Source organism: Trifolium pratense, linkage group LG1, assembly GCF_020283565.1.
Source record: "Trifolium pratense cultivar HEN17-A07 linkage group LG1, ARS_RC_1.1, whole genome shotgun sequence".
Classification (NCBI taxonomy): Eukaryota; Viridiplantae; Streptophyta; class Magnoliopsida; order Fabales; family Fabaceae; genus Trifolium; species Trifolium pratense.
Window position 1 is genome coordinate 32,529,566 of NC_060059.1, and position 72,089 is coordinate 32,601,654.

At 34.2% G+C, this 72,089-nt stretch overlaps 2 protein-coding genes across 2 annotated transcripts; both read right to left on the reverse strand.

The window, feature by feature from the left end:
* Positions 1-20,725: 20,725 nt before the first annotated feature.
* LOC123896969 (peroxisomal nicotinamide adenine dinucleotide carrier-like) lies at positions 20,726-25,960 on the reverse strand. The gene is made up of 11 exons (XM_045947437.1): positions 25,776-25,960; positions 25,563-25,688; positions 25,402-25,476; positions 24,798-24,928; positions 24,617-24,671; positions 23,709-23,861; positions 23,405-23,473; positions 23,062-23,169; positions 22,860-22,928; positions 22,465-22,519; positions 20,726-21,119 (listed from the first exon to the last, which is right to left on the reverse strand). Exons 1-11 carry the CDS (start codon positions 25,860-25,862, stop codon positions 20,929-20,931), a joined length of 1,119 nt encoding a protein of 372 aa, XP_045803393.1. The 5' UTR covers positions 25,863-25,960; the 3' UTR covers positions 20,726-20,928.
* Positions 25,961-42,746: 16,786 nt separating this feature from the next.
* Positions 42,747-44,525, reverse strand: LOC123883726 (alkane hydroxylase MAH1-like). Its single transcript, XM_045932626.1, has one exon. It carries the CDS (start codon positions 44,511-44,513, stop codon positions 42,999-43,001), a length of 1,515 nt encoding a protein of 504 aa, XP_045788582.1. The 5' UTR covers positions 44,514-44,525; the 3' UTR covers positions 42,747-42,998.
* Between the last annotated feature and the right edge of the window lie 27,564 nt (positions 44,526-72,089).

A 72,089-nucleotide genomic window follows, 5' to 3' on the forward strand; every position in this document is an offset into this window, starting at 1 on the left:
TAATAGTTTTTAATTTTTTTATTAAGGTCCATTTTTTAATAGTTGAACAGGGTCTCTAAAAAATCAGAGCCGCCACTGTTTATTAGATAATAATTATTGAAATATGAAAGAAAAAAAAAGATTGATTTGGATGCAAATAATGTTGCCTTGATGTTTGAAGGAGTCATGAAAGTAGCTGAAGAGAATAAATTGTTGTCTTAGGAAATGGGAGATCGGTAGTAAACAAAATTGACTCATTGTCTTAATTATGAATGGTGGTGGGAGCCTTTTAGGTTGTAATTGCTTGTGAAATGGTGGCGGCTAGTTTTTGGTCGTTGCATTCACTCTAAGAAATTTGATTTTATTGTGGTGATTTTTTTTCGTTGTTGGCAAAATTACTTTTAGGATTTGTTTGACAAGGTCAAAAAACTGATTTATAGCTTATAAGTTAAAAGACTTGTTTGGTAACAGTTTTTTTATCACGGCTTATAGTTTATTTTACCGACTTATAGCTTATTTTTCAGACGCTATTTCAAGTAGCTTATGAGTTTATAACTTATCATTTTTTCTTCCATTTTTACCCTTGTTATTTTGACTAAAATCCACACTTACCCTTGAAGGTGTGAAAACACAAGAAGGGGGGGGGTTGAATTGTGTTTTAGCTAAGTTAAAACTTTTTCAAGTTCTTAACTCAACTATATTCGCAGCGGATAAATAACACAAATAATAATAAGAGAGAGAGAGAAAAGCACACAAGCAGTTTATACTGGTTCCTCTCACAAAACGAGAGTAGTCCAGTCCCCTTGCACTTCCAAGGGAGTTCACTATAATCACACAAGATTACACCTGCTCAAGCACACAAGCAAGAGACTTCACAACTATGCTCAAGCACACAAGCTTAAGACTTCACACTTAAACACACAAGTTTAAGTCTCACACTTAAGCACACAAGCTTAAGACTTCACACTTAAACACTCAAGTTTAAGTCTCACACTTAAGCACACCAGCTTAAGTTACACACGTAACAATAAAGTATATAAAAATATACAAGTGCTCTTAGATGAACCTAAAGAGAGCAAATACAAGTATTACAGAGTATTTGGCTAAAGTGCAAAAACACTTGAGAGAGGTTCAGAGCTTGTATATCAGAGAGTTCAGAGTTTGTTCAGCGCACGTTCAATTCTTGATAATTGTATATTTGTTGTAGCTGAATCTTCTAGTATATATACCACTAGAAAAGAGTCGTTGCAAGAGAACCGTTGGAGTTGATAAACTTTTGTCTTCAAGCAGTTTGTCTTGATGCAGTTGGTTGTATCCAAAACTAAGAAAGAGTTTCAGGTACTTTGACTACTGCAGAGTGGACTTTCCTTATTCAGCTAACAAAACTGAAGACCCACGTTCTCAAGACAGGACAGACAAAACAGAGGTAGCTGAACTGATCAGGCTTGAGAGGTCCTTTTCTCCATTGGTAGAAGAGTTGACTGGTGAAAGGAATCTTCACAGCTTTCAAAGAGATCTTCAGAGTTTGATGAAGCTCGTAGACAGACAGAAGTACTGAAGTCTTCATCCTCTGAACGTTGTAACCTCTGAAGTCCAACATCTTCTGAGCGCTTGTGAACTTCTGAGTTCACATCCTCTGAACTCCACTCAGGACTTAAATGATGCTTATATCTGCGCACTCAAAATAAATTTTTAGTCCTTCCAATTGTTAATTAATACTTTGTTATCATCAAAACCTTTATAGATTTAGGGGCAAACATTTTTAAATCAATTTTGTTCCAACAATCTCCCCCTTTTTGATGATGACAAACATAAGTATTAATTGACAATTGTTGTTAAATTAACTTATCATGTTTCTCTTAGGTTTCTGAGGTTTGCAAGCTCCCCCTAAGATTGATACTCCATAAAGTCTGAACTTTATGTTTTATCCATGATATTTTAATTTAGTATAAGATTAAGATGTTTGAAATAGAACAAATTTCATATCTTTCTTCAGAGTGAGAGGTTTGCAAGCTCTCCCCCTAAGTCTCATAAGGCTAAGTTAAAATTGCACTCTTAACTTATCCTTACTTATGAAATTTATTTTAGTTTCAACTAACTTAGTCTCCTCCTTGAAATACGTAAAACAACTTAAAAGTAACAACTTTTAACATAACAGATAAAAGCGAGATAAAAGGCGTGGTTTCAGTTTTGGAACATATCAATTAATGCGTAACTACTCCCCCTTTTGTCATTATCAAAAAGTAAGACAAAGTTATAAAACCAAGACAGTCAAAGAAGAAAGAGTGGTTGTTACAAAGGTGAATTAATTTTAAAAACAAAAACCAACGCGCTTAAGGGTTTATAAAAAGGAGCGATTTAGCATGCCTGCTTCACGTAAAAACAAGAAGAAACAAGTGAAGCAAGAGAAAGTAGGAATAATGAAAAGATTTAGTTTACGCATCGCAGAGTTTAAGAGAAAGAAGAACGAAGAGAAACGCGAGGACGAAGAGAAGGATAAAAAAGACAACAAGAAACCAGAAGATGCTGAGATAATAATCATCTCATCAGACTCGGAAGCTGAAGAGAATGAAGATGATGCTGACTATGTTGAGTTCTTGGCTAGCTATGTTCCAGAGGAGGAACAAGAAGAAGAAGAACAAGAACAAAACCCAGATCCCATTGAAATTTCATCAGAGGATGCTGAGGAGAAATCAGAGATTTCTTCTGAGTTTTATCCATCTGATTAGGATTAGGTTGTCTTTTTCTTTTTCTTTTTACCAATGTACTCTACATTATCAAATCATTAATAAAAATTTTCGTTTTAAAAAGCATCTTGTGTTCTTGTGTTCTTATTTATCAAAAAAATTAGCACAAGCAAAAACAAACAAAACATAAACCAAACCACATAACAAATAGCTTAAAAGGAAATTGTTCAGAGGATAAACAGAGAATAAAAAGAAAGCATAAAACATGTGCATAGAATCCTAGGGTTTCTTAAGAAAGGCTAAGAGTTGGTCGAATTTGTCATTCAAGGATCCCACATTGGAAACTAAACCATCCACCTTGGTTTCCAATGTCTCTTGAGCAGCTCTTTGACGTTCTAGACCTTCTTGCTGTTCCCTCAGTGCTTCTTGAAAAATCTGCAACTGATCAGCCATAGCAGGAGCTTGATCTTCAATCACAGGTTCTGGTTCTTCAATCATAGGTGCCTTGCCTTTATCAGAGGGTTCTCCTTCCTCTGGATAGTCTATCATCAGCACATCCTCTTGATTCTGAGAGGCAAGCACATCCAGTACATCCTCTTCTGTGGCATCCTCAGTAGGTAGCTCATTTGCCAACTCAGCAACTCTAGCAGCAGCTTCTTCCAGACGTTCAGTCTCAATCCTTTGATCCTCAAGACGTTGCAGAAGAGTAGAATCAACCCAGCAATGATTAGCACGCTCATGCTCTTCATGATTGAATGGCGTTAGCCTTTTCAACTCAGCCCTAGCTAGATTGTTCCTCATGAAGCTTATACCTTCCAGATCCCGTTTACCAATAACAGCCTTAACCTTTGCAGCAGCAACATCCAAAGCATTGCAAAGCCTTGCCTTAATGCTTGATACTTCAAGATCCACATCAGAAGGACAAACTAAGAACCTGTCCTTTAATGTAGATAATCTAAGCAAGTCTTCATGAAATTGAGTGGATAGATTTCTAAAAGTGTTGGATGATGATGGTGAAGGATTGGGAATGGTAGAGAGAGTAGGTATTTCAGGAGTAGGGTTGTCAATAATCACAACTTCTACCTCTGAAGGCTTGGGAGCACAAGTGTGAATACGCTCAGGAGAAGCAGGTTCAGCACTTGGGTTAGAATGAGGTTCAGGGGTTGGTTCAGATGATGAGATGTCAGAAGTGGATTCAGGGTGAATATGTTCAGGAGATGGTTCAGGAGCAGTTTGTTCAGGGGTTGGTTCAGGAGATTTGTGTGGAGAAGGTTGTTTTGTGGGAGAGGTTGGTTTAATGACAGAAATATCTGGTTGAGGTTCAGATTGTGGAATGTCAGGTTGAGGTTCAGGTTGAGGTGATGAAGGTTTAGGAGGTGAGCTAGATTTGTGTTGAGTTTCAGGAGAAAAAGGGTGATTATTAAGAGGGTCAGGGCTCAGATGTTTTTCAAGCTCAGATAGGGGGTTATCAGAGGTTGGAATATCAGAGGTTGGTAAGATGGTTTTGAGAGGTTTGGTGTAACCTAATCCAATCTCATTTTCATTAAAGACATACGTAGAAGATTTACCTTTATCTTTAGGAGTAGGAGCAGGTCTTTTACGAAGGCTTTCAGCAATAGTCTCCTGATCAGAGTCAGTCTCATCTTCTGATGTGGATCCTTCAGATGAACTGTCAACTTCAACAACCATAGGCTTTTTAGAAGATCCTTCAGCAGCCTTGACAGCAGATTCTTCATGCTTCCTCTTAGTTCTTTGCTCAGCCATAGATTGCTCAACTTTAACTTTCTTCTGAGCCAGAAGATCTGGCTTTGGTAGATCATCTTGAGCTTCAGCCTTTCTTTTAGGTTTCCTCTTAGGATTATACTGACTTACAGGAGCAGGAGGAATCATACTTCTATCAACAACAAATCCTTCTTGTCTGAGCACCTCCAAATAGTCCTGAATAATGTGCTCAGCATCAGCTTCAGATATAAGTGGATAGCCTGCGACATACAGACGATCCTCAAGCCTAACAGTGAACTCTTGTGGGGGAGCAACAGGCTTAGATGCAATCAAACGCATCTTGGACAGAAAGTTAGCATTCAGAATTTCTGGATAGAACCTCTTCTCAACCAATTCAGGGTGGAACTTCCTCAAGTTCTGAACAACATGACCTTGATGCAGAAGGTCAGACAACAGCCTAGGATAAACTATAGTAGTTTTCCTCTGAGATTTACTTGCAAAAATGGCTTCACAGATACGTTCAAAAAAGTAATCTCCAAGATTAACCTTCTTTTCAGTCAGAAGAAAGTACAGCAGATGACGATGCGTCCAGGAGATTGTATCAGTCCCACCAACCCTTGGACTGATAGCAGCTAGGATGATCTTGAAGAGAACTCTACATTCATCAGTCAAACCCTTGACCTTCCCTTTCAAAGAGAAATCTGTGCAGATGAGATGCAGAAGATCATCCCTGTATCTTGTATCCTTTTCAAACACATCTAACTCTATCCCAGAGTTAGGTAGACCAAGAAGAGCATTGAGATGGATAGGCGAGATTGCCATGTTCATCCCACAGATATTTGACCTAATCTGTACACCTGTAAAATCCAGCAAACCCATTTCCTTCCTAGTTTTACCCTTCAGACTAGGATTCCTCTCAATAGCAGCAAGCTCTTCCTTCTTAGCTTCATGCTTATCAAAAACCTTTGCTTTCATCCAAAATTTCTTCAACAAATCTGGATAAATGGGACCATTAAGCATGTCGAAGTACTTATCCCATCCCTGAGCGATAAAGTACTTTTTAACATTAAACCCATTAGCTTGTAGACCATCAAAATCAACCATCTTCTCTGAGAGAAAAGTAAGTTCAGATTCTGGAAACTCCATCTCGTTCCCAACGATCTGAAGGTTCTTGAATATGAACGGTGGAATCCTTTTTGACGAAGAAGACGAAGTACCAGCCATTGTTGGAGATTAGGGTAAGGTTTGGAAGACTAACGAGAGAGAAAGAAAGTTTGTTGGAGGTTTAGAGAGAATATGAAAGTGTAGGTTGTGAAAGTGAATAGTGTGCAAGTGTATTGTGTAAGTTTTATTTAAATGCACACAGTTAACATGAAAATAGCAAATTTGGGAAGTTACGCTAATTGACAGAAAGTTGAATACCAAAAATCATCATTAACCACCCACTACCTGACACACGTAGACCACGTGCAGAAATTTACTCGGTAACTGCTATTTTAATGGACAACTGTTCAGCAGTGAATACTGAACGTTTCCCACTTAAATAGTTCAGAGCCTCTGAGTTATTTAAAATTCTCTATCAGAGTCAAGTACTTCAGAGCTTGTGTTTCAGATGTTCTGAATCATAAGTTCTGATATACATAACCTCTTACACTTTAATTGCCAAAAACAATTTTCATTCAGAGATTGAAAACATGTTCAGATGTTTCTTTATAAAATCAAATCTTTCAACAGATAAGGCTTTAGTAAATATGTCAGCCCATTGATTTTCAGTATCAACAAACTTAATATCTATAATGCCTCTCTGAACATAATCTCTGATAAAATGGTGTTTAATTTCAATATGTTTGGCTCTAGAGTGTAGGATAGGATTTTTAGATAAATGAATGGCTGCAGTATTATCACAATATAAAGGAATATTGTTACTGCTTACCTGATAATCTTCTAACTGATATTTTAACCAGAGTAGTTGTGTGCAACACTTAGCTGCTGAAATGTATTCTGCTTCTGCTGTAGACAAAGCTATAGTAGTTTGTCTTTTACTAGCCCAGGAGATAAGGTTTTCACCAACAAATTGACAATTGCCACTTGTGGATTTTCTTTCAATTTTATCTCCAGCATAGTCAGCATCACAGAATCCATTTAGCACATAATCATTGGATTTCTTATAGAGAAGTCCAAGATTAGTTGTTCCTTTCAGATACCTAAAGATTCTCTTTACAGCTGTAAGATGAGATTCTCTAGGATCTGACTGGAATCTTGCACATAAGCAAACACTGAATAAAATATCTGGTCTAGAGGCTGTCAGATAGAGTAAGGAGCCAATCATACCTCTGTAGACCTTTTGATCTACCTTTCCTTCATCATCTGACTTGCCCATGTTGGTAGTTGGATGCATAGGAGTGTTCATTATCTTGCAGTCATCTAGATTGAATTTCTTCAGAAGTTCTTTAGTGTATTTTGATTGATGAACATAAGTTCCTTCCTTCTTCTGATTGATTTGAATTCCAAGAAAGAACTTCAACTCTCCCATCATGCTCATTTCAAATTCATCCTGCATTATCTTAGAAAAATTCTTGCACAAAGCAGCATTAGTAGAACCAAAAATAATATCATCAACATAAATTTGAATAATTAAAATATCTTCTTTGGTTGTTTTTCTAAAGAGTGTGCAGTCAACCTTTCCTTTTTCAAAACCTTTTTCAAGAAGGAAATTACTGAGTCTATCATACCAAGCTCTTGGAGCTTGTTTCAGACCATACAGTGATTTCTTCAATTTAAAAACATGTTCTGGGTTTGAGACATCTTCAAAACCAGGAGGTTGCTTAACATACACTTCTTCAGAAATAAAACCATTTAAGAAGGCACTTTTAACATCCATCTGATATAAGGTTATTCCATGATTAACAGCATAAGATAGAAGTAACCTGATTGCTTCAAGTCTAGCAACTGGTGCAAAGGTTTCAGTATAGTCAATCCCCTCTTGTTGACTATAACCTTGTGCAACCAATCTAGCCTTGTTCCTTACCACTTCACCTTGTTCATTCAGCTTGTTTCTGAATACCCATTTTGTTCCAATAATGTTCTTGTGTGAAGGTTTAGGCACTAGAGTCCATACATCATTCCTTTGGAATTGATTCAGCTCTTCTTGCATAGCTACAATCCAAGCATCATCCTTCAGAGCTTCATCAATCTTTGAAGGTTCCATCATTGAGATAAGACCAACTAATGATTCCTCATTTCTCAGTTGAGATCTTGTCTTTCTTGGACTATCTTTGTTGCCTAAGATCAGTTCCTCTGGATGTGATGACTTGTATTTGAAAGTATTTCTTGGGGGCTCATCATCTTCAGACTCATCAACTTCAGGTTCAGCAGATGCTTCAGTTCTTGGTTGTTCAGAGTCTGTAGGAACTATTGTGTTCAGAGGTACTTCAGAGAATGGATGTTCTGAGTAGTTTGGAATATCTGAATATTGATCCTCTGATACCTGAAATCTAGACAAACCTTCCACAAGCTCTGACACTTGGTCAGGCTCTTTGTCATCAAATTTGACATGCATACTTTCTTCCACAGTATGTGTTTCAGAAATATACAGTCTGTATGCTTTTGAGCGTTCAGAGTATCCTATAAAGATACCCTTATAACCTCTAGCATCAAATTTCTTTAGATGGACTTTGTTGTTTAAGATGTAACATGTACATCCAAACTGATGAAAATAAGAAATATCAGGTTTTCTTCCTTTGAACAATTCATAAGCAGTTTTGTTCAACTTAGATCTGATATAGATTCTATTTTGAACATAACATGCTGTGTTTACAGCTTCTGCCCATAAAAACTTTGCTACATTTGTTTCATGCATCATGGTTCTGGCCATTTCTTGCAGAGTTCTATTCTTCCTTTCTACAACCCCATTTTGTTGAGGAGTTCTAGGAGAAGAGAATTCATGCAGAATGCCAAATTTTTCACAAAAGTTTTCAAAAGGTTCATTTTCAAATTCTCCACCATGATCACTTCTAACTTTTAAAATAGTGTAGCCTTTTTCATTTTGAATTTGTTTGCAGAAGATGCTAAACTCATCATAAGCTTCATCTTTTGTTCTTAGGAATTTTACCCAAGTCCATCTACTGTAGTCATCAACAATCACTAATCCATACTTCTTTCCATTGATTGAAGCAGTATTAACTGGTCCAAAAAGATCAATGTGAAGAAGTTCCAATGGTCTTGAGGTAGAGACAATGTTCTTAGGTTTAAAAGAAGATTTTGTAATTTTTCCTTTTTGACATGAACCACAAAGTGTGTTTGAGTGATATTTGATTTTAGGTAAACCTCTGACAAGGTCAAGCTTGCTAAGCTTGGAGATTAACCTCCAGTTAGCATGGCCTAACCTCTTATGCCAGATCCATTTTTCTTCACTCAAGGTCAAAAGACACATCACTTTTTGTTCATTCAAATCAGAAAGATTAATTTTATAAACATTGTTCTTTCTCAGACCTTTGAAAATCATGGTGTTATCAGATTGTTTAGACACAGTACATGATTCCTTATTAAAGACAACTACATAACCATTGTCGCAAAATTGACTTATGCTCAATAAATTATGCTTAAGTCCATCAACTAACCAAACATCATTAATAGATAGGGAGGAATTACCTACTGTACCTGTACCTATTATCTTTCCTTTCTGATTTCCTCCAAAACCAACAGAACCTCCTTCTTTCATAGTCAGCTTAGAGAATAGTTGTTTATCACCAGTCATGTGCCTTGAACACCCACTATCCAGATACCATGAATGATTCATGATACTTCTTTGAGTGACAGGCTGTATGAGAAACAACTTTAATCACTACGGTGGAACTCTTTATCACAGTTAATGATAAGGTCATCCCAATATTCTTCCTCTTCATTTATCAAGTTCTGATTGTTATCTTGAGAACTTGTCAGCCATTGGTCAAGGACATAAGCCCTTCTTCCTTTGCATAGGACTTGTTTCCATACTTTAGGTAGGACATATCCTTTCCTAGTTGGTAAATCTGAATGATACATGATTTCAGCTTTTGGTACCCATCTTCTGGGTCCACGCTTGTTAGTCCAAACATGCTTATTATGTTGTCTAGTGTTAGAGAAAGACCTTGGTTTGGAATAATAACCTTTTTGAAATCTTTTCTTTGTTTGAAATCTGTTATTGTTCCAAGATTTGGATTGTTTATGATTCCAGGGTTTGTATCTATTATCAATCCTATTTTCTGATTGATTATATCTACTGACTCTAGAATCATAAATAATCTGAGTCTTGTACTTCATCTGAGATTTAGAATTTTTCTTTTTAAAAACTTCTGATGTTTTAGGTTGACTAACTTCAGGTACTGAAGTTCCTTTGAATCCAGAATTTGAAGTCTCAGATGTTGAAGCTTTCAGAACTTCTGAACTAATGTTCTCAGGTTCTGAACAACTTCTATCTTCTGAACTTTTCTTTCCAGATCCTGAGGGACTAGGTTCCTCTGAGCTGTCAGCTTCTAAATCACTCAGATCATCATTGTCATTTTCACAAATGCCAGGATTCTTTCCCTCTTCACTTGGTGGAACAACATAATAAACCCAAGATTTTCCAACCTTTTTGGCAAAGGTCTTCAGCTTTGAATATGTTCTACCATATTCATAGCCAAGTCCTTCTCCTCTATGTCTCAAGACATTATAAATTCTATTAGCAGCTTTGCTCTTCCCAAGGTTGAGATGCACAAACTGTTGAAGAGCTATTTCCTGCTCATCAATAGGTTTGTGACAAACAGCACAACCCTTTTCAAAGTCATCTACTCTATTCAGAGTTTCTTGATATAGACCTTGAAAATGTTCTGCTTGCTCAGTCAGAGTGTTAAGCTTTTCTTGTAAAACTTTTTGTTTACTTAACACTCTGAGATGTTTCTCAATGACCTTGTTAAGTGCAGTTATAAGTTGAGATTTAGAGCAGTCAGAAAATACCTCATCAGTTACTTCTGAATCTGATTCTGATTCATCGTCTGAGTCTACATCTGAGTCAGCTGAAGCCATCAGGGCTAGATTTGCCTCTTCTTCTTCCTCAACTTCTTCCTCAGATGATAGCTCTTCAAAAGTAGCCATCAGACTCTTTTTCAATTTGCTCTTGAATTGTTGCTTCTTTGAGCTGTATCTTTTGCTTTTGTCTTTAGCAGACATTTCTGGACAATCAGCAATAAAGTGTCCAGGCTTCTTACAGTTGAAGCAATTCTTCTGATCATCCTTTTTGCTGACAAAATTTCTGGAGCTGTTACCTCCTCTGAAATTTCTTTTGTTAAATCTGTTCCATTGCTGAAACTTGGTGAATAAAGCAAACTCATCCTCATTCATCTCATCCTCTTGACCATCAGCAGAAGATTCTTCTTCAATATCAAGAAGCTGAGTCTTAAGAGCCTTAGAAGTAGTCTTAGTTGACTGTAAAGCCACTGACTTAGACTTCTTCTTAGTTTCTGAGTCAGCATCCAGAACCATCTCATGGCTTCTGAGATTGCTTATCAGAGCTTCAAGACTCAGAGTCTTGAGATTTTGAGCTTCCTCTATTGCAGTGACCTTAGGTCTCCAAGCAATAGGAAGACTTCTCAGAATCTTCTGAACATGGTCATAGGTTGAATAACTTCTCTTAAGAGCTTTAAGCCCAGATACAAGGATTTGAAACCTTGTAAACATAGTCTCAATGTTTTCATCTTGTTGCATAGTGAAAAGTTCATATTGCCTTATCAAAAGACTAGCTTTAGCCTCTTGAACCTTTTCATTACCATCATAGGTAGCACACATAGAATCAAAGATAGATTTAGCAGTAGACTTGTTCTCTATTCTGACATAATCCTCATGTCTAATAGCTCCAACAACAATATCCTTTACTCTATGATGTTTTGTGTAGATTTTTAGGTTAGCTGGTGTGAGTAACTTTCTATTCTCCATGGACAACCTACCATGTTCATTCAAGTTTTCAAAAGTTACTCCCAACTCAACCAAATCCCACAACTCATGATCAATAGCAGTAATATTGCTATACAGTCTCTCTTTCCACCATTCAAATAATGAAGCATCACCATTGAATATAGGGGCTTTTCTATTGCCACTATGTTCATGTGATTCATTACTTAAGTAGTCATAACCAAAAGCATTTCTAGGACCACCACCAGCACCACTGGCCTCACCTTCACCAGTAGTTCTAGTACTACTATCATCTCCTCCAGACATAGTGTTCTCACAAGATCTTTACTGTCTCACTGTTAAGTGAAAGTAACAGACCAGGTGCTCTGATGCCAATTGAAGGTGTGAAAACACAAGAAGGGGGGGGGTTGAATTGTGTTTTAGCTAAGTTAAAACTTTTTCAAGTTCTTAACTCAACTATATTCGCAGCGGATAAATAACACAAATAATAATAAGAGAGAGAGAGAAAAGCACACAAGCAGTTTATACTGGTTCCTCTCACAAAACGAGAGTAGTCCAGTCCCCTTGCACTTCCAAGGGAGTTCACTATAATCACACAAGATTACACCTGCTCAAGCACACAAGCAAGAGACTTCACAACTATGCTCAAGCACACAAGCTTAAGACTTCACACTTAAACACACAAGTTTAAGTCTCACACTTAAGCACACAAGCTTAAGACTTCACACTTAAACACTCAAGTTTAAGTCTCACACTTAAGCACACCAGCTTAAGTTACACACGTAACAATAAAGTATATAAAAATATACAAGTGCTCTTAGATGAACCTAAAGAGAGCAAATACAAGTATTACAGAGTATTTGGCTAAAGTGCAAAAACACTTGAGAGAGGTTCAGAGCTTGTATATCAGAGAGTTCAGAGTTTGTTCAGCGCACGTTCAATTCTTGATAATTGTATATTTGTTGTAGCTGAATCTTCTAGTATATATACCACTAGAAAAGAGTCGTTGCAAGAGAACCGTTGGAGTTGATAAACTTTTGTCTTCAAGCAGTTTGTCTTGATGCAGTTGGTTGTATCCAAAACTAAGAAAGAGTTTCAGGTACTTTGACTACTGCAGAGTGGACTTTCCTTATTCAGCTAACAAAACTGAAGACCCACGTTCTCAAGACAGGACAGACAAAACAGAGGTAGCTGAACTGATCAGGCTTGAGAGGTCCTTTTCTCCATTGGTAGAAGAGTTGACTGGTGAAAGGAATCTTCACAGCTTTCAAAGAGATCTTCAGAGTTTGATGAAGCTCGTAGACAGACAGAAGTACTGAAGTCTTCATCCTCTGAACGTTGTAACCTCTGAAGTCCAACATCTTCTGAGCGCTTGTGAACTTCTGAGTTCACATCCTCTGAACTCCACTCAGGACTTAAATGATGCTTATATCTGCGCACTCAAAATAAATTTTTAGTCCTTCCAATTGTTAATTAATACTTTGTTATCATCAAAACCTTTATAGATTTAGGGGCAAACATTTTTAAATCAATTTTGTTCCAACAACCCTTATAATATTTTATCATTATAATTTAAAAATAAAATATGAAAATGTATGTTTTAGAGTTGTAAGACTCACCTGCGTATATATATATATATAGGGGTTTTCTAACTTAGACCCTAGTTAGGTCTAAGTTAGCAAGGTGCACCTTTTGAGTTGGACAAAAATACCCATTTTTTTTTTTTTTAAACAATAGAGCAACTGGGGCATGTATGTAATTTGCATCATAAAAATACCTTTTTTTTTTTTTGAAACAATAGAACAACTATTACATTTTTTAAATTTCTTCCAAATTTCGACCTCATTTTACGTGCAAATCGAACGCCGATTTCAAAAACTAATACCGGAAACCTTTGTAAAATTGAAAAACGATCAAAATCCATATAAGGAACGTCGAGTTTCGTTGAATATTGAGGGAGATCGAACCGGGTCAAAAACCGGGTCGCACGACCCGTTTCTGCATGAAACGGGTGGGAGGGACGATGAACAGTGCGCGTCGCCCACGCCCACTCTCACCGGCGGCGCGTGGGGGCGCGTGCAGCCTCAGGGAGGCTCTATTTTTTTTTTATTTTTTCATATTAAAATAGTAGATAATATTCTGGAAATTTTGGTATATTGTATGAAATTTTTGGAGACCAGAAACTATGTTTAGTTAATTAAATGAGTAAAACGGTAATTAAAAATATTATAATTCCATAAAAAATTTCCAAAATTTTATGTAAAGTACTATGAATTATTTAGAACCCTCTTGTGTACCTCACTCTCCCTAGTTCAAGTCATGAAATTATTTTCACAAATTCCGCTGATTATTTAAAACCATTTAACAAATAATAATAATAATTTCATAGATTTGTACTCTGAAACCAATTGTTTTTTTATTTGTTTCTAATAAAATATTAGATAATATTCTGGAACTTTTGGTATATTTTATGAAATTTTTTGAGACCTGAAACTATTTTTCGTTAATTAAATGAGATAAAACGGTAATTAAAAACTATTGTTTGCTTCTGAAACCATTTAGCTGGAAGAATGGTTTCAGAGAGTTATACTGTGAAACCATTCTAGCAGTAAAATGGTTTCAGAAGAAAACAATTAAAAATCAACTCCCCTGAAACCATTCTATCAGTGAAATGGTTTCACAGTACAACGCTCTGAAACCATTGTACTAGCTAAATGGTTTCAGAATGGTTTCAGAAGCAAACAATTAAGAAATTACTCACTGAAACCATTCTACCAGTAAAATGGTGGTTTCAGAGAGTTATACTGTGAAACCATTCTACCAGCTAAATGGTTTCACAGTATTATATAAAGATAATTAAAGGTAGTGAAAAATTGAGTTTTTTTTTTGTGTCCAAATCAAACGAACCAAGTCTCTATTTGTAGACAAAAAAAAATTATGAATTTTGGTATAAAAATAAAAAAATAAAAAATTAATTTACAACGAAATAATTGAGTTTAAAGTATTAAATGAAAAAAAAAACACGCCAACCACCCAGCAGTTGACACGTGTCCTGCTTTTTTAAAATGAAATTTTCTCTCTCCAGGCGCAGATCTAGTGTGGTGCACGCGCTGGCTTATCATGGAGATGGATGATCTGGACTGTCTGATTGATCCGACAGCCATGATGAGATCATCTCTTGGCCGTCTGATGGAAATCAACGGTCTGTAACGGTGGTCCTGCGGTAGGCGCGCGACACTTGATCAGCCCCAATATGTTTTTTTTTTTTTTTAAAAAAAAGAAAGGGTATTTTTGTCCAACTCAAAAGGTGCACCTTGCTAATTTAGACCCAACTGGGTCTAAATTAGCAGCCCCCTATATATATATATATATATATATATATATATATATATATATATATATATATATATATATATATATATAGGGGTTTTCTAACTTAGACCCTAGTTAGGTCTAAGTTAGCAAGGTGCACCTTTTAAGTTGGACAAAAATACCAATTTTTTTTTTTGAAACAATAGAGCAACTGGGGCATGTATGTAATTTGCATCATAAAAATACCTTTTTTTTTTATGAAACAATAGAACAACTATTACATTTTTTAAATTTCTTCCAAATTTCGACCTCATTTTACGTGCGAATCGAACGCCGATTTCGAAAACTAATACCGGAAACCTTTGTAAAATTGAAAAACGATCAAAATTCATATAAGGAACGTCGAGTTTCATTGAGTATTGAGGGAGATCGAACCGGGTCAAAAACCGGGTCGCACGACCCGTTTCTGCATAAAACGGGTGGGAGGGACGATGAACAGTGCGCGTCGCCCACGCCCACTCTCACCGGCGGCGCGTGGGGCGCGTGCGGCCTCAGGGAGGCTCTATTTTTTTTTTAGTTTTTCATAATAAAATAGTAGATAATATTCTGGAAATTTTGGTATATTGTATGAAATTTTTGGAGACCCGAAACTATTTTTAGTTAATTAAATGAGTAAAAAGGTAATTAAAAATATTATAATTCCATAAAAAATTTCCAAAATTTTATGTAAAGTACTATGAATTATTTAGAACCCTCTTGTGTACCTCACTCTCCCTAGTTCAAGTCATGAAATTATTTTCACAAATTCCGCTGATTATTTAAAACCATTTAACAAATAATAATAATAATTTCATAGATTTGTACTCTGAAACCAATTGTTTTTTTATTTGTTTCTAATAAAATATTAGATAATATTCTGGAACTTTTGGTATATTTTATGAAATTTTTTGAGACCTGAAACTATTTTTCGTTAATTAAATGAGATAAAACGGTAATTAAAAACTATTGTTTGTTTCTGAAACCATTTAGCTGGAAGAATGGTTTCAGAGAGTTATACTGTGAAACCATTCTAGCAGTAAAATGGTTTCAGAAGCAAACAATTAAAAATCAACTCCCCTGAAACCATTCTATCAGTGAAATGGTTTCAAAGTACAACGCTCTGAAACCATTGTACCAGCTAAATGGTTTCAGAAGCAAACAATTAAGAAATTACTCACTGAAACCATTCTACCAGTAAAATGGTTTCAGGGAGTTATACTGTGAAACCATTCTACCAGCTAAATGGTTTCACAGTATTATATAAAGATAATTAAAGGTAGTGAAAAATTGAGTTTTTTTTTTTGTGTCCAAATCAAACGAACCAAGTCTCTATTTGTAGACAAAAAAAAATTATGAATTTTGGTATAAAAATAAAAAAATAAAAAATTAATTTACAACGAAATAATTGAGTTTAAAGTATTAAATGAAAAAAAAAACACGCCAACCACCCAGCAGTTGACACGTGTCCTGCTTTTTTAAAATGAAATTTTCTCTCTCCAGGCGCAGATCTAGTGTGGTGCACGCGCTGGATTATCATGGAGATGGATGATCTGGACTGTCTGATTGATCCGACAGCCATGATGAGATCATCTCTTGGCCGTCTGATGGAAATCAACGGTCTGTAACGGTGGTCCTGCGGTAGGCGCGCGACACTGGATCAACGCCAATATGTTTTTTTTTTTTTTTTTTTTAAAAAAGAAAGGGTATTTTTGTCCAACTCAAAAGGTGCACCTTGCTAATTTAGACCCAACTGGGTCTAAATTAGCAGCCCCCTATATATATATATATATATATATATATATATATATATATATATATATATATATATATATATATATATATGAAAAAAATAGCCACAACGTGTTAATGTTTTTATTTATCGACACCGTATGTTTTCTTATGTTAAAATAGAACATGATGACGTAGGCTAAGAATCTACATACTAGGCAGCTTATGATGATTTTTTATTAATATACAGGCGAGCCTAATATACAAGTAGCTTATCATAATTTAATTTGGTTATGCTATATTGTGAATATATTTTATTGTTATTATTTTTAAAAGTATATCAATTGAAATGCAAAATAATTTTTTGGTTTAAATGCACTTTTGATTCCCCTATTTTAAAAAAAATGAAGTTTTGGTCCCCCTATTTTAAAAACCAACTTTTTAGTCCCTCAATTTTAATTATTTTGAGTTTTGATCCCTCATTCCATTTTAAGGCTAATTTTGTTGATGTGACATTATCACTAATGCATATCAGCGTCCAAGTGGACAAATTTAATATCCATGTCATTATTTGTTTTTAATTCAATAAAATTTATTTTATAAAATAATTTAATTAAACCTAAGAAAGTTCATTAAAATAAAAAATCCAAAAATTCACAACCTCTAATTTATTAAACCTAAGAAAAAACAAACAATCACAACATGGACATGATCCTCTTTGATTCATATCAAACAATTGCATATTGAAAGCAAGTTTTGTGTTTCAAGAACCTTCAACTTTCATCATCATCCAACTTTATATAAAACCAATTTAGAATTAAACTTCAAACTTAAAACAATTTTGGGGTTTTCATTCAAACTCATCCAAAGTCATAGATAGTTTAAAGAGTATGAGTAATTTCTATTGAAACACAAAATCATCTCTAATTTCTTTTCGTTTTTAAAAATCCAAAAATTAGTGAAATCCATAAGGAAGGATTCTCTCCGACGGTGAATAAAATTCTAGTAGTTGAAGGTTTGATAATTAGGGTTTCAAATTTCATATTTTATAAGAATTAACAATTATTATTTCAGTTGAATATATAATTCTAACAATTAAAATATTTTATAAGTAAAGTTTTATTGAATTTAAAAATATATAATAATGACATGGATATTAAATTTGTCCACATGAATGTTGCCACATCATTAGTTACAAGGCCACATCAACAAAATTAACCCCAAAATAGGATGGGGGATCAAAACTAAAAAAAATGAAAATAGGGGGACTAAAAAGTTGGTTTTTAAAATAGGGGGACCAAAACTTCATTTTTTTGAAAATAGGGGGACCAAAAGTGCATTTAGGCCTAATTTTTTAAAAAGAAGAAACTTGGAAATATTAATTTCATAATAATATATAAAAGATATATTTATTAAATTGATAATTTTAAGTATCTATTAATTTAATATAAATCTGATTGAATTAAAGATATTCTTTTATGTCATTTTACATTTATCAGTCAGTTGAACAGTTAATTTTACCTTAAACTAGCTTATCAGCCATAAGCCATCACCTATAAGCTATCAGCTATTAGACATCAGCTATAAGCTATATCTTCTCAGTCAACTGCTATTTTTGCCATACAAAGTCTTAATAGTTTTGCCAACAACTTGTAACGAAAAAAAGCGCTGTCAAAAATCAAATTTCTTGTGGTGATTGTTTTAAATATTGCACAAGCTAAGTTAATTGAGTATATTTTAATAAAAAGAAAATGTAGATTGAGTATATAAACTCATAATTTCAATTAGGTGGTGATTATTGGCATGATGATTGGCTTAACTATATATTTGGTCCCTTACGTTTATTTTAGGTTTCAATTTGGTCCCTTACGTTTAAAAATTATCAATTTGGTCCCTTACGTTTATTTTGGGTTTCAAGTTGGTCATTTTCGTCAATTTTGTCACATGTGGCAGTCAATTTGCATACGTGGACTGACACGTGGCACTTGGACACGCTGACACGTGTACTGTTCAAACATTGTTAGTGACAAAACTAACGGAAATGACTAACTTGAAACTTAAAATAAACGTAAGGGACCAAATTGATACTTTTTAAACGTAAGGGACCAAATTGAAATCTAAAATAAACGTAAGGGACCAAATGTGTAGTTAAGCCTTTTATTTTTTTTATAAGCAAATTGTTAGTTTTTTGCCCTTTAAAATTTTCTCCTTGCAAGGACTTGAATTCAGGATTTTCAACTCTTTAACCCTTAGCTCAACTAGCTTAACCAGTTGAGCTATCCATCCCACCCTGGCATGATGAATTATTAAACTATCTAAGAATGTGTCTTAATGGATTTGTTCAAGTAAAGTAATTTTTTGAGTAATAAATTTATATTTTTCTATTTAAATTATCTTTTTTTCGGTGACTAAGTTGTAAAGTTTTCAAAATGATGGGAAATTAAGAAGTATTTTGTATAAGCAAAAATTAAGAAATTTCAAATGACACCAAAAAGTTATAAATTTGAAATTCCTTCCTTTCATGTCAAAATTTTCAAATTAACTCCTATAAACTTTTTAACAAATTGACCCTAAAAATTCAAATTGGTCCTTTGAATTTTTAAAAATTGATCCTATATTTTTAAAATTTATAAAAGTGGTCCAAAATTGTTCCGCCTGAAAATTTTCTAATATTTTATCTAAATAAATGCATTTAGAAATGTTCCCAACCGGGCCAATGCCCAATGTGCGCGCGGCCCAAATACTCTAAAGTTCAACCCAAATCAACTTCATTTTGGTCGGTTCGCAACACTTTCAGGGCTGTTAGATTCATCTTTCGGCTCTCATTGCCCTATGCCAGTTATTGCCTCCCGTCACAAAAGGTTATAACCATCTCCCCTTATATAAAGACATAACTTCGACACCAAGATACACAATTATCACTTTTCATTTCATTCTTCCTTAATCGCATCCTGTTTTTCAGATACCTTCCCCATCGTAATCCACCGAACTAGAAACTTATCACCACCGTAAGTCTCTCAAGCCTAACCGTAGGCGTTATCGCATTCTAACCTGATCCGAATCAAAGTTTTGTGATAGTTGGTTAAAACTATGAAAAATTAATAAAGAATATTCAAAGTTTGTAAAATGCAAAACTACGTGGTTGATTGAATATTCAAAGTTTATTGTAATATCTTACAATTATTTGATGAAATGATGAAGTTTTTTTATTACTAGACATATAACATATGATTGCTTCAATACATAATTACGGCAATTTCAAGTGTTATGCACTTGTTCTGATGAGTAATTGGTTCAAAGCTTACCTATACCAAACTATTTAAGGATGAGTGGACTCTTAACTTACTAAGTAATGATTCAAAATGTAAAATACCTTTATCTGAAAAAATGACGTTTACAGAATAATGGATTTAAATATATATTTTGAAAATGGTGGGGGTTGTTGGAGAATTTCGAAAATATACTTGAAAGGCAATGCAATTGTTAGTTTAAAACAACGTGTCTCTTGATTTAATCTTGCAATCTTTTGTGAGCAAGAGTAAACCATATGTATTTTTCAAATTAACATCGCTGAAAATCTTTCAAGGGTTGCTTCCCTTCATCAATTGATATGAGTTTTTCTATAAATAGAGTCACTCTAAAGGTAGAAACATAGTACGAATTTCATGAGTAAAAAATTCTACCAAAAATATTCCTAAATCATTTCTTGATCTTTTCCCTAGTGCACAAGAGTAATCGAGGGAACTTTATTCTTAAAAATATTGTTGATCGACATGTTTGACATGCATGTGCAATAATGCATGTCAAGGTTTCTAAAATGTCTTGAAGAGAATTCGTCGGTTATGCCATTTATGTCCAATTTACATAAACTGATGGAACTTAAAACTTTGTGTGATGCACACACTCTGGAATGCATGTGCAACCACTATCATGTTTTTATTCATCTTAATACTTGTTCCATTTATTTGCAGCAGATATCCCCCAACGCAAGATATAAGACGACATACCCTAAGAGGAGAAACATCAGTTACATTAATTTACTATCATTAGATACATTTGTAATATTATTGTTTTATATCAATAGAAAGATTTTAAGATGTTTATTTTTATTATATCTTCCCATATATAAATCTATTTAGCTCAACGCCATTGAAAAATATATTTGATGTAGTTATGCCAACACAAAATAAAGACAACTTTTTTATCACTTATAAATTTTGATTCAAAATAATCAAATATCTACTTTTATACTAAAGTGACATGGGAGACAATCAATTATCTCACATCAAACCTTGTATCCAAAGGTTCACTTAGAGGTTGACAATTACATATTTTCAACAAAAAAATAATTTGACAATTTCCCAATATCTTGAACACATAATGCAATGTTTTCCAATGTGACACACATTTAGTAACACATGTCAAGAAGATAAGAACTTTATTCCTTGAGATTACAAGGTTAAACTCTTTCCACTGAACTGACACCTTAACAAACAACCTACTCGAAATATTTATATATCTAAAAGAAGTCAAATTAACTACTCAAATTTAATACAACTTTTTTGCTTTTATTTGCAAGAATCATGATAGCCTTAACAAGCTCCTCCTTTACCATGAATAATACAGAAGCAGCAAAAACACTCTGTACTATCTTTGTGCTCATCCCCTTATAAAAACCTGGCAATCCTTCATAACGGATCATTTTAAGAATTGCATCAAATGTACCTGAATTTATTTATAGCATTAGGAAAGGGAAACACATACTTTGATAATGTGGAAGATAACAAACAAAATAGTTAATTTAAGATAGCAGCTGAAAGATATACTGCAGTTTGAGAATCAACTGGAAAAAAAGTATGCATATAAGAAAAAAGAAATAATAACCGGTCTGCAACAACGATTTGGATCACAACATCCAGGTTTTTTATGTTACAGCGAATGAGGGCGCCAGATCAATTTCTAAAACTTCAACTATGATTGCTCTGATAAGTATGCAGATTATCAGCAAAAGCATACATATTAACACAGAAAGATAAAGCATACATATTAACACAGAAAGCATTGTCAATGTTTTCTACGGTGCTGTTAACAATTGCGAAAACAGTATCAGACGTCATAATATCAGCCAACAAAACCAAAAGTGGAACTCATGTGATGACTCAGATAACTTTGAAGCAAGCATGATTTAGCCAATTCTAGAAGGATATATATAATATATTTTGTTAGGGATTAATAATTGAATCTGTGAGTGCAGTTATCTTATGGTGGGAATGCATCAGCCTCATAATTGCAATCAATGAAAAGTTTAATCCTTTCATCCTTTATAACTTTATCTTTCCCTCTAAACTTTGAAGTCTGTCCCTACTCGAATCGGGTCGTATCATCTTCCCTGGTAACTACTCCACTCAAAATCAAGGCATCTACCGCTTGTAATGTTATTTTTCTAATTTTGAAATATCTTGAGAGAATGTCAAAGAAAATTGTTAGTCAAGAATAGATATTTTATGGGGAGTAATCACGTAAATTCTTAGAATTTGGGTTCGGCGTCCTAACTCTAACCCTTTAAAATCGGCTTGTAAGTTTAGGACTACTCTCACTTATCTGGAATGTGACATAAATGACCTGATAACTGGTGGTCCAGCAGATCTTAGATAGACTTTGATACCATTGGATGGCTCTAACTCAACTCTTGCAAAATCAGACTGCCCCCATTTATGTACGGTGTTTTAAAAACTGACCGGACTGGCTGGTCGAACCGGTTGAAGACCGGGTCCGGTTTTTAATACATAAGTTATGTAAATACATTTTCAAGCTTTATCACATCTAATCTAATGTGGGACTATTAACAGAAATCGTTAAAGAAATTTTTCGCCCTTTGATTAATTTTCTCTCCACTTTTGATACTAATAGAAGCAAGTTAAAACAACAGTTTTTGAAGTTCAAGGTACAATAGTAGAAACAGACTTATCAGTATCAAGTATCATACTGAAAGGATACGGCAATAGTGAAAAACATATTTAACAAAATCCAAAGGAAAATTAAGTTATATCTCATCTATCAAAAGTCAAACCTGAGTATCTTAACGAGTTACTTCCACCAATCTCCTGTTTTGCTTGAAGCCTTGACTGCAAGGATCGAAACATGATATAATGAGTCTAGTAGCATAACAAGAGTTTACGATGCTCGTGTGCTTATAAGTTTTTCCCTGCAGAATGGTGACTTCGATACATACTTCCGCACAAAAGACTATAAGTGTCTACCTAATAAGTTTTTCAAACTCGAGTTTCTATGTAAACTCGTTCTGCCTCGGTGTACTCTTAAACTCGACGCATAGACCCATAAGTGTCTACCTAATAATATTACAAATACGTACTACTCATGATGCTTTACTGAGTTTGAGAAGAACATTCATATACTTCTGATACTAATTCACAAGAAAATGAAGGAACTATGTATGAGTTTTACCTTGACAACCAGCAAAGGGTATGTTGTGACAGTAGCTCCAAGTTTTGCTATCGCTCCCACGATAAAGACCTTTTTGAATGACAAGAGGATGCTTACTGATATAGACACGACAAGAAAAATATACAAGCAAGTGACATCAAACAAATTAAAATGTTCTCCCAAGTCATGCTTTCCACTTGTATATTTCTTAAGTATTCTATACCTCCAAAGCAGTTATACTTGTGTCTCCCTGCTTCTTAGCAGAGCGTTTCGCCCTTAGACGCTTTAATGAACTCTCATAAATCATAAACTGGATAGATGGATTGCATACCTATAATGAAAGTTCCGAATCATATAACAATTATACAAATATTGTATATTAACTGAATCAGTGTTGTCATATAGCGTAGCAAAATTTGAACAAATTGCTATTGTTATGTGATATGCCTATGCCTATAGGGGTGTTATACCACAGTAGTGCAGCAAAGTTTGAACAAATCGTTATTTTCCGCAATCGATAATTCACAACACTGAACTGTATCAATACGATAATTGGTAAGACTAACCATAATAAGAGCAGGGATGACACCTTTCCAAAATCCAACTATACCAGCTTCATTATATACTTCATTAGCCTTTTCATCAAATCAAAACTTCATATTAGCAACGATAAAAGTTAAAGCACTCATGTAACTGCGAATGTGAATTTACAACCTTAGGTGTAGTATTGTTAAAAGTATCATGCATTCTGAGATTTAGAATCTTCTGAGATTTGAATAATGAAATTTCAAAGTAGTTACAATTTAAATTTGCAATTTCAAGCAAATAAGGAGAGGGAAATGAACAAAAATGAGCAAAATTGACACTCACTGCATGTATAGTCCCAAATGGTTTAGGTTTTGTAGAATTTAGTTCTTCTAATCTGTCTTCCAATGTTGAACCTGCTAACATGCTTTCGGAAGCAGCCTTTCTTAATAATTCTTTCTTTTCCTCCATGATTTTTCTCTCTGCTTGATTATGTGTCTAAAATCAAAATATAAAATGTCAATCATAATAAAAATGGACCCAAAACATGGATACCAAACGACACTAACATTGACATGTCGGCACCGGTAATATTTTTAGAAAAAAATAATAATTGAACGTAACCACATGTGTTTATGTCGTGTCGGACTCTAACACGGGTTTGACACCTAACACGTATTCAATCAGAAGAGTGAGTGCTACATTGGTATCAACAAGAAAAATGAATAACGGCTAGCTATTTTAAGCATTCAGAGTCTATTGACTGTTCTCCATTTCGACTCTGCCGCATAACAATGCTTACATGTGAAAAATGTCTAGTTATTTCTCTTGACGATTACATAACCAAGGTTGTGCATGTAATGCATCGAAGTCGATAACATGTGCATCCATGATTCCAAGGATAGAAATGTTAGTTTTTGTTAAGAAATCTCACATCGGTTGTGAGATGGCCTGAATATATGTTTATAAGTGAGGGCAATCATCACCTTACAAACTGGTTTTGTGGGGTCAAGTTAGACCCAACACTCAATTCTTAGATGGTATCCACGCCCCAAGCCCAATAGTGTTGGGCACGACAGGGTGTGCCTGAATATATGTTTATAAGTGATGGTATTCCTCACCTTACGACCCAATACTCAATTCTATTATGAGGAATACAAACTATACAAGTTGTACAGATCGGAAACACATAATAAGTAACCAATTTTGAATGACATGAATTGCATTTTACAAACTGAAAAATCATAATGAACCTGCATTCGAGTCACCAGAACCCAAATTGGGTTTGTGAACAGAACATTTAAGGACCTGCATAATAAGACAACGTCAATATGAATATGAATCAAATACATGGAAGTGAGGTTCACTATCACATATACAATACAATGTAACACTTCAAATGAAAAAATAGACATGGTGCAAAATGATAATCACCCTGCAATAGCAGCTACAACGAGCCAGCCAAACATTCCAACAGTACCATCTCCATGCCCTTTGAGTTTCCTTGCTGCTGCAATAGCCACAGCCTTGTTCTTAAAAATTTGATAGAAGAAGTAGTAAATCCCCTGACAACATTTGAAAAAATAAGCATTGAAATGTAAGTCTAAAATTCCAAACACGGCAAACTTATTGAGTTCGACAGGTCTGTGTTTGTGGTCCGTGTCAAAATCAATGCTTCATAGTTCTAAAGTACTCCCTCCGTCTCGTAATAAGTGTTACATGAGCATTTTTTAATCTCAAAATAGTTACTCCACTAACATACCCTCTTTATTTATTGAATTTCACTCCACTTAACTCGACTAACTACAATTAACAAAAGTGTTTTCGTAAATGATACTAATTTTACCATTGAAATCAACGCAACTAATCATTTTAGCAAGAACTGGACACAATCGAAATGTGACATTTAATCTGAAACATTAAGTTTAGACAAATCATTAAAACTTTGGTAATAGGATACATTATGAGACAGAAAGTACTAGTCGAAAACTATGAAACATGGAAATTCATAGAATTTGAAAAAAATGAAATTGCTAACCTGAGAAGCAGCAGTTCCAAGAAGAGAAGGCTTAAGGCCACTATAAAGTCCACCCCAACCTTCATTTCCAATAACCTAATAAAGGGTCATACTAAAAATACTCAAAACATCATAAAAAAACCAAACAAACAAAAAACAAAAAGAGTAAAATTCATTTTTACCTGAAATATCTGAACAAAAAAACCAGGAGAAGAAGAAGAATCAGTGGTTGTTGTGTTGGAAGATTGAGGAAGCAAACTTTGCTTGTTCTTCTTAAGTGTTCTCTCAGTTTGTTGGCGTGTATTAACCTGAAAAAATGCAATGAAATTGAATTGAATCAGTTAAAAAGCTCAAATGGTTAGAAATTAAGGAATCAGGAAGAGAAATTAAGGTACAGCTTGAAGTGGATAAGTTAATATTTGAGCAATAATTCCACCACCAGCACCAGCTAAACCATTTGCTATGGCGTTTGATTCAGACATGGTGAAGTGAAAATTTGTTGGTTTTTTTTGTTTATCCAATTTCTTATATTATATGTATTTTAATGTATTTGATTTGTTAGTTGAATTTAAGTAAAAGACGGGTAATATTTGTGTTCTAACCGCAACTAACTAACTTACACCTATCTCTTTAAAAAAAAAATAAATAATTGTGTGATTGGTAGAGTAGAAGTAGGAAAGAGAGAAATACGTGAGAGAGAAATTGAAGAGAGATGAAATTTGGAAGCTTGGGAGTATTCATGGGGGGGTCTAAAGAGAAATTTTTTCCAAATTTCCACATCGATCCAACATTGTAGTGACTTCTATAGGCTAATGCATTCGGTTGAATTAAATGTTGATTTTGATCAAGGAGATTTACTTTTTGCGCCCACTAGAAATCATCACGTGTTCCCTAAAATTATCGACATAACCTCCTCGCATATTCTAGAATGCGAGCACCGTTCACACCCTATTTTACGAGTGATAACTTTATTTGACTGAAGCTCAATATTTGCACCCCCATGAATGAAAATATTATAATTCGCACTATGCGAACTCTTTTTTCATTCAAATGGGCGCAAACGTTGGGTTTGAGTATAAAAATATTATCACTCACTATTTAAAGTGCGAACTGAAATAGAGTTTTTTAGCCCATAATCAAGGGTTACCACTTTTGAGAGTTACACGATCCAACACATCGGTGAATCATGTATATATAGTTTTCAAAAATTAATTGTCATGTCTATGTCTATTTTTATAGATTAGGTCAATAAAAGATGATATTCCTTGAATTAATCTGCACGATGTAAATCGTTGAGGATCTTATGATGCAATTTAATTTCTAATATTATTTTGTTATCTCTATATGTATTGCTTTTTATAAATTGATGAATTAATTTACTGACCCTAATGTTAGGTAACAATTGATTAGTGACCCTAACTTTCGACCCGTGCAGTTTTCAAAAATTAATTGTTATGTCTATGTCTATTTCTATAGATTAGGTTAATAAAAGATGATCTTCCTTGAATTAATATGTACGATGTAAATCGTTGAGGATCTTTTGATGCAATTTAATTTCTAATATTATTTTGTTATCTCTATATGTATTGTTTTTTATAAATTGATGAATGAATTTACTGACCCTAATGTTAGGTAACAATTGATTACTAACCCTAACTTTCGATCCGTGCACGCACAGATATGATTAGATGTAATATGTAACAATAGAAAATGCAGTAGAAATTTTTTAAAATTAAAACGTATATGAAAAATCGGAGTAGCATAGCGCCGGATACTGGTGGCGAAAACAAAAAACAAAATAACAAAAAATATATCATTGGTGTTTTTGTCCTCACCAGTTATGAAATATAGATCTAATGGTTCTATTATACCATAAAGAAAACAATTACTAAATTAAGTGAATAAAAAAAATATATAAGAAACAAAGGATGACAACAATGCACCTCTCAAACAATGAATATCAAGATTTGTTTCAATTAAATTGTGAGACATGATCAAAATTTGCTAGAAAAATCAAGTGTATGACTGGAAATAGTTGAACTTGAGATGATTACGATGAATAAAACGAATGGAAGACATTAATGTATATAACTCAAATGCAAATCTATAACGTATCTTATTTAAATTGATTTGGAACTGAATATTGCAAGAATCTAATGGAAAATTAATTAATGTAAAAAATGGGAGAAAAAAGGAGAGGAAAGAAATTAATTGATTTCTATTTTTTTTAAAAATAGATTTGTATAAAACAAAATGGAGTTGTATAAAAAAAAAGTGGGGTTGATTTCTATTTAAACAAAATTAATCATTGATTTCATATTTATTACATGTGGGTTACCAAATTATATTAGATTGATTGATGTAGCCTAGTGGTAAATGCACCAAATAATTCTTAAGGTCACAAATTCGATTCTTGTTGAGGTATTTTTTAACATTTTATTTGAATTAAATTAGGGTTAAAATGAGAGGGAAAATGATTATGTTTAGGGTTAGCGTATCGGAATAAACTTAGAATATAATATAAGAGATAATTCTTCAATCAATAATGACTTTAGACATATTGAATTATTGACTCATGATACTTAGAATAAAATTTTCTCTGGTTTGAATTCACCTAAATGTTAGGGTATTGTTATCATTGAAAATGGTTCTTAATTAGTATGAAACTGTTCTAAACTATTTTGTTAACTAGAACATCGACTTGTGTGGTGCACGGGTCTAATTAGCTGTAAGATATGTAATTATAAATTATGATATGATAATTGCAATAATATAAGGTATATGAAAATTTTTGAGTAACATTAAAGGATAGTTCAACAATAATTTTAGATAAATATTCATACAAAGGAAGATATATTACGGAAGACTTCCTTATAGACCACATTCGAAGTCTTAGTCGTATCTTCGACGTCATCGTCGATGATCAATATTTTTAATCCTTCTCTAGAAGTAACTCTTGAAATCGCAACATACAGCTGACCATGTGAAAACACTGGCAACAGAAGATATATCCCAACATGCTTTAAAGATTGTCCGTGGCTCTTATTAATAGTCATCGCAAAAGAAATCATTAAAGGAAATTGTCTACGTTAATTTTTAAAAGAAATTCTTACGTCAGATGGTGTCAGAGAAAATCTAGGTATAAAAACCTGATCAACAATATTACTTCATGAAATAATTTTTCCTTCAAGAGCACGTTTTACCAATCTTGTAAGTTTTGTTTCATTGCATAATCCTAATTTTTGGATTCAAATTCTTTAATAGCATAATAGGAACTCCAAATTTAAGTCTCAACTTGTGATTTGGGAGTCCCGACGTAGAAATCGTGTTAAAAAATTTGGGAGTATGAACATCATCCACTGTTTGACCATCTACATTCTTTGCGAGTGGAGTATCATAACTCAAATATGTTTTTTCTTTACCAGAAACTAAATCCAACTTATAATCATTTATTGTGTCGACTATTGAATTTTTATGAGCTAATATAGCTCTATTTTGGGAACACGTTATATCGTTCATGTTTTGTAAAAGTTGGGGATATGTGCTTTCAATGATAGAAGCAAGAGGATCACATGAATTTAGAATCAATAAATCTGATGGAATTACAAGTTCTAAATCATCATCGTTGTCATCTTCGATTTCTCCATCGCCAAAACCCAAAACCCATTCAGAAAACAATCTTCTTTGATCCGGAAAGGTTAGGATACTGTTGGATATAAATTTGGTATTTATCAATTAAATATAATTGGTGGGTCCAATATTTATTTGGAGGTGATATTGTTAAAATAAAACTTTCAAAGGTGGCGTCGAAAGCCAGCTAGGTCGAAGCCAAAAAAGCGCTTCGAAAGATATGGATAATACGTCCAATTTTGGTTCTGCCAGGAAGCTATCGAAAGCGCGAAATCGAACCGATGGAGAGTTGGGCCAAGCCCAAAGAAGGAACAACGAACGGCCCAAAAGGCCTTGGCGCGCGCTGAAGGAATGAAAGATGAAAGTGGAGAACGTGGTCGACGTGGCAAATGGAGGAGCGTCCAGATGATCGAGAAACAGTTACCACTCAGTAGTAGTATTTATAGTAGTTTTTCATTCAGAACAGGGGTCACAAAATTTATACAAACACTCTCTCTAAAAATTCTAAGTACTCAGCGATCGAACGAACGGAATTCGAAGGAGAAATGTATGTTTTGTGAACCATCTTTATTTGTAATTGTTTTCATTCAATGCAATTTGTTTTCCAGTAAATTTTTCCAAGTCTGAATCCAGATACTTGCTTGAGAAACTGCTACTTCGAGGCGATTCGAATTAGTTTCTCTTGTATGCTTTAAAATATTTTAATTCCTAAGTGTTTGTTTCCTTATTCAAACGAACATTCAAACAGTTTTCTTGAAGCGAATAAACACAAAATTGTCCTGAGATTTACTAGTTGATCTCGCGAGTTTAAATACTTAAACTAGCGGTTGTTTACCAAATTCCAACGTAAACAAATTGGCACGCCCAGTGGGACCGGTTTTGTGTTTGTTAAAGTTGTGTTTATTTTTATATTGTGGAATAAAAAACTTGTTACTTGCATATAACTCATGATAAGTTAGGTTATGGTTAAAACTACTCAGAGATCTAATCCTAGTAAAACTCCAAGTTCTAGTGCGATGAGTAGTGAAGCAAGTTCGAGTGGTGGAGTCGATCCGCCTCCACAAAGTTTGGTAACATCTGAGTTGGTGAATGTTCCAATATTCTCCAGTCCAACCATTTCGACTGTGCATGATGTTATTCCAACTTTGCCAATACCAACTATGGCAATTCCGTCCGTGACTGCCGGTCTTGGACGTTCGAAACCACCATCAGGTCAGAGTTTTATGTATGGGCCTCCCCCTACACTTGGCTTAGGGATGCCAAGTTTCGAATCTGATAGGTATACTTCGTCAAGGGTAACTCCCACACCCTTAACGACTGCATCTGTGTTGTCTTTGAGACAGCAAATGGATGAGAGTAACCATGAAATGGTTAATCTCTTAACACAACAAATTGGTACTGTGATTAATCCATTAATTCAGAATACCAACGAGAGTTATCAAATGTTGGCATTTCAAATGAGTCGAATTGCGGATTTTTTTGGGACACCTCCACCACCTCCTAGAGTAAATCCCATTACTCCACAAGTAATATTACCTGCAATGTCTTCGACTCCAGTGCAGCAAAGGCCAACCTATGTGGCTACTGAAACGGTTCCTAACCCAACACCTACGCCAGTCGTACAAGAGGAAACCTATTATCCTCACGAGGTTAATCAAATGCCTCAAGTAGTAAATCAAAACCCTCCTGTTATTAACCCAAATCCACAAGTGGTACATCAGAACCCCCCAGTGGTAATGGTTAGGAGGAACCAGGATCCTGACGAGGTAGTGCGAGAGGTGCAAAACAATAACTTGCTTGGCCAACACAATTTGGCTAACATGGTCGAAACGATTTTGGCCCAAAACGGCCTAAACACGGGTTGTCGAAGGCCAAACTTTGTCTCTGCTTTCACTGAATATGTGCTGCAAACCGAGTTACCAAGAGGTTGGAAGGTCCCAAAATACACTAAGTTTGCTGGGGACACTAATGAGTCAACCGTAGAACATATTGCCAGGTATCTAGCTGAGTCTGGGAATTTAGCGAATAATGAAAATTTGCGAATGAAGTATTTTCCTAATTCGCTTACCAAGAATGCATTTACTTGGTTTACAACTTTGCCTCCCAGTTCGATCAATAGTTGGGCCCAATTGGAAAGGATTTTCCATGAGCAATTTTATATGGGCCAAACCAAGATAAGTCTGAAAGAGTTAGCCAGTGTAAAAAGAAAAAACCAAGAGTCAATTGATGACTATCTAAATAGGTTTCGTTTGCTGAAATCCAGGTGCTTTACTCAAGTGCCTGAACACGAGCTAGTGGAAATGGCTGCTGGTGGGTTAGATTATTCAATTCGAAAGAAATTGGATACCCAATACCTTCGAGACATGTCACAGCTGGCTGACAGAGTGAGACAAATCGAAAGGTTAAAAGCTGAAAAAGTTAGAAATTCTAAGTTTCAGAAAAAGAAAGAAATAGGTTTTGTTGATTCCTATGATAATGAAATTGATTATGAAATGAGTGATGAATACTTAGATTTTGACGATAGTGATATTAATGTGGCTGAATTAAAGCCTGGGCCTCCTTACACTTGCAAATTGTTGAGGCCGTCGAATGGAAAAAATCCTATCGAACCAAAAAATGATAAGTTTGTTACGAAGACTTATACTTTCGACATCACTAAATGTGATGAGATTTTTGATTTATTGGTGACTGACGGCCAAATTATTGTGCCAAAAGATATGAAAATACCACCAATAGAACAAAGAAAGAAAAGAGGTTATTGTAAGTTTCATAATTATTTGGGACATAAAACTTATCAATGTGTTGTTTTCAGGGATTTGGTGCAAAAAGCGCTGAATGAAGGAAGGCTGAAGTATGCTGATAAGGCTAAGCCTCCAATGAAGGTAGATTCAGACCCTTTGCCACCTGCGGACGCTACCTATGTCGAAGTCTATGACTGCAACATGGTCGAAGTGATAGATGCTACTGCTCCAATCAAGGCGGTGCCTGAAGAGGAGTATGAAAAGAGGGTACGTGAGGTGTACCCCAATGCTGAGGAAGAATTGGTGGACTTCCTAAATAGGTGCAAGCTGAAGAATGCTGAAGTGATGCTTTGCCCTAGATGTAGTGCTGTGTGCGACAAAGAGGCTACTGCAGGCCTTCAAAGTGTTGTACCTTATGCTGAAAACAAGAGAAAATGGCCAAAATCTAGGCCAAATCAAAAAGCTTGGCCTTACAAAGGAGCCAACTGGGGAAAGCCTATTACCAAAGGCCTTTCGATCCAGCAAAGGCTAGGCCCCCAAAACACTTTCAAACCATCTGGGAGAGCACCTGTTAACCAATGGGTGAGTGGACAGTACGTCACTTTCAATCGAAGGATGATGGAAAATGGAAGCTCTAGCAATGTTAACGTGAACATTGTAGCCGAACCCAAGGGTTCAAAAGTGGTAGCTGGGAAAGAAACAGTGAATGCCGCCACTGAAGTCAACAAATACTCTTATAGGAATAACTATAAGGGAAAAAATCCTATGACCCGCACTCAGTGGCGAAGGTTCCAGAGGAAACAAAAGTTGACAGCAAAAGAGGCTGGGGGCAAGGCTGTTGCAACCCAGAAGTTTGAAAAGGTTGAAATGGCCAAGAGGCCAGTAAAGGAGAGGCTTTCCGTAATATTGGAAGAGCCAATAGCTGAAAATGCCCAAGGAGGGGCAGAAGATGAGGATGACATGGAGGATGATGATCTCCTGGATGAGGGGTCTGATTTTGATGTCATGGTCAATGTGGTGTCGATTCTGCCACTGGAATATGATATACCTACTGAAGTCAATGAACTGGAAGAGGACTTCGAAGCCCTTAATTTGGCTGATCATAAGCCAATGTGTTATTATGTTATGCAAAATGGTTGTGTTGAAGAGCAAAAAGCTGTCTTCGAAAAGCCAGATCTGGGAATGCAGAACCACTTGAAGGCTTTGTTCATTAGGGCAAAAGTCAATAATGTGGGAATCAATAAAGTCTTAGTGGATGGAGGAGCTGTGGTGAATATCATGCCTCACTTCATGTTGAAGAAATTAGGTCTCTATGACACAGACCTTCATTCCCACAATGTGGTGTTGGCCAACTATGAAGGAAAAACTGGTCATTCCCTGGGGGCAGTGCAGTTGGAAGTTTGTGTTGGTAGTACAGTTCGAAAGACCTTGTTTATGGTCATAGCTGCCAAACCTAATTACAATCTGTTATTAGGTAGAGAATGGATACATGGTGTTGGAGCTGTTCCCTCAACCATGCACCAAAGATTAATCATCTGGAGAGAAGATGGTTTAGTCGAGAATGTAGAAGCAGATCAGAGTGCATATGTTTCAGAGACAGGCACTGTGACATTACAGAACTTCGACAAAAACCTGGCCTCGATTGCTCCTTGTGGTGAGCAAGATGCTGCCTTCGATCCAAATGAAGTGGTATCAAAAAATGTATACCACTCAGTTAAGTTGCATCCAACCCATGGCTTTTGTTGGGAAAGGGAAGACATAGAGAAACCCTTGTGTGAGGATGCATACCCACCAGTGTCTGGATGGGTCAACCATGATGAGTTTGATGATTGAGTCCCCAGCATGGGATCGAATTACGGCTTACGCAGCCGAGAATAGAATCAAAATGGCTCTTGAGGCCATTAACGTTCAAGAAAATATGGCTGTCGAAGCTAATGATGTCTTAAGGGACAAACTGGCCTTGGAGGCTAGTGAAGTAAACGATGGAAAAAAGCAAAAGTTGGATTGCATCTATGATGATGAGCCTTTGGGTTTTGAGAGAGATCCACATAGTTCGATTCAGAGAATGCAAGCCCAAGATCCTTTGCAGGAGGTTGATATTGGAGATGGCTCTGTTAAAAGGCCAACTTACATTAGTGCCAATATAGACCCAACCTTAAGAGAAAAAATGGTCGAGTTGCTTAAGAAATACAGAGACTGCTTTGCATGGGACTATAACGAAATGCCTGGGTTAAGCAGAAATCTTGTGGAGCATAGGCTACCCCTTCGACCAGATAAGAAACCTGTAAAGCAGCTTCCAAGGAGGTTTGCACCGGAAATCATGACAAAGATCAAAGCAGAAATTGAAAGGTTGCTTAAGTGCAAGTTCATTCGAACAACCAGGTATGTGGAATGGTTAGCTAACATTGTTCCTGTTATTAAGAAAAACGGATCACTTAGGGTTTGCATAGACTTTAGAGATTTGAATAATGCTACACCTAAGGATGAATATTCCATGCCTGTAGCCGAAATGTTAGTCGACTCAGCAGCAGGGCATGAATATTTGAGTATGTTAGATGGCTATTCAGGTTATAATCAAATCTTTATTGACGAGGATGATGTGCCAAAAACCGCATTTCGTTGCCCTGGTGCTTTAGGCACCTATGAGTGGGTAGTGATGCCTTTTGGATTAAAAAATGCTGGAGCAACATACCAAAGAGCCATGAACTTAATTTTTCATGATTTTATCGAAATATTTATGCAGGTTTACATTGATGATATTGTTGTGAAATCCTCTTCCCAGGATGAACATATCGAACATCTTAAAAAATCGTTCGAAAGAATGAGAAAATGTGGATTAAAAATGAATCCACTGAAATGTGCTTTTTGTGTACATGCAGGAGATTTCCTTGGCTTTGTTGTGCATAAGAAGGGCATAGAAATTAATCAAAATAAGACAAAAGCTATCATGGAGACAGAACCTCCAGGAACAAAGAAACAGCTTCAATCTTTGCTGGGAAAGGTCAATTTCTTGAGAAGGTTTATATCAAACCTAAGTGGCAGAGCTCACCCCTTTTCTCCACTGCTGAGGCTCAAGAAAGGTGATGTATTTGAATGGGGAACGGAACAACAAAAGGCATTTGATGATATCAAGGCATACTTGTCAAAGCCTCCAACTTTAATGCCTCCTATTCGAAACAAAGCAATGAAGTTGTACATCGCAGCGTCAGATTCGACTATTGGAAGCATGCTCGCACAAGAGGATGAAAATGGCATAGAAAAGGCTATTTACTATCTAAGTAGAATCTTGAATGATGCTGAGACTAGATATAGTCCAATTGAAAAGCTTTGTCTATGTTTGTATTTCTCTTGTACCAAACTTAAGCAATATATCAAACCAGTTCATGTTTATGTCTATTCTCATTTTGACATCATTAAGCATATGTTATTAAAACCAATTTTGCATAGTCGAATTGGGAAATGAGCTTTAGCTTTAACTGAATATTCATTGACGTACCAACCCCTGAGGGCTGTAAAAGGTCAAGTAGTGGCTGACTTTCTTGTTGACCACTCGGTGGCTGAGACCCCAATAACATATGTAGAACATGAACCTTGGATGTTGTACTTTGATGGCTCGAAGCACAAACATGGTACAGGAATTGGAATCTTAATCATTTCTCCTTCAAAGATTCCAACAAAGTTTAAGTACAAGATTAATGGAACATGCTCCAATAATGAAGCCGAGTACGAGGCTTTAATTGTAGGTCTAAAAATTATTTTGGACTTGGGGGCAAAACATGTTAAAATCAGAGGAGATTCTGAGTTAGTGATAAAACAATTGACAAAGGAATATAAATGCATTCAAGAACATTTGATGAAATACTTTGTCATTGCCTTCTCGCTACTAAAACGATTTGATTCATGTGACATTCAACACGTGCCTCGGATCGAAAACCAAGAAGCAAATGACTTAGCCCAAATTGCTTCTGGTTATAAGGTAACGGGGAAAAAATTAGATGAGATAGTTGAAGTTAAAGAAAAACTAATCTCATGTGAGGTAATACCCCATCAGCTGGGGGCAAATGAACTAAATGTCGAAAGGGAGTCCGAAAGGGCTGATGCACACTTTGATGAAGCAATGACTGAAGTCTTCGTGATTGACAATTTGGCTGACACGGATTGGAGACAACCCATTGTTAAATACATAGAAAATCCAACAGGTACAGCCGATAGTAAGGTTAAGTATAGAGCCTTGAATTACACAATCATGGGAAATGAACTATTTAAGAAGACTCCTGAAGGGGTTTTGTTGAAATGCCTAAATGAAAACGAAGCGTATGTAGCAATTTCAAACGCCCATAGTGGAGCCTGCGGTGCCCATCAAGCAGGCCACAAGATGAAGTGGCTTTTGTTTCGACAGGGTTTATATTGGCCTTCCATGCTTAAGGACTGCATAGAATATGCGAAAGGCTGTCAAGAGTGTCAAAAACACGCAGGGATACAACACGTTCCTGCCAGTGAGTTGCATTCGATTATCAAACCTTGGCCTTTTAGAGGCTGGGCTCTAGATTTAATTGGTGAGATAAGGCCCGCGTCATCCAAGAACCAACGTTATATACTAGTCGGGATTGATTATTTTACCAAATGGATAGAGGCTGTTGCCCTAACAAACGTGGATCAGGAAACAGTGATCAATTTTATCCAAGACCATATTATTTATAGGTTTGGGCTTCCTGAGACGATCACTACAGACCAAGGAACGGTGTTTGTTGGTCGAAAGATGCAAGATTTTGCCGAACAATTGGGTTTTAAGCTAATGACTTCGACGCCTTACTATGCTCAAGCAAATGGCCAAGTTGAAGCAGCCAACAAGGTTATAATTAGTTTAATTAAAAAGCACGTTGCCCAAAAGCCAAAGAATTGGCATAAGACCCTGGACCAAGTCCTATGGGCATGTAGGAATTCTCCTAAAGAGTCAACAGGTTCGACACCTTTTCGACTAACATATGGTCACGATGCCGTGTTACCTGTTGAAATAATGATGCAGTCGATTCGAGTACAAAGGCAATGGGAACTACCTCCTGATCACTATGAGAACATAATGTTAGATGAATTAACAGACGTGGATGAGGAAAGGTTGCAGGCGTTAGATGCTTTGATTCGACAAAAAGAACGAATTGCTAGAGCATATAACAAAAGGGTTAAATCCAAACTCTTTGACGTAGGAGACTTAGTTTGGAAAGTCATCCTCCCCATGGACAGACGAGATCGAGTCTTTGGAAAATGGTCACCCAATTGGGAAGGACCATTTAAGATTTCTCAAGTTTTGTCAAATGGAGCTTATGAGATTGAAGAGTTAACTCCTGAGAAACGTTCAGTCAACATGAATGGCAAATATTTAAAGAAATACAAGCCAATGTTGCAAGAAATAACCATGAAAAATGAATAACGCAAGAATAAAATTTGCGAAATGGTAAAAGGAAATGCCAATAATCAAGTTTTATTTCATATAAAATCAACAATACAACCAATCATTCAAGAATGTTCAAGAAAATACAAGAAATGGTTGAATGCTGAAAGATAACCATTTAAGGTTTACTCTGAAACTGAGTTCCCTCATCCTTTGAATCAGAACTGGAAAGTTCTGAGATCTGAGAGTCCTCATCCTCAGAAGAAGGAGTCGGAGTTCCTGGGTATTCTTCGTCAGGCTCTAGGGTACTGAGAAACTTGAGGTAGTCTTCATCTTCGTCATCTGAACTAGAGCTTGAGGAATCAGAAGAGAGAATAATGGTTTCTACTACCTTAGCTGATGCCGGCCGAGGGCGAAGGGTTCTAGCGCGTGGAGGTTTGGAGGCTGGAATCTTGATTCGTCCCCTTCTAAGAGGACGTAGCATGTTTGAGCTTGAGGTAGAAGAAGGAGGATTTTTCTTGTTATCCATTCTTTGTGGAGAGGTGTTGATGCGTTAGTTTGTATAAAGTGATGAACAAAAAGAATTGCAAGGCGTGAGTATTTATAGAAGAATTAAGACGCGTTAATGACCAGGCAGTTACAACTAACCACGGCAAGTTTACATAGGAAATGCCATCGCATTAATGCACAAAGCCATCTAGTTAACTGTGTTGACTACTTTGGGAACATGTTCGTTTCATTCCTTACAAAGTGCCATTAATAAGGCTTGGGAAAATGGCCCAAAAGAAGGAAAGCGAACAATAATAAAAGAATAAAATACTCAACCAATATATGAACATGCAACATTAAAAACGGGCATACATTCAAAAGCCATGTACGAGATTGTTCGACAGTTGCTAGTGTTAAAAGATTTACAATTACGACCTTCAAAGAGAATAACAAAAACTTAAGACTAAAAGGAAAAGTTATAAGGTCAAGATTGTTGCTGGGATGTCGAAGGAGGCTTTCGATTGGCCGCTTGAAATTGGTAATACTGAGTTCGAATGGATGCCAGTTTACGTTGCAGCATTTCTTTATCACTAGCAAGGTGCTCAACTCGCTTTTGGACCGCTAGACCGTTACTGTAGTGTTGGATACCTTCACGTGCTAGCTCATCAAGTTTAACCTTTTGTGCTTCGATAGCTACTGCAGCTAGCTTTTCCATCTTAGCCTCTTCCTGTCGAATTTTTTCCTTTAGCGCTTCGATTTCAGACTGCCATTGAGCAATATTGTTCTCGCAAGCCACAAGTTGCGCAAGAGCTTCATCAGAGGCAGCCTTGATAGTTGTGACCTCTGCATTGCAACTATTAGCTTGCTCGAAATGTTGTTGCTGGGTGGCAAGCAGAGATGTTAAAAGGCTGCTAGTCCGGGTTAGGAGTTGAGATTGGCTAACGAATTGTTCTAGAAAGGTTTCAGCTTGAGTCACTAGAAGGAACATTGCTTCGTCAGTCCTTGGGTTCTGCAGCTTGCGGAAGAGAGCTTTGATGTTGTAATATATAGAAGAGTCACGCTCAAGCAGGCCCAACATATCCCCATTAAGAATTTCTCGCCTAAACCTGACTTCATGCTCAAACTGTTCTTGCTCAAGTACATTTTCCTCACCCCCCGCGTCTTCGACAGCGGAGCTAGATGCCCCATGACTTGATAAAAGCTTGTTGAGTGCGTCTACTGGAGTCAAATCTTTCAACTCCCTTGTTGACAAATGTCCAAACCCCTTGACAGGTGGAAAGAAAAACAAGTTTTGGAGCCAATCCAAAGTTTGAAAGGCAGTCTAAACGATAGGAGAGATAAATGGAAAAGAAAGATATCCATTAATACTTTCAAAAACGCCACTTCCTCTTGCGATAAACATAGTCGAAAATGGCATTTTTGGGGGGCAATTTGTTGGATATAAATTTGGTATTTATCAATTAAATATAATTGGTGGGTCCAATATTTATTTGGAGGTGATATTGTTAAAATAAAACTTTCAAAGGTGGCGTCGAAAGCCAGCTAGGTCGAAGCCAAAAAAGCGCTTCGAAAGATATGGATAATACGTCCAATTTTGGTTCTGCCAGGAAGCTATCGAAAGCGCGAAATCGAACCGATGGAGAGTTGGGCCAAGCCCAAAGAAGGAACAACGAACGGCCCAAAAGGCCTTGGCGCGCGCTGAAGGAATGAAAGATGAAAGTGGAGAACGTGGTCGACGTGGCAAATGGAGGAGCGTCCAGATGATCGAGAAACAGTTACCACTTAGTAGTAGTATTTATAGTAGTTTTTCATTCAGAACAGGGGTCACAAAATTTATACAAACACTCTCTCTAAAAATTCTAAGTACTCAGCGATCGAACGAACGGAATTCGAAGGAGAAATGTATGTTTTGTGAACCATCTTTATTTGTAATTGTTTTCATTCAATGCAATTTGTTTTCCAGTAAATTTTTCCAAGTCTGAATCCAGATACTTGCTTGAGAAACTGCTACTTCGAGGCGATTCGAATTAGTTTCTCTTGTATGCTTTAAAATATTTTAATTCCTAAGTGTTTGTTTCCTTATTCAAACGAACATTCAAACAGTTTTCTTGAAGCGAATAAACACAAAATTGTCCTGAGATTTACTAGTTGATCTCGCGAGTTTAAATACTTAAACTAGCGGTTGTTTACCAAATTCCAACGTAAACAGATACATTGTTAGCAAAAGAAACAAATGTGAATCAGTGATTTTTTTCGTAATTAATAATATAGTCATGTTGATATATACCTGGTGTCAACTACTATTTGCATAAATATCACCTTGATATATATTTGCAGTAATACGATCAACTATACTCCTCAACATGAACAAACTTTTAAGTTCAGAAAGACATAAAAAAAGTATATTTTTCTTAGCATGTTTAGTTAAAAAAAAGTAACTTTTAAGTCCTACGATTTTTTTCTTTCCGTAAAAAATAAACACTAAGAAAATGGTTAACATGTTTAGTTAATTAGTAAAAAATATTGAATTAGGATAAAAAATGTAAATTTTTTCGAAAAATAAAACACGAAGAAAATGTATGATTTAATTTGCTAGATTTCTAATTATCGGTTTTTAATTGTTTAAACTGTGCAATGTAATTTGATGGTGTTTAATTGTTGTATGAAAGCTTTCCTATGAAAATCAATGGTGCTTATCAATTATTGCACATAATTTTAATCACAATTGGTATACTTGCCAAAGTGGTTGAAAATACTGCCTTGCACTGAAGGGTCGTTGGTTCGAATCCTAGGGATGACAATGAGTAGGGTATGGGTAGGGTATATATAGTACACATCCCCATACCCGCAGTTTGAAAAAATACCCGCACCCATTCCCATACCCGTGTGGGTAAAAATCTTTGTCCTAGGGATGACAATGGGTAGGGTATGGGTAGGGTACTATAGTACCCATCCCCATACCCGCAGATTGAAAAAATACCTGTACCCATCCCCATACCTGCGTGGGTAACAACTTTTGCCCCCGTCCCCATACCCTATGGGTACCTGGGTACCCATACCCGTACCCATTACCCGCATTTTTACTAAAAATAAATTGATCAATTATAAAATATCATATAATTTTAATAGAATTAAAAAAATTTCAAAGATTTTAATATTGACTAATGAAAATTATAAATATAATTATTACTAACCTTATGTTAAAGTTCATATTTACGTTAAATATTCACATTATTTTTATATTATGTTATAAATAAACATGTTTATTAAAAATATGTAATAGTTTAGTAGAGTTGTATTGTTTTAAATTGATTTAAATATATTATAATATTATAATATAATAATATAAATAAAATAAATAAATATATATTATGCGGGTATGGGGCGGGGTGGGTACTAAGGTACCCGTACCCGCACCCATACCCGTTCATTTTTGCGGGTAATTACCCATACCCGTGCCCGTACCCAAAATGCGGGTTTTTACCCTACCTGTTGTGGGTAATTTTTGCGGGTACCCTTTGGGTATGGGTCAAATTGTCATCCCTACTTTGTCCCCGTCCCCATACCCTATGGGTACCTAAGTACCCATACCTGTTACCCGCAGTTTTGCTAAAAATAAATCGATCGATTATAAAATATCATATCGTTTTAATATAATTTTTTTTTAAGATTTTAATGTTGACTCATGAAAATTATAAACAAAAAATTTATCAATCTCATGTTAAAGTTCATTTCTTTGTTGACATATTCACATTGTGTTTGTATTATATTATAAATAAATATTTTTATTAAAAATGTGTAATAATTTAATAGTTGTTATATTTTTTAAAATTGGTATACATATGTTATTATATAAAAATATATACAAAATAAATAAATATATATTATATGGGTATGGGGCGGGTTGGGTACTAAGGTACACGTACCCGCACCCATACCCGTTCATTTTTGCGGGTAATTACTCATACCCGTGCCCGTATCCAAAATGCGGGTTTTTACCCTACCCGTAATGGGTATTTTTTGCGGGTACCCACCGGGTATGGGTCAAATTGACATCCCTATCAAATCCTAGTCAAGACAAAATTGTATTATTTTATAATAAAAATTGAAAGATAAAAATGGAGGGAAAACAAATTAAGTTTTGAGTTTGTTTATGTATACAAACTTATAATACAAGAGATTTATTGTGATATTAGGGACTCAATTAGTCTAAAGCTCATTTACCAAATTGTGATAAGGAAGGGATTTGAATGACGTAATCCCCTTTAATCTATTGAAATCAACCAAGTTTACTATTTTGTTTGATAATCTTGATACATGCTCAGCATATCCCTGTTTTTACAATAGAATTGTTTAGTTGGAATTAAAACAACCCCTATGAATACAAATTATTTTATTACTTAATGATAGTTTAATACACCGACTAAGGAGAGAGTAAAAAAACCTAGTTTTTTTCTTTCTTGATGCACGGTGATTTTAGGGTCAATTTTTGACCTCAAATCACCCCTCAATTTTTTTTTTCCTTTTCTTTTTGTTTAAATAAGTGATCTTCACATTGATCAAGTTTTTCTTTTGTGTTTTCTTGTTTGTGATTTCGCCGTCTGAGTGCGGCGTTGTGTTGTTGGTCGTCTTGTGCAACGGTTTTTGTTATCCCGTATTGTTGCGGTGTTGATTTGATTCATATTGAAAAGATCGGCTTCAGTCAATTACAAATTCAACCAATGATTTGGGCATCAACGATGCAGATCCGGAGGCATGGATACTTCAGTGACTTTAAATTTATTATATTATTTGTTGTAGGCATTTTGCCGTTGTATGCTATTAACTTGGATGTTGCGAGTTTTGTTCGTAGATTCATCCTTTACGTTTTTAGCAATGTTGATTATGTGGTTGTATTTGAGTAATCTATCAATTTGAATAAATGAATATCATTTTGTTTTTGTCAAAAAAAAATATTTTGAATTATTTATTTTTAGTGCATTTTTTTGAATGAGAGTGAATATATAGGAGTAAAGCAAATCTATTTAAGAGCCATTTTTTGCTCTCCTAAATTAGGAGGATTTGGAGGAAAGTGGAGGTAAAATGTTTATATATATATTGGATACTCATACACTTCACTATTAATTTAGGGTACACTATATTTTTATTAATTACATTCTCAAATTACCTTTTAGAAGATTGCCACTAAAACGGAATTTTTTAATGACAAATATAATATTATATATATGAGAATGACAAGAAAAAGTTTAAAGTACAAATCAATACTAAAAGCATAAGTACACACAACTATAAACCAAACACTCAAATTAGACAAACACACAAAAACACACCAAAAAATACACAAGCAAGAATTCATAGAAATTTAACTCTTATATCAAATGAATCTTTTTGCTAACTGTGACCTTAAATCCATGTTTCATGCGAAGAACGATAGAAACTTTTGGAGTAATAGAGTGACCTTCCACCCCCTTTATATGAAATTTCCACAACACTGTAGCTGCAACCATTTTCATTTGAATAAAGCTCATATTTTTACCAGTACAACTTCTAGGACCTGCATTGAATGCAATGAACTTGTAAGATGGTACTTTTATAATTTGTCCTCTATCTGATATCCATCTCTCAGGCTTAAATTCCAAACAATCTTCACCCCATATTTGTTCCATCCTTCCCATCGCATACAAAGAATATATTAACTTTGTATTTGGACTTACATGATCTCCACTAGATAGTATATCATCTTTGATTGCACATTTGTGTTGAAATGCTAAAGGAGGATAAAGCCTTAAGGCTTCACATATAGCTGCATGAAGGTAAACTAGCTTATCAAGAACTTCTACACTTAAATTAGTGACAAAATTCTCCTCTTGTGTTAGACGATTATCTTTGATCTCTTTAATAATTTTAGCTTCTACAATAGGATGATTTGAAACAAGCCAAAAAAACCAACTGAGACCAGAACTTATTGTTCCATTTCCAGCAGCCAAGAGATTTAGTGTTGTGTCTCTAATATACTCCTTAGCCTTTTCGTTGTTTCCCGATCCTTCCTTCATTAGTTCTTTTAGCAAGTAAGAAGGAGATTCATCCACATCTTCATCACCTTTGTAATAAGATATGGAGTTGTATATGAATTGGTGAAGATTTTCTTCAGCTACTTTGTTCTTCTTTGCTTGACCAATTTGTAGCCATTTTTGTAGCTTCCAAATACATTTTGGAATATAGTGTCTCGACAATAGCATATCCTCAAGCAAGGAAATAGCATTTAAGCAACCGATATCTGGTAACTCATTGAACTTGTAAGGAAGGGAATTAGGATCAAATCCAAATAAAAGAGTACAAATAATATCAAAGGTGAACCTCTCAAGAATATCTTGTAAATCAAATACTTGTACACCTTTTGATGCTTGATGATCAAGAAATGGTAATAGGCAATTCTCTAGCTTCTTTTGAATGTTTTTTTGATGGAATATCTCAATGTTTTTCATTTTGATAATTGAATGAAGTACTGTCCTTTCTTGTTTCCATTCATTAGAATCCAAATTGAAAATACCAACACCAAGAATTTCGAAAATCTCATGGAAATCAGACCCTTTCCCATAGTTGGTGAAATTCTTGCTAGTGATGTGGTGCACATTCATAGGATCACTGGTGATGATAAAGTTGGCAATGTTTGTGAACCGAGGTCCTTTGAAATGAAAAGTGCCACCATAATGTTTCAAAAATAAGGTTACATAATCATGAATATTGGATTGATTATACAAAATTGATGGAAGCATGCCAATTATTGGCCAATTTGGTATAAATTCCTTTTTTTTCCATCTCCATATATTGTAGAATATGAAGAGAATGGCTACAAATAATGAGAAGTACTGAAACAAAGACATTTTTTTAATGGCAAAAATATATCTAAAGTGGATGTGAATGAGGTGAATAGAAGATGGGTATAAATACTCTCTTTTTTTTTTTTTTTTATAAGCAAATTATATTATAAGGGAGTACAAGGGGTACTCAATCCCTTACAACAAAAGATTAGGTACTTTGAACACATGACATTGGATCCAAACACCAACTAGAAAAAGGACAACAAACATTACGACCATATCGACCATTAAACCACATCCACGAAGAAAGCTTAATAGAATCCAGTAGCGCCGAAGTTTCTGGAATGTCGCCCTTAAAAATTACCTTATTACGCAACTTCCATAAATTCCACGTAGTTGCTAACCATACCAAGTGACGAACACGTCCTTTGTCTTTCACTTTAAACAAATCGCCAAACAACATAAAGTGATCAATACCTTCAACATCCATCGGTATCGATAATCCTAACCATTTAAGCACATTGCGCCACACCACTTTGCTAAAATAACAGGAAAAGAAAAGATGTGCACCATCCTCCCTATGCCGGAAACAAAACACACAGGATAACTCAAACGGATTAGACAAAATACCTCGGCGGTGTAAAGCCATTCTTGTAGGCAGTCTATTGAGCAAAAGCCTCCAGCCAAACACATTGATTTTAGAAGGCACATCAGATTTCCAAAGCCTAGAAAGCGCTTCAGCCTCAGTGGTTTCCAAAATCGTAACCTGTCTTGATGATAATAAAAAAGAATAGAAAGATTTAACAGAAAACATGCCATTAACATCAGGTAACCACCACCATCGATCTGGATCAGAATCAGAACATATAAAACCAGCAAGTAATCCTTGCAACTCAAGAACCTGCTGCTGCTCAATATCATCCAAAGGGCCATTCCACCTCCATCTGCAAACTGATGATGCACCCTCCCTTCCCATTCGTTCGCTAACCATAGCAAATTTATTGACCTCCTTAGCATACAGATCAGGAAACAAAGAACTAAAAGATTGTGAGCCAAACCATTTAAAATTCCAGAACTCGATATTATTACCATTACCAACGTGGCAACTAACATTGGACGAAAACCAGCAAACACTAAATTCACGCCCCCTGGTTATAATATCTCTCCACCATAGCGACGAAAGAACACGGCCCTCCAATACATGAGAATTAATTCATCACACAAGACGATAATTTCCCGTAACGAAAACGAAGCAAATCAACCCAAATCGCATCATTATGATTCAAAAATCTCCACTTCCATTTACTCAACAACGCCAAATTAAATAGTTCAAGGTTCTTTACCCCTAAACCTCCTTTCTCCTTGGGCAAACAAACTTGTTCCCATTTAAGCCAACACAATTTTCTCTCCTCTAGACCACCACCCCAAAAGAAATTCCGCTGAATTCGTTCTAAAGATTTTAAAACACAGCGTGGAGCCTTATAGAATGAAAAAAAATAAATAAAGGGGAATACTTGCTAAAACCGAATTAATGAGAGATAAGCGGCCACCAAAAGAAAGATGTCGATTATTCCAAGAATTTAGTCGTTTAGTCAAAGCCTCTACCACTGGTTTCCAAGTTTCCCTCCTCCGCGGATTAGCTCCTACCGGTAAACCCAGAAACTTAAAAGGAATAGCAGCCGTATTACAAGATAAAAACGCAGCCCCTGCCTCAAGAAGTCTGATATCAACATTTACACCGTAGAGTTTGCTCTTCACAAAGTTGATCTTTAGACCGGATACCAATTTGAAACCTCGGAGTAAGGATTTGATGGTCCATAAATTTTTTCCAACAACCTTCTCCCATAATAATAGTGTCATCCGCAAACTGAAGCAAGTGGAAGTGAAGATTCGTATTAACTTTGAAGCCTTTGAACTTACCAATAGCTACTGTTTTGTTCATCATACCTGCTAACCCTTCATCCACAATTAAAAATAAGAAAGGGGAAAGAGGATCCCCCTGTCGCAAACCTCGACCCACTTTAAAATCATATGTTAGACTACCATTAACCAAAATAGACATTGAGCTCTCAAAGATGCAAGCTCTCATCCATGTCATCCAATCTGTAGAGAAACTCATTTAGGTCATCATGCGGTCCAAAAAACCCCAACTGATAGTGTCATAAGCGCGTTCAAAGTCTACTTTGAACAACATACAATTATCCTTTCTTCTATTGGCTAAGTCGATAACTTCATTAAGCACAACAATTCCATCAAAAATCTGACGGTGCGGGAGGAATGCCGATTGACAATTAGATATCAACTTCCCTAAAACTCTTTTTAACCTGTTTGCCAAAATTTTTGACAAGATTTTGTACAAGCTCCTAATTAAGCAAATAGGTCGGTAGTTAAAAAGATCCTGAGGATGATCTTTTTTTGGTATAAGGGTCAGAAAAGAAGCAGTTACAGCCTTTGGTAGCCTAGCATTCGCATGAAACTCTCCTAGAAAATTCATCACATCATTTTTCACAATCGGCCAACAAGCTTTGAAAAAATTTAAGTTGAAACCATCCGGTCCCGGACTCTTATTACCATCGCAACTCCAAATAGTATCTCTAACTTCAGATTCGTCGAAAGGAGCTAAAAGTAATTCATTATCATCGGCGGATAAAAACTTAAAATTAATACCTTGCAAAAAAGGTCTAGAACTCCACTCCTCCGAAAGATGTTTAGAGAAATGATCTTTCGTTTCCTGTTTTATAGCATCAACCCCTTCTAACCAAGTTGTTTCTTTCTTAAGTTTGACAATCTGATTTCGACGACGGCGGCCTTTAATGCTAGAATGAAAAAAACGAGAATTAGCATCACCTTCTTGAATCCATTTTGTACGCGACTTTTGAAGGAGCAAACTTTCTTTGGAACGAATTTGCTCCCAAAACTTTGTAACCAGTTCCTTCGAGTTTAAGTTAAACGGATCAATCTCACCATTCGCAATCAACTCCTCCACCTCATTCAGCTCCTTAACTGTTTTGTCAATTCTAAGGTCCTTAAAACCGAAAACTTCTTTATTCCAAATTTTCAAGGCCTCTTTCAAACGTTTCAGCTTTTCTTTGAGAATGAAAGGTTTTGTACCTTTAACTGCCGAAAGATCTCAAGAATGTTTCACGAAATCAAAAAATCCTGGATGATCAATCCAACAATTATTGAACTTAAAAGGTTTCGGCCCCTAATTACGGTTGGAACACTCAAGCCAAATTGGGTAGTGATCCGAGATATTACGATCACCAACCCATTGATTAGTAATACCTCTGATTGCCGTATTTGCAAGTGTACAAATCCGTCAATTGAGTAATAAAAGATTATCGATCCACAGGGATTGCGCGATTATAATGAGGAAATTGTGTCTATGAACATAATGAAATGAACACACATATTTGGGGGTTTGGTTGAGTAGTTTGGTATTGTAAGAAAAACGTGCGAGTTCAATGGTAGAAAAGCGAGGTAGAATCATCGGAATCACTTAGTCTATAGTCATCACATGCAATCAAACATATCATATGGAATCACTCAAGTGTTTACAACTAGATCAACAATATGGTGAATCTCAATCTCTTGACAAATTCAACCTATCCGTTATCGATACTCCTCCGATCTCTCGGATGAAAGTTACCGACTACGAAGTATTTGAAAATGCGTTGATCGTTCGCTACACTCTATGTTTCAATCTCTCGACCGGAAACACTCAAGTGCTCAATGCATTCAGTTCAGAATTTCAATCAATATTCTCATACGTGATTAAAAACTAAGATCATTATAAAGTTGATCAGAAATTATAAGGCATTAAGAGAAGAATTGCATTGAATAAACACTGTTACAAGAGTAATTCCACAGGATAAGCAAGATTACATTATAAACTACATCCTAAGCTATCCTAGATCCTACCTCTATGAGGAAGTTAGTTCCTCATAGTGCTTAGATTCACTCCAAGCTCCAACTCCATGGCAATTGCTTCCATTTGGTTGAATGTCTTGAAGCTATCCACTTCGTTCCAGGATCAGACCTTCTTGATTGCTCCAAATCTCAGAATATAGGATAAACTGCAGCAAAATTCGAACCCAGAACCAGAAAAATGACTTTTCCTTATATAATAATTGCAACCACGCCGCGCGTGGTTGCTCATCTTCATACTACGCCGCGCGTGTAACTGCATCACGCGACGCGTGATCACAACAGAGGCCACTGGTCTTCATCATTCCTTAATTACGCCACGCGTGATGGCTTCCACGCCCCCGGCGTAGTTCAAAACATCCATCACGCCGCGCGTGGTCCTTATCACGCTGCGCGTGGTGATAGCAGTGAAGAATCCTTCTCTGGTCCAGGAATTACGCCGCGCGTGGACAGGTCCCCACGCCGCGCGTAATAGAAAGTAGGATTTTGTTAAATAGAACTTTTCTGGGACTAATATCTGCTTGGATTAAAAGTTTGACTGCTAAGATTAAAATATTATTATTTAGATATTTTTAAGTAAAGAATATAAAACATGGTTAAAAATGAATAATAGTTGAAAACTATTCATGTTAAAATATTTTATATTCATATGATTGAAAAGGTATTGAGATCATACATAACGATTTTCTCTCTCTTTTATTAATTTTTTTTTTTGTTTTCTCAAAAGCTAACAAAAACAGCTATTTCATTTTATAGATAAAAGTCATTTTATGGATCCGTACCAGCTAACCTACTCTTAGCTTGAAATAACATTTACAGGCCCCTCTTGTTTTCAAAAAGTCCTCACCTCACTTTGTATTGTAACCACATAAACTATACTCTCATGGGATAGAAGACATATCAACCAAATATTGTTCCTCTTATCTTATATTTATATTAATCCACAAACTCAAATGTTGAACAAGAACAATACTAAACTGGACTGATAATATTATGTGAAAATCAAAAATTGGTTAGAGATACAAATTAGTTTATGATTTTTCAAATTTGAATTTGTTGGATTTCAGAAAAACACTTGAACAATCAATTCACCACGCCTAACAAAAAAATCTAATAAGAAAAGTATATAATATATTTAGTTCTTTGACATAAAAAGTTATGAATAAAATATGATTAGGCCTACTCTAAAATGATGAAGGATAAATATCCTAAATTATCAAGGGGTAGTTTAAAAAAAACTTTATTTTAAAGGTTATTCTACTTATGTGGTCTACTCCATTTAGTTGTTGAGTAAATAATCCCAAATTATGTAGGAGTAGAGTATATCTCACCTTTATTGAAAAGGAAATTAGAGCTAGCAAATCGTGGAGAAGTGGGAAATTATTGAGAGATTAATAGTATTTCAAAGGGATATCTTTGACATAAACGATTAATCTTCAATCATCATGAGAGAGAAGAAAAGTGCATGGACCAAAACAAAGGCATGTTCTATTAAAACATAACCTCTTAATTATCTGGTACGTTAAATTTAATCTAAAGACTGTTATTGAAATATTGAATGCGGTTCGATCCACCGTAACTGCGATCGGGAGGGGCTGAACCAGATTAAACTGGTAGCGAAAACAAAAACAAAAAAGAAAAAGAAATATTGAATGCTCTCGTCTCTTGATTAAAGTTAATCAAACAAGGTAGGAGAACATGTGAGAACTTTTTAAAGGTGGAAAACGTGACAAACAAAGGGGGAAACCTACCAGCGGTTGACTAAACTTTCTTCAAGTTGCAATAGGGGTAAGGAATGGTAGCACTGAACTTATCTAAAAAGAAATTAATTCGTCTGATGAATAACAAATAGTGAGTTAGGTATAACGCTAGTTATCAAACAGGAGTAAGAGAGGGATTAGAAACACTTAACCACCTCGTGCGAATCTACTCGCACACCCTTTTATTTTATTGCCTTTTACTTTATTTATTTACTCCCTCTGGTCCTTATTATAAGGAACAATTTGGAAAAAATACACATACCAAGAAACCTTATCTTTCTTAATAAAAATTCTAAAATTTTACAATCTATTCCAAAACTAACCTTGGTGTATTAATTTATCCTTAGGGAATATATCACTCTAATTAATGCATAACTTTGGAATGGATACAATTTAATAAGGGTAAAAATGAAATTGTAAGAATAAATTTAATGATTGTTTCTTATAAAAATGACCAAATTTTTTTTTTCCAAATTGTTCCTTATAAAAAGGACCAACTTTTAATTGTCAAACTCTCTCAAACCAACAAAGCGAATGCAAATCACTTTACTTTCTAAATTCCTAAGCGAAACTAGTAGTTTTGCCATGATCCCTGTTGATACGAAATCATTCTAGACACTTAAAGTGTAGATTATTACTAAATGAATACTGGTCCACTTGTCACATTGCAGTCAATTGTCTTATTCTTTTTTATGGAAATATGTGTTCAACATATTAAGGCATGTTAATCAAAGCTTGGAAATTAACCGAAAATGTGGCACCCTTAGTTAATCCATGCACACAAGAAAACTAAGATTTAGCTTCAAAAATTTTAGCATCAAATCATTTCTAATGCTAATAATGTCTGTTTAACGTCCATAAATATTGACACAAATAACATTTTTGGAACTTAATTTTTTTAAGAAACATTGCATCAATTAAAGAAATGGACTCTATTGTGGACCGGATATTTTTAAAATATAATTTTTTCAATAGCATCAACAGATTTGGATGCTAAACTTTTTAATTTATTTAATTATAGTCGACTAATTCTAAAGCTAAAAAAAAAGAATAAAAAAAACTATTATCCAATTTATACTTTTCCACTTTTATTTTCCCATTTCCCACGCTTTTTTTTTCACACTTTTTTTTCACATTCCCCCACTTTTATCAAATAATTTCCCTTACAATGCCTAAACCCTAATTCATTTTCCGATTTCAATCATCACTCTCATTTCCATTGCCATTCCGGTGAACAAACCAATAGTCACCGCTATGAATCTCCCATCCGCTATGAATCCATCTCATTTTCACTCATACTGCTGCTTTTGAATCTCATTTTCACTCATCACCGCTTTGAATCGCCCTCATCACCGTTATGAACCCGTTGTTACCCTTGTTCCAATCGCCCCCCTCGTTCATATCGTCACTCACGTTCCCATCGTCGATGAACAAAACACAGCTCTCTCATCATGATACATAATCGAATCTCAAACCATGTATCTCAAGGTAAAAGGGTAAATCCTCAATCAAGTGACCTATCAAAAGACCGGTGAAGTTAAATAAAGTCTAAAAAATATTGTCGTTAAAAAATATTTTTTTATCGCCAATTAAAATATAGAATAATTAGAAATTTCAAAGAATCATTATTAGATATTGTTTTGCTGCTACTTTGTGTAGATTGCCAGCTTTGTTTGAGTCTGAAAGCTATTTATGGAATTGGTCCTCTTCTTTCCTGTAGGAAATTAATACAAACCGTCAAAACAGTTAAAGTTCTTTCTCTTTATTAATTAAATAACATGAAACTATATATATATATATATATATATATATATATATATATATATATATATATATATATATATATATATATATATATATATACAAACCGTCAAAACAGTTAAAGATCTTTCTCTTTATTTATTAGTTTGTTGGACTGGTATCTCATTTTGTTGAAAGCTGGCCCTAATTTTTTAGAGAGACAAACTCCTAATTCTCTCTAAGTTTTCTTCTCCTTTTTTCATCAAAAAGGGACCCCTTTCCATCTTTTTCTGTTTTAATCTAAATAAGTGGTTTTCACATAGATTAAAATTTTCTTGTGTGTTTTTTTGCGATTTCATCGTCCCGTCTTTGTGCGGTGTTTGTATTCCTGTTTTGTTGCGGTGTTCGTTTGATTGAATTGGCAGATCCAGAGGCATAGATATTCCGGTTACTTTAATTTTATCACATTATTTGTAGGCATGAGTATGCCGTTTATGCTATTAACTTGGATGCTGTGAGTTTGTTCGCAGATTCATCATTTTTGTTTTTAGCGGTATTAAATTTGTACTTGAATTACTCTACCAATATGAATGAATATCTTTTATTTTAGTAAAAAAAAATCTTTATATATATATATGGATCAAATTACATCGATGTAACATTTGAGTAATGTTACACCGCTCAACGACGCTTCAACAAATACAAATTTTACAAAATCCACCGTCGGATTGAAAGTTTATATCATTTAGATCATCCATGTTCAATTTTACAAAAATCTAAAATCGTTTGATATGTTATTGAGATCGATCTAGATTAACGCTTTATGTGGTTTTATTGAATACCGTTAAGCTTGATCAATCTCAATAACATATCAAAGGATTTTAGATTTTTATTAAATTGAACATGAATGATCTATATGATATAAACTTTCAATCCAATGGTGGATTTTGTAAAATTTGTATTCGTTGAAGCGTTATTGAGCGGTGTAACATTACTCAAATGTTACATCGGTGTAATGTAATCCCTCCCCTATACACTTATTGGTGTACACCAAACATGTTCTTAAATTTTAATTTATAATTAGGGTCTTTAAGCATTCCAGAAATTTTTTATTCAAAAAATTAAACGCTCCAATTTTCAATGCGTTGACATTACGCATTTGCATAAAAGTTATATAAAAAACTTACTATTTAAGGGCTTAAAGAGTGCCTCGGGGGCACTATTTAGTATTTGTCTAATAATTAGGATTTGGATTATCTCTTTCACTCTCGTGTTTATCTCTCTCAATCCTCTCTATCTCTCTCTTAATCTCACTCTCTCTCGTTATTATTTTAAAACTTTTTATTGAAGAGAGATTGAAATTAAGAGAGAGATAGAGAGGATTAAGAGAGATGGAGATGAGATTGAAGGAAATGATCCAATCAGTTATAATTATAGTAATCCTCAATATATTAAGGCAGAATACATTTTCCCTCCTAAACATTAGGGATGACAAAGGGCGCCCATGGGTGCGGGTTTGACACTTACCAAACCCATACCAGAAATCATCACCCAAACCCAAATCCAAACCCAAAGGTTGTTCGGGTGGCAAAACAACACCCACGCCCACACCCACACCCATTGGGTTCGGGTTTTTTCCACCCAAACCCGCAGCACATTTGAAAATAATTTGCAAATTTAAGAAATTAAATTCCAACATAGACTTTGAATTAAATTACAACTAAAATTAAGGTCTTCCAAGGAAATTCAAACATAGACTTTCAAGAAATTACAACATAGACTTTCAAGAAATTAAATTACAACTAAAATTTAAGGTCTTCCAAAAAAATTGAGGAAGACTATGGGGTTAATTAGATAATTATAAAATATTTCGGGTGGGTGTATGGGTTTCGGGTGTGGGTTTGACTGATACCAAACTCACACCCATATTATCGGGTTTCGCCCGTTGACTTGGATTTGGGATCGGGTGGGTCTCTCGGATTTGAGTTTTTTTACCATCCCTACTAAACATCCCCATGAGCCCGCCTAATTATCCCTTAGTCTGTTAATCTCCTTTCATTTATTTTCTAAACTATTTTTTCATATTTTTAACGCACATTAATTAACTAATGGCAATTTTAATTTAAACTCAACCTATAAAAGCGATTCATTTACCATTTTCATCAACTCTATCATTTAAACTCATTTACTTGGGTGGGTTCTTTTTCTTTTTCCCATGTACATTCATATCTCGGGAATTTATATTAACTCTTCATCACATATTTGTGATTTCTCATATGAGTGTTTTAGGGTCCGTTTGGTTTGAAGGAAATAAACTGGGAGGAAAGAAAATTACGCAAACTAATGAATGAAGCTAGACTAACTTTAATCCAAATCAATTCATTGGTTTGCGTAATTTTCTTTCCTCTCACTTTCTTTCATTCATACCAAACGGACCCTTAATATGTACTCCTCCGTTTCATGTTATAAGGGGGAAAAAAAATTACACTTATTCAAAAAAAATAAAATATGATAATCTGAAGATTGACTTTTTGTGTTTTTATGAAATAATTAGGCGGGATTAGTAACATTTTAGGCCCTTAAGTATGTGCATGCCTAATTTTTTAAAATTTCTACGTGCCTATTTTTTTGTAATTTCTAGGCGGATATTTTTTTGAAAATTTCTACGGGAACTTATAGCTCTACTCATATATTAACATACATACCTAATTTTTGAAAATTTCTACATGCCTAATATACTCCTTTACTTCCTCTAACTATTCGTTGCCCTTATTTCTGAGAAAAAACTTCCAGATGTCTCTTACTCTCCAAGTTCGACATTTTTGCTCGCTGATTTCAACTAGGGATGACGATGGGTAGGGTATGGGTAGGGTATTATAGTACCCATTTTCATACCCGCGGATTGAAAAAATACCCGTATCCATCCCCATATCCACGTGGGTTACAACTTTTTCCCCCGTTCTCATACCCTATGGTTACCTAGGTACTCATACCCGTACCCGTTACCCGCATTTTTACTAAAAATAAATTGATCAATTATAAAATATCATATAATTTTAATAGAATTAAAAAAATTTCAAAGATTTTAATATTGACTAATGAAAATTATAAACAAAATTATTACTAACCTTATGTTAAAGTTCATATTTATGTTAAATATTCACATTTTTTTATATTATGTTATAAAAAATATTTTTATTAAAAATATGTAATAGTTTAGTAGAGTTGTATTGTTTTAAATTGAATTATATATTATAATATAAATAAAATAAATAAATATAAATTATGCGGGTATGGGGCGAGGTGGGTACTAAGGTACTCGTACCCGCACTCATACCCGTTCATTTTTACGGGTAATTACCTATATCCGTGCCCGTGCCCAAAATGCGAGTTTTTACCCTACCCGTTATGGGTAATTTTTGCGGGTACCCTCTGGGTATATGGTCAAATTACCATCCCTAGTTTCAACCTTCAACTTCTACAAGGTATTTCTTCTTACTTTCACTTTCTTTTAATTTTCTTATTTTTGATGAAGGTCAACAAAATCTTTCTGATTTTGGGTTAGTTGAATGTATCAGCGACCAAGCATTTGTAGACGATCATACAGGAACTGTAGTTAACCAAACACATTCTGTAGTTGAGGGTTTATGGTCTAAGCCTGTTTGTTACACTTAAGATGATGTGAGTCGTTTTCTTCTAAATGTACCGATTGGTGATGGTTTGACTTTTGGTCCTTTACCTGTGAGTTCGAAGGGAGACATGGTGGATCCATCTACTGATCGAGAGATTCAATCGAAGAAGAAGTTGTTTGTGTTCCGGGTCGGCTAAAAGCCCAACATGCTTGAAGGCCCATCAAAGTGGGATAAGATCAATCACGTAGCGCAAACGACGAGCAGGGACGGCGACTAAACGCCCACTACGTCCTAACATGCTCCCTTGCAAAGGACAATCCAGGTGTTATATGTGGTCGATCCTCTGCACATGGGGGACCACACTATACTGTAAAATCCTAATATTCTCCTATATATAATCATTCATACCTAAATAGCTAGATATGAAATATCTCCGCACCTCCAATTACTCACTCCCTTTTATCTCATTCTTCAAATACTAACTTGAGCATCAGAGTGCTAACAATCTTGCAGGTACCTTAATTTCCCCCCATCAACGAACGAGAAATCATCTCATCAACCTCTCAACAATAATCTTGCAGGTAATTTTCAATGTACATTTGTTCATCTCTCGAATGATCGAAGCTTCGCGTATGCTTCGTATACCGGTTGTTCGTCTTCCACACCTAAAAGTAACTCCAATCCATTTATTAAAGTTTTTGCCCTTGCGCAATCAAATAAAAAAAATTAAACTTGTTTTACAAACGAACAATGTTTTATCCATGTTAACGTGATACAAACAAATGTTTAAGCCTCTCACGCGAAGGTTTTAGCCGGGAAGCCAAGTCCGCAAGAAACGTGTTTCTTGCATATTTTTTGTCCAAATATGCAGAAAAATAGCAAATTTCTAATAATAATAATAATGCTAGTATATACTAAATACCGATGCATTTCCATTTCACAATTCCAGCTAAGACCCGCCACAAGATTTTTATATATTTGCATTCATGGGTTTTAAATAAGTTGTTGATAGATAAAGATGTTGATCAGTAAGACCCATCTAAGGCTAGAAATATGGTCCAAGTTGGACCAACATTACATGGTCCAAACTAAAAGACCCTTTGTTGGCATTTGGTGGATAGGCATTGTTGGTTGTAGTGGTGATCGTATTAGAACCAATCCAAATGAAAAACTGCAGATCGAATCAAATCAAATCGAAAATCGCAAAAACCGCATTTGGTTTAGATGTATTTGAATGACTTTCTTACTGAACCGTAAACCGCAAAAACCACAAACCGTAAAAACCGCAAAAACTGCGGATACCGCAAAAACCGCATTAAGTTACTATTATATATTTGTATTACAATATACATAACCTAATTACCAAGTCAGTCGACCAAATTAATGGAACTTTAAGTTGTTTTTATTTTTTATATTGTGATGTTATTTTGGAAATTCAAGTTCTTTTTTTAGATATTTAAAATTGTAAGATACTATAATGTTGTTTTGGATAAACAATTTTTATTGGTACTTGATGACAGTCAATTATATGATGTTTTTAGTAGTATTTTAGGTTAGTTTTTTTGTTGTTTTAGTAGTGATTGAAGACCAAATCCAAGCAAATACCAAAAGTGATGAAGTTACTTGACCAAGAAGCAAGAAAAGTTGAAAATGCATAAAAAAGGGCAAAAAAGGAAGAAACACGCTCAAACCACATCGTACCAAAAACACCATAACGGGAGCTACGAGTGTCGGATCAAGGCATATGACCATGCGTTGGAACGCTAAGACAAAGAGCTACAACTTTCGTGTTGGAGCAAAAATCTAATTATATACGACATCGCACCGCGATGGGTTACATTGCGCCACGACGAAAATGCTGAAAATCTGCGCTGAATCAGACAATCGTGTGCTCCAAGTAAAAATCTCATCGCGATACGATGGTGCGTGCAGCCCAAGTACAAAAACACTATAAATAGAGCTCTTCTCCTTCACAATTATTCATTCAGAAGTTTAAAGAGCTATAAGTCTCTAAGGAGCAAAGAAGGATGAGCAAGGAGGCTAAGGAGCTCTCAAGGGAAGGAGACTCCCCCCCACCATCGGGAGACGAAACTTCCTCCGCAAGGAATCGAGATTATTTTTATGCATGTTTTTTTTATTGTTCAATATGCTTAATAGTAGCTAAGTCCCTTTAGGTTAGGTCGAGTAGATGAACTCCCTTATGAACGATCAGCCATATAATTTGGTTCGAACAAGACTATATACAATTACTATTTAGTTATTATATGTTATTGTCTCTGCTTATTTATACACTTTCATATATGAATAGCCACATATTTTGTAAGTAACTAGAGTCGAAGTGGATCCCGTGACACATCTGAGACTCCGAACTAAAGAGATAATATCTAACCAACATGAGACCATTAAATTCAGTATCTGATGTTAAGGTTTGTGATTAAGATTAGCACATAATTAAATTTTGCATGATTTAAGTTAATCAAACAAGGTAGGAGAACATGACAACTTGTTGAACGTTGAACTCGAGGGTAAAGATACTATAAAAACTTAATTTGTTAAACGTTGAACTTAAGGGTATAGATACTATAAAAACAAGGGGAAACCTACCAGCGGTTGATTTCACTTAGTCAATTGCAATAGAGGTAAGGAATGGTAACACTGAACTTATCTTAATAGAAATTAATCTACCAGATAATAAAGTAAGCAGATATAGCGTCAGTTACCGAGCAGGAATAGGGGAGGGATTCGAAAGCACTTAACCTACGTTTATCATCTTGAACTCTTTCTTTTATCTTTAATTTAGTCTTATATTATCTACCTTCTATCTCAAAACCTTTTTCAAACAAATAAAGCAAAAGCAAAACTATTTTAATTCCTAAACGAAACTAGTCACCTTGGCACGACCTCTGTGGATACGAACTCATTCTAAAACATTAGAGTGTGAATTATTACTCGACAACATACTCGTCCACTTGCTAAACTGCAGTCAGTACTACAATGTTATTTTGGAACTTCAAGCTTTTTTTGGATGTTTAAAATTGTTCGGTACTGAAATGTATGCTCTAACCGCACCAACCGAACCAATCCAAACCGCATTAGTTTGGTTTGAGTGAAATTTTAAAAATCAACCGAACCAAACCGAACCACATGAATTTTTATCTCGCGATTAGGATGATTTTTATGCTCAAAATCAAATCAAACTGCACCGCGAACACGCCTAGTTGGTTGGGTTATACCTTTGGTACTGTTTTCTTCTAACTCTGCAGGTAGTGGTCTGTATTTCTCCACATATCCGGTTATGTTTTTTTTGTCTGGATATGGCTTATCATATTTTTTTAATTCCAAAAATAAATTAATTAATAACTCATAACTTCAGGACCTGTTTAGAGTTATTTTGTTATAAATTATAAAAATAATATTCTTAATATTCAATAATTTAGAGATCAATTATTGACGGTTTTTAATAAAAGTGTAATCTTCTTTGTGTTTATTTATCAAAATAAAAATCACCTTACCCCCATAGTGTGACACAAGTGGTAGATGTTGGAATTATCATCACAAATATACAATTATTCGGCCAAGTTGTGTCTTCTTTCGAACCGACAACAACTCGCATGAATAAATACATACTACACCGTTTCTAATTTCAATTGAATCAAATCTATACAAAAGAGGTTACTTCGAAAACATGTTGTTACAACCAATTCAATTGTAATTACTAGATAATTTAATAAATTAAATTGAAATATCTTAAATTTACAAGGTACTACCCATAAAATTAGCATGAAATGAATTTGAAAAGCATGATTAAAAATATATTATTGTAGAAGCTTGATAACAATAACCTCATACATCATAATCATGCTATAGTCCAAATATTCAATTTTAAATCGAATAAAAATTGCATCTTTATCTAGCAAAATACCGTCATGCAAGAACTAATTCACATATATATTTAATTTAATGATTCTTTAAATAAATAAATAAAATTCTATAATTATATTTTCCAAAACAAAAGGAAGCAAAAAAATTTGGGTTTGAATCCTCTCCAATTTTTTCTCATGTTTTCTCTCCTTTTGTTTAATCCAATGGTTGACTCTCTATATGCTTTGATGTACTATTAAACTGGACCACAATATTTTGAGATTCACTAATGAGTGCTATATAAAGGCAAATAATCTTCCATAAAAATATATAATAATCAAATATATATAATAAATATTTATTTGCCTTGTAACAAAAAAAAATTATTTGCCTTATTTTTCAAAATAATCTTTAAATACAAAATTCATGAGAATCATTAATAATTTCAAATAAAAAACAAACTGCATGTTAATATTTGAAATAGGTCAAATTTAGATAAGTTTAATTTTCGAATCACCAGAATCAACTCAAATCCAAAATCTTATTTGTTATAAAAATGTCCACATGGAATATAGCTAGAATAAACTTTATAAATAAGTTAAGCAGACACTTTGGATTTGAATGAGAATTGCCAAGATTAAATTTAAATTTGATATAAATCCAAATCCTTATTTTTAGGCTAACAAAAAGGTATTTGTTATTTCTTAAAAAAAAAAGTATTTGTTATAACAACTAGTATAACATTGCACGGGTAAATTTTCATTGAAAAATTATGAACTATTTTTTTTTACCGTAAAAAAAATTATGAACTATTAAAATTTTAATATTTTGTGTTTTTTTGATTATCTATAAAATAATTTTTATATTTAATATAATTTATTAAAATATGAAAAATGATACAGATTTTAAAGATTTTAAAGGAGTGAGGTGTAGAGTGACCCTTCGCTCCCCGTCCCTAACCCACATATTATTTTCTCTTCCATGGCCTCTGCAAAAATGTAGAAGAGATTTTCTCCCTTTCCTATTTTTGTGGTGAAATTTTTAGCACATGCAAAAATCAAAATGAGACAATATCCACATAAATCTCCACCCAAGACAAATTAACAACTCTATATAGAGTTGAGTTCAAATTCATAACAAATTGGGGTTAATTTACTATTGAGATTTAAATGTAATAAAACTAAAGATTTCATAAGTTCTGTGTGCACACTATATATATATATATATATATATAGGGGGCTGCTAATTTAGACCCAGTTGGGTCTAAATTAGCAAGGTGCACCTTTTGAGTTGGACAAAAATATCCATTTTTTTAATTTTTGAAACAATAAAGCAAAAGGGGCACTTCTGTAATTTTCCTCTATTTCACACGCACCCCCATTTCTTTTCCCACCCCCAGGACACGTGGCAAGCTGTAAGCCACAAAAAACAGGCGCGTGCAACACACGCGCGGGGGGAGTGAGAAATTTTTTTGCATTGCATGGGACACGTGTCACTTCCTGGTGGCTCGCCTATTTTTTTCCATTTTATACTTTAAACTCGATTATTTCGTCGTAAATTAATTTTTTATTTTTTAATTTTTATACCAAAATTCATAATTTTTTTTTCTCTACAAATAGAGACTTGGTTTGTTTGATTTGGACACCGAAAAAAAAACACAATTTTTCACTACTTTAAACTCGATTATTTCGTCGTAAATTAATTTTTTATTTTTTATTTTTTATACCAAAATTCATAATTTTTTTTTCTCTTCAAATAGAGACTTGGTTCGTTTGATTTGGACACAGAAACAAAAAACTCAATTTTTCACTACCTTAATCTCATCAAATAACTAATAATCAACTTACTGAAACCATTTTACCAGCAAAATAGTTTCAGTTTACAACTCTCTGAAACCATTCTACCAGATAAATGGTTTCAGAAGCAAACACAATTAATAAATTACTCACTGAAACCATTCTACCAGTAAAATGGTTTCAGAATACAACTATGTGCAACCATTCTACAAGGTAAATGGTTTCAGAAGCAAATAACTAATAATCTACTTACTGAAACCATTCTACCAGCAAAATGGTTTCAGATTACAACTCTCTGAAACCATTGTACCAGATAAATGGTTTCAGAAGCAAACACAATTAATAAATTACTCACTGAAACCATTCTACCAGTAAAATGGTTTCAGAATACAACTATGTGCAACCATTCTACAAGCTAAATGGTTTCAGAAGCAAATAACTAATAATCAACTTACTGAAACCATTCTACCAGCAAAATGGTTTCAGATTACAACTCTCTGAAACCATTGTACCAGATAAATGGTTTCAGAAGCAAACATTAGTTTTTAATTATCGTTTTATCTCATTTAAGGTAGTGAAAAATTGCGTTTTTTTTTTCGGTGTCCAAATCGAACGAACCAAATCTCTATTTGTAGGAAAAAAAATTATGAATTTTGGTATAAAAAATAAAAAATAAAAAATTAATTTACGACGAAATAATCGAGTTTAAAGTAGTGAAAAATTGCGTTTTTTTTTCGGTGTCCAAATCAAACAAACCAAGTCTCTATTTGTAGAGAAAAAAAAATTATGAATTTTGGTATAAAAATTAAAAAATAAAAAATTAATTTACGACGAAATAATCGAGTTTAAAGCATAAAATGGAAAAAATCACGCAGACCCATTCATATGCTGACACGTGGCTGCCTTTTTCAAAAGTAAAATTTTCTCTCTCCAGCTTATAATCTAGTGTGGCGCAGACAAGATGGTAGGATGATCTGGGCTGTCTAATCAATCAGACAGCCTTAATGAGATCACATCTTGGCTGTCTGATGGAAATCAACGGTCTGTAACCATGGTCCTTCCGTACGCGCGCGACACTGGATCCACGTCTATTAATTTTTAAGAAGGTGGGGGCGCGTGTCAGTATTTTTTTTTTATGTAAAATTACAGAAATGCCCCTGTTGCTCTATTCTTTCAAAAATTAAAAGAATGGGTATTTTGGTCCAATTGAAAAGGTGCACCTTGCTAACTTAGACCTCTTGAGTTAATAAACTTTCAATCTTTTAAGCTTTAATTCATAACTTTAAAATCTTTTCTTTTATCTTGCTTTGATTCAACCCGTAACCCTGAGTGTTGGCTTGTTTCTTTAAGATATGCTGAATAGCTGGGTGGTCCAGGTAGTAAGACCCGTTGATAGGGCAGTGAAACCGTTGGTTTAGCCTAGTTGTATTTTTTTTAGAAACTCAAACAAAAATAAGGGGGAGGAGAGACTCACACAGTAAGATTAAAGTTAAAATTCAAAGAGTTTTTATTTTAAAGCGAAACAGTTGAAAGTAAAGTTAATTCAAAGATGTCTCGGCTACTGAATAGGGCTTGGAGCACTATTAGTGGTAGTAGTAGGACTAATAGAACTTTAGTCCCGCCTACTTCCTCAGGTACTGAAACGACATTAAATCAAGATACTTTTCAGAATCAAGAATTAGAAGTACAGGAAATGGAAAATAAATTAATTAATTGGAATATGCCAGAGATTAAGTTAAATGAAATTTATAAAATTAGTACCTTTGATTTTAAAAGTCAAAAGATTATACATACTCTAGAACAGGCTAGAAACGTAAAAAATAAACAAGAAATATTTACCTTACTAGATAAAAAGCTATTAGATCAACATTATAGAGATGGTTTTAGATATATTCATCTAGGGTTAGTTCAAGTGGCTGTTAAACCACTTCATAAATTAGGATTAAACTCACCAATATTACTAATTTTACGGGATTCAAGAATACGTGATTTTCATGATTCAGTTATAGCTATGCTAGAATCCAATCTTAATGATGGACCGGTTTACTTTAACTGTTATCCAAATTATTCTATGAGTTTAGGAGATGAAGTAACTAGTAGTTCATTAGTTATTTGTGTCCAACACCAAAACGATAATTTTACCGAAGGAATTTCTAACGTAGATATTATAACCAGAATAACCTATAAAATAACTAATGTTAATTATAATTATAAATCATTAAGATCAACTCCGAAAAATGAAACATGTATTATAGAAGCAAATCTTAAGAAATCTAATGTTATTACTCCAAAAATTCTAACAATATCCGAATTACAAGATAAAATTCCCGAAGAATGGATAATAGAACATGCCTCTCAGCCTGAGAAGCTAGAAGCTAGATCCATTAGAGATATCATTACGGACCAGGATGGAAACATCAGGATTAGAATGAACAGAAGTCAATCTTTTAGATATAATCAGTCGCCCAGCATAGGATCTTCCTCTGCTAGACGTTCTGTAGATTCCACAATTAGGTTAAATTTAGCAGGAGTAAATTTCGCTCCAACTATACCACAACCTATTTACCAAGAAAGAATCAGTAGATCTCCTTCACCTACTGAATCTCAGATATTAGGAATAATTAAGAGGGAAGAACCCTTTGAAATTGATAAAACCTGGATTAGAGAAGACTTTCTAGCTGATTATAACAAGGAAAAACGTAAATGGTATTTTAATACCTTTTCTGAAGATAAAAGAAATCTGTATCTAAAATTATTTTATCAATTCCTAGAACGTCACGAAGTAAATATTTACTTCTTTACATGGTTTGAATTATACTGCTTAGATAACAATATTTCAAATCTTTATGCTAAAAAATTATTTTTAAACACTAAAACCAGAATGAATATTAAGTGGAAAACTGCTCGGAGGGAAATAGTTGAAGCTATTCATCCCCCTTTAGAAGCTATTAAAATTACCCCATCTAAAGAAAATATTGAAATAGAAGCCTCGCCTTTTAAAATTATAACTAATCCTACTGAATCAAAGAAAGAAATAAATAATATTCATAGTCAATTAAACTACACAAACCAAATATTACACACCATGGCTCAACAATTAGACCGAGTTGAACAATTATTACCAGAAACTTTAGATGTTAAAACAACTGACCCAACTAGACCAATCTATCATTACAATATACCCTCAGATAAAGAAATTAAAAATTTAACTTTAGGATTTAATCCAGAACAAAAATTAGATGAATTAGCTGATAGATTAAAAATCTTAAACGTAGGATCCACCTCAGGAGTAAAACTTAACACATTATCTTTTGAAAATAACGAAGAAAATATTCTCTCTCGTTTAGATAAGGCCCCCCGGCCTAAAACTAGAAATTATTACCCTAGACCTTCCTTTGCTGATGTTCAGTTTGAGGAAAGAAATAGTTTCATCGGAGATAGCTACTCCGGAGACTGTATTATAGAGTGGAACATAGATGGTGCTTCTGAACATCATATATTAAACATTATTCAAAATATGACCATGGCAGCCACTGCTTTTAAAATTAAAAAGAATTCAGATAGAAAAACAAAAGATATGCTAGTAATGGGATTTACAGGTCAATTAAAAGGATGGTGGGATAATATCCTCAGTGAGGAAGATAAATTAAAAATCGATTCGGCAGTTAAATTAGAAACAAATGAAGAAATTTGTGTTACAACCCTATTATATGCGATAACTAAGTTCTTTATAGGAGAACCCTTAAAATTACAGCAAAGAGCGTCTGATCAATTATTAAATCTGTATTGCCCAACTATGTCAGATTACCGTTGGTATAAAGATATGTTTCTTTCTAAATTATGTCTGCGTCCTGACGGAGCGGCCATTTATTGGAAAGAAAGATTCATTAGTGGTTTACCTAGGTTATTTGCAGAAAAGGTTAAAGGTAATATTAGACAAAACTATAATGGAGAGATACCTTTTAACTTATTAACTATGGGAGAAATATCAAACTATATTGTTGAAACTGGTTTGCAAATTTGTACAGATTACAAATTACAAAATAAGATTAAAAATGAAAAAGCAAATAATAGAAAAGAAATGGGTTCGTTCTGTGAGCAGTATGGTGCTACCCCTATTCGAGCTCCTAGTAACCCAAAAAGCAAGAAAAAATCCTTTAATAAGAATAAGAAAAACATTTCCCATTATTACAAGAAAAGTAAAAACCAAAAAGAAAATTATCAAGAAAATAAAAGATTTTATAAAAGACCAAAACAAAAGAATAGTAAAAAACCTTACCAGAAAACTAGTAACAAGAATAAAGACGTTAAATGTTACAAGTGTGGAAGATTTGGACATTATGCTAATGACTGTAAAGTCAAAGAAAAAATTCAACAAATAAGTGAATTAGATATTTCAGAAGAATTAAAACAAAATCTAATTCGTACATTAGAAAATATAATGCTATTATCAGAAGAAGAATCCTCTTCGTCTGATGAATTTGAGGATATTAATCAATTAGTTGAATCTAGTGATTCTAGCGAAGAAGAATCGGATGAGTGTTTAGGTATAGATTTTTGTAATTGTAACAACTGTATTAAAAGCATTAATGTTTTAACTAATCATCAGGCTAATACTTTAATAGGAATATTAGATAAGATGGAAGAATCTGAAAGTAAGCAAGCCTTTATGAGACAAATTAAAGATATTATAGATGATAATGAGATAACTAGCAAAGAACTACATAAAGTAGAATTTAAAGATGTTATGGATCTATTTAAAAAACCCTCACCAGGAACTATAACAATAAAAGATCTAAAGGAAGAGATTACGATTCTTAAAAATGAGATTAGATCATTAAAAACCAGAGATGATGAGCTAGAGGTAAAACTTCTAGAAATACAAGGAACCATGATTATCCAAGAACAAAATAGGATACGAGCTACTAGTTCTAGTAAAGAACAAGAAGAAGAAATCTACATTAATAAAATAGAAAAAATGATATCCCATAAATGGTATACTAAGATAAAATTAATAATCAAAGATACAACTTATGAATTTACTGCTTTAGTAGACTCTGGAGCAGATTTAAATTGTATACAAGAAGGATTAATACCTACCCAGTTTTACGAAAAAACTAAAGAATCATTAAGAGGAGCTAATGGAACTAGATTACAAGTTTCTTATAAATTATCTAATGCTAAAGTTTGTAAAGATAAAGTTTGTTACATAACTTCCTTTTTATTAGTAAAAAATATTACCGAAGAAATTATTCTAGGAACACCCTTTTTAGCCCTACTTTACCCCCTTAAAGTAGATGAAAATGGTATAACCACTACGGTCTTAGGTAGGGAAATTAATTTTGAATTTTTAGATAAACCAAAAGTTAGAGATTTGAACTCTGTTCAAGAAAGAGCCATATCTCGAATTAATTTAATAAATAAAAAGAAAAGACAAATTAATTTTATTAATAAAGAAATACGGTTTAAAAGAATAGAAGAACAGATAGGATCACCAATTATTAAAGAAAGAACTGATAATGTTTTAGAAAAATTTAAAAAGGATCTTTGTTCGGAACAACCTAATGCGTTCTGGAAAAGAAAAGTACACACTATCTCTTTACCTTACGAACACGATTTTAAAGAAATTAATATACCAACTAAAGCTCGACCCATACAAATGAATCAACAACACTTAGAATACTGCAAAAAAGAAATACAAGAATATTTAGATAAAGGGTTAATTAGGCCAAGTAAATCTCCCTGGAGTTGCTCGGCGTTTTATGTAATAAATGCTTCAGAATTAGAACGAGGAAGTCCTCGATTAGTAATAAATTATAAACCATTAAACAAAGCATTAAAATGGATTAGGTATCCTATACCTAATAAAAAAGATTTAATAAATAGATTACATAATAAAAGTATTTACTCAAAATTTGATTTAAAATCAGGATATTATCAAATTCAATTAGAAGAAAAAGATAAATATAAAACAGCATTTGTAGTACCGTTTGGTCATTACGAATGGAACGTTATGCCTTTAGGATTAAAAAATGCCCCTTCTGAGTTTCAGAATATTATGAACACCATATTTAATAAATATTCAGATTTCACCATAGTATACTTAGATGACATATTAGTTTTTTCAGATTCGATTAATCAACATTTTCACCATATGGAATTATTTTATCAAATCATCAAAAATAATGGATTAGTACTGTCTGAAAGAAAATTAAAGATATTTCAGTCAAAAATTAGATTTTTAGGCTTTGATATAACACAAGGAATGTACACTCCAATTAGTAGGTCATTAGAATTTGTTAGCAAATTCCCTAATGAACTAAAAGATAAAACCCAATTACAAAGGTTTTTAGGTTGTATTAATTATGTGTCAGATTTTATCCCTAACTTAAGAACCATATGTATCCCTTTGTTTAAAAGACTTAGGAAAAATCCACCTCCTTGGGACGATACCATGACCCAGAGTATATTACAACTTAAGATTTTAGTGAAAAAATTACCCTGTCTAGGAATACCAGATCCTACTGCCAAATTAATAGTGGAAACTGATGCCTCTGATCTTGGTTTTGGAGGAATCTTAAAGCAAATATTGCCGGGTATGGATAAGGAACAAGTGGTCAGATATTATTCTGGAGCTTGGAACCCAGCCCAATTAAATTATAGTACTATTAAAAAAGAAATTTTATCAATTGTTTTATGCATTACAAAATTTCAAGATGATTTATTTTCTAAAAAATTTTTATTAAAAACTGATTGCAAAGCTGCAACCAGCGTTTTACAAAAAGATGTAAAAAATTTAGTTTCAAAACATATTTTTGCTAGATGGCAATCATTACTCTCCTGTTTTGATTTCGAGATTGAGCATATACAAGGAATTAAGAATTCCTTACCAGACTTTCTAACCAGAGAATTTTTACAGGGTAAACATGAGTAGCAAATCATCATCAGATCCTCGAGATAATTATGGTCCACCAAAAATATCAAACAAAGAATTAGCTTTGGGATCTTCCTCATCAGACAAAACATTAGCATTAGGTTCACCTTCTTATTTAAATAAATTCATGTCCAGTCCCCAATCAATTACATCAAAAATTAGACCTCAATCAGGAATTAGGCCCTGTCTAATATCCCCTTTACATTTTTCATCACAACTGGCTAGCCCAGCATCTCAAAAATCTCGTCCATCAAAATTAGCCTATTATTCACCCCCAGAATCAACTCCCAAATCAACCTTTATTACTAAAAGTCAAATTGTACCAATCCTACCATTAGAATCGGCATACTATCCAGCCAATTCCTCATTACTACAGATAGCATCTAAGATATTACCTCCGGGCTTCTTTTACCTTCCAGAAGACTCAAATCTTTTTAAAACTAGAAAATTTTACGAATTCATTTTGATAGATACTGATTCTATTACGTTAACCCATCATTATGATCAAAAGGATTCGAATAAAATTACTTTTTCCAAATTCAAGATTAATAAAGTCCTTTCTCCAGTCGATTGGAACCAACCTCCTTATAAAGAGAAAACATTAAGCAGAACATTTGTGCCACAATGCTACAACTACTTTGATTATATGAAGGCGTGGTATCACTTTTTAGATATTGAGCCTTTCAACCATACTTGGTTTATTTGGTTTAATAAAGGTATATCAATTAACTTCCCAAATTGGTTTTTAGAATGGTTTTACACCGTTGGACCAATTTTAGAGATTTTACCAGATTATGCTCTCGAAGCTTTTAATGTTTTTAAAGAAATTACTACTTGTCCGCCTCATAAGGCTCTTCTATGCTTTTGCGCGGTATTTGGAATTACTTGGATTTCTTCCTGGACTTTGTCCACCGCCCCTTTATGGGAGGAAGCCTTACCTCAGCAATTAATAAAAAAGTATTCGGTAAAATGGTGGAGCAAGTTCAACCCCGACCTGGTCTCTCCTGCCAGATTAAATACTTGGTTTGCGGCCAATCCTGGCCTTTGTAAAGAATCTCAGGCAACATTACCAGCTCCTAATGAATTCTCGACATTACAGCCCCGGCTTTTGGAGTCATTACAAAAGGTGACTAATCCTCGAGAGTTTATGGAAAAATTAAAGGAAGCTATGTCTGTATTATCCGACAACGACAGTACTAGCATCACAAGTGCTACCGATAATCAGAATGAAGATGACTGTTATGGAATGCTAGATCTCTAAGGTCTCAGCCATTATTGAAATTATTAAAGACAATTATTGTTGAAATTATTAAAGGAATCTGCTTTCGGTGCCTGATAGGAAATTGTCTGCCACTCCTGTCGGCCACATATTATTACTTTATTACTTTTGTCGTTTATTATTCACTTTACAGCTGTTTTAGAATTATTGAATGTAATTTGTTAAATTTTGGAATCCGAACTCATCCTTCTCCTATAAAAGGATGTTTCGTTCATTATGTAAGGCATGCAAAATTTTGAGAATCAAAACCTCAGAAGCTTGTTTTGCCTCTACTACTGTAAGAATTTATGAATAAAATGTTTTTATCAGATAATTTTTATTTTTACCTTTACGTTATTAAATTCATTATATTTATTATTGATGATTTAACAGTTTTTATTAATCTTTTACCTTTATTTTCTTCATGTAATACTTTTATTACTGTTATGTTTTATTTTTCCGCATATTGCTCCCTTTACTGGTATATATGAGAATAACAAAGATATATGAGAATGGTGAGAATAAATAGGAGCCATTAGATTAAAAATGAAGGGCTTAGATTAAAAATAACTTAAATGAGCATGTGTTGATATTCTCCCTTTGTTCCTCTTCAATTTCTCTGTTAAAGATATCTTCTTTCTTAACATCCATGATTTTAATCTAGCTCTATATATCATATGAAAATGCCTTTGAGAATGATGAGAATAAATTATAACTATTAGATTAAAAAGGAATGGTTGAGATTAAAACACAACTTTAATAGTCATATGCAACAAACCCTAATTTTCCTAATTTAACTGCTGCTATTTCTGTCGTTTTTCTTACGCGCGCAATTCTCTACTTTCACAACTTTCATCTTCTTCCTCCCACGGATTCCACTCCCATTGAAGCTCTGATCCTCTGATCAAACCTTCTTTCACATCACATCTCTCTCGTCTCATCGTATTTTCCTTTGCACCGTACCAACTGGCGAACCGGCTTCAACAGCTTTAACGGCGGCCCAGTTTTGACCGTGAACAACATTTTTAAGGCGAACCTCCTCTTCGTATCTCTCTGGTTTCATCATTTTTTTTACGGTCATTGTTATTACTTGTTTTTCAACATGAGAAGTTTCATATAGGTTGATCAACTTCGATTTGTTTCAGTTTTCATCATTTTTTTTGCATTCATTTTTATTACTTGTTATTACAGGTTTCATATAAGTTTTAATTGAAACAGTAATATATGAAAAACAGTTATATAAAATGGTTCAAAATCAGTAAAAAATATATAGTTCGTATAAATAATAATTTTAAAGGATTTGTCTACAAAAATTTGCTTTTGTCTATAAAAAAATCTTATTTCATTTTTATTTTTATCTAATAGGATTTAACTTCAAGCCTGAAAATTAGAGCAAAACAAAAATTAGTACTCCCTCCGGTCCTTTTTATAAGGAACACTTAGGGCAAAAAATTTGATCCTTTCTATAAGAAACTTTGACCAATTTTCAAATGTTTTAAATGTTCAATTTCACTTATGCCCTTATTTATTATGAGAGAGAATTTAAAAATAAGTAAGTTAGTTGAATAAAGAGTAATTAAATAAGGGTATACATGGAATAAATTTAAATTTATAAGAGTATTAAATGAAAATAACTATGTTAAATGTGCTTTATTGATCTGTGTGATTTTTTCAAAGTGTTCCTTATAAAAAGGACCAGAGAGAGTACTACAATGACATAAAAACACGCCTGAAAATCAGAGCAAAACAAAAAAAGTACTATTACTATGACATAAAAACGCAACAGCAAAAGGATAAACAAAAAAGAGAATAAACTTACCGAACAATAAACAACGTAAGGTTTGATTTTTAAAATAAGTACCTGAAATGCATCTAAAAAAAGAAGAAAAAATAAAGTAGCAACAAATTAACAAAGAAAGTAGTGAACATGAAAATGAAAATGTCCAATAAAATACAAAATATAGTTTCAATTGTACAAAATTAAGGGTGCGTTTGATCTGCTAAAACTTAAAATATTTGACACGACACACATGAGATTCAATACCTAATTGGAACGACACACATGAGATCTTAACAAAGAAAGTAGTGAACATGAAAATGAAAATGTCCAATAAAATACACAATATAGTTCCAATTACGTGTTTGATTTTAATTTTTTTTCTCAAACAATTCAATACCACCTAATTTGAATGACACACATGAGATTCAAATTTTAGCAATATAACACTTCAATATCAACTAATTGGATTACTCATGACTCAAAAAACCTAGTTATCAGAAAAGAATTGTTATGTCACAACCAACTAGACTGAAAGCGACTAAGGAGATCAAACATTCTCAATCTGACTATTCAAGTTGACCAAATGGGAATTTTAAACACTTAAGAGTTTAAATTCTAAAATCAAACAATTCAACCTCAACTAGTTAGATTAACTATAACTTAAAAAAACTTAGTTCATATGAAATGACTGTTAAACTAATAATGCCAATTGTATCAAAAGAAATCAAAATTTCTAGATCAAACCCTTCAACTTGAAACATAGTTCATATGCAAACTTAACTAATTATAGTTACTTTCACTAAGGAATTCAATTTTTCTCAATCAAGTCATTCAATATCACTTAATTGAACTAACAATAACTTATGAATTTAAATTTCGACAATCAAGCATGTCTAGAACAATATCAAAAGTTCCTAGAGAGTAACACAGCATTTAACAATAACACCATTT

What these genes read in the sequence shown, in the direction of transcription:
- LOC123896969 (XM_045947437.1), bottom strand. Translation starts at nt 25,862, where the DNA reads ATGTCTGAATCAAACGCCATAGCAAATGGTTTAGCTGGTGCTGGTGGT. An exon ending in TAACTTATCCACTTCAAGCT is followed by an intron (nt 25,689 to 25,775) that starts GTACCTTAATTT and finishes GCATTTTTTCAG; the next exon opens with GTTAATACACGCCAACAAAC. An exon ending in CATTTGGGACTATACATGCA is followed by an intron (nt 23,474 to 23,708) that starts GTGAGTGTCAAT and finishes TTTGATGAAAAG; the next exon opens with GCTAATGAAGTATATAATGA.
- LOC123883726 (XM_045932626.1), bottom strand. Translation starts at nt 44,513, where the DNA reads ATGTCTTTGTTTCAGTACTTCTCATTATTTGTAGCCATTCTCTTCATA.